This window comes from Columba livia, unplaced genomic scaffold (assembly GCF_036013475.1).
Source record: "Columba livia isolate bColLiv1 breed racing homer unplaced genomic scaffold, bColLiv1.pat.W.v2 Scaffold_291, whole genome shotgun sequence".
Lineage (NCBI taxonomy): Eukaryota > Metazoa > Chordata > Aves > Columbiformes > Columbidae > Columba > Columba livia.
Genome location: NW_027043328.1, coordinates 1 through 70,586, shown reverse-complemented (window position 1 = coordinate 70,586; position 70,586 = coordinate 1). Strand labels below are relative to the sequence as shown.

The 70,586-nt window shown below is 52.6% G+C and overlaps 2 protein-coding genes and 1 pseudogene across 2 annotated transcripts; 1 reads left to right on the top strand and 2 right to left on the bottom strand.

The window, feature by feature from the left end:
• Nucleotides 1-8,444: 8,444 nt before the first annotated feature.
• Nucleotides 8,445-9,667, bottom strand: LOC135578056 (olfactory receptor 14J1-like). Its single transcript, XM_065048245.1, has one exon. It carries the CDS (start codon nt 9,584-9,586, stop codon nt 8,654-8,656), a length of 933 nt encoding a protein of 310 aa, XP_064904317.1. The 5' UTR covers nt 9,587-9,667; the 3' UTR covers nt 8,445-8,653.
• An 11,304-nt stretch (nt 9,668-20,971) lies between these two features.
• Nucleotides 20,972-21,886, top strand: LOC135578057 (olfactory receptor 14J1-like; annotated as a pseudogene).
• A 38,438-nt stretch (nt 21,887-60,324) lies between these two features.
• On the bottom strand, nt 60,325-61,266 carry LOC102095610 (olfactory receptor 14J1). Its single transcript, XM_005515804.4, has one exon. The coding sequence runs from the start codon at nt 61,264-61,266 to the stop codon at nt 60,325-60,327; it is 942 nt and encodes a 313-aa protein (XP_005515861.2).
• Between the last annotated feature and the right edge of the window lie 9,320 nt (nt 61,267-70,586).

Genomic DNA, 70,586 nt, shown 5'->3' with positions numbered 1-70,586 from the left:
TTGCCCTCCAAGGCACCACTCGTGCCCTGGCTTTCTCGGGTTCTTTCTCCCAGGGCAAGTTTGCAGCAGGAGCCAGCTCTCCTCCTTCTCCTTCTTCTATTAACATTTGTAATTTTAATAAAATAAATATTAAAAAAAAAAAAATTCTGTTTCCAGTTGTATCCTTTGTGTATGTGTCCCCGAAACTGTTTTTGGATCTAAAACCTGTCTGGCATTTCAGTCGAACAGTCCCATCTTTATTGGACTCCTTGTGAGCCCACAGAATAGAGCAGCACAGCACAGCACAGCACAGCATGGTTGTGCTCAGTAGCTGTGCCTGGAGCACGATGAGCTCTGAGCCAGGCCTGAGGACTCCATCCAGGAGAGCCGCTCTCTGCAGGGCAGGGCCCAGGCCCGTCCAGGAGATGGGGCAGAGACAGGCACACACACCTACAACATGGCTCAGGCAGGCACCAGAGGTCCCAGGCTGAGCTGAGACACGGCCCCTGGGCCCCTGCAGGAGATGGTCCCCAGGGAGGCCGGTCCCAGCCACTGAGGCCTTTGAGCACCCCAAGACCCTGTAGACACGGATGGCTGGCAGCTTTGGAGACTGAGTCTTGGCCCAGATGGAGCTTCTCTCTGATCAGGACTTTTGTTCTCACATTCTTTTATTTAGGTACGGTTTTTCCAAAGCAAAGATCTCAGGCATTACTAAACAGGAGAACACGGAGAAAAAGAAATCCATGTCACACACCACACACTATCCCATGTGTGTATGAGTTTTGACGCAAATATCCAAAATGGCAGTAGCTTCCTTACTCTTTCAGTACTCCAAAGAGTATCTCTTAAAGGCTTTCCATAAGTTCTGAACCTCTTCCCACCAATCAAGGTAGGCAAATAACTCCGAGAAAGGTGCAAGTCACACAGGAGGTGTGGAAGGTTTACCCTGCGGCTGAAGTGCATTTTGCATCCCCTGTACAGATGGCCAACTGTGGATCTTGGTTTGGGTAGAAAAGGAAACATGACTGCAGTAGCAGCAATGGACTCTTTTTGCTCATTTGGGAAGAGTCATCATTTGCCTGGCTGTGCTTTGGGAATGGATTCAAAGCGAGTCTTATTTCCATGGCGGTCTGTTGGCACTGTCCAGCGCAGCCTATGGCTCTGGTCACACTGGGGATTTTCTCCACGCTGCAGTGGTTGAAACCATCCTGTTATCCCCTCAGAAAAGGCTTTGTGAGCCTGGTCCTCCTCGCTGTGGGGCCTCATGGACATCAGCTCTGGTGCAGAGAGGGGACAGCTACCAGGGCTCTTCTCTTGGTTGCAGGGCTGGTTTCTGCCATGACTGGAGAGAAGAGCAGGAGCTTTGTCCTGGAGAGCCAAACGGAGGAGGAGGAGGAGGAGGATCTAAAACTTCTCTGGCATTTCAGTAACTGGTGGTTTCCATGAAGAATTTCTTCCTCATATCCAATCTAAACCTCTCCATGTGCACCTTGAGGCCATTTCCTCTTGTCCTATCACTTGCTACTTGGTAGAAGAGACCAACTCCCTCCATGATAAAACCTCCTTTCAGGCAGCTGTAGAGAGTAATAAGGTCTCCCCTCAGCCTCCTGTTCTCAAGGCTGAACAGCCCCAGCTCCCTCAACCGCTCCTCGTCAGACTGGTGCTCCAGACCCTTCACCAGCCTTGTCACCTCCTCTGAACTCTCTCCAGCACCTCAATGTCTTCCTTGTCATAAGGGGCCTAAAACTGACCCCAGGATTCAAGGTGCAGCCTCACCAGTGCCCAGTACAAAGGGATGATCACTTCTCTAGTCCTGCTAAAGCTCTGATTGAATCAAGGCTTGAACACCTTGGTGTGACCAGTTGGTGACAGGTTGGACTGCAGACTCCTGAGGTCCCTTCAACCTCAGTTCTCTCATGATCCCATTGTGATGTTGGGCTCTGTTTCAGACTGGAGCAGAGCAGGCGATGATGGGGCAGGATCCACCTGTGCTGTAGGTGACCATCTAAACCAACATCTCAGCCAGTGAACCAGCCAACCCCTCAGTGTGACTCGCTCTGGGCAACGTGTGAGGAGTCCTGGGCAGGGAAGGTTCAGAGGGCATGGGGCGCTGTGCAAGACACAACATGATCTCGGCTTCATGCCTGCAGGCCCATCAGATGTCAGTTGATGTCAATGGATATTAAAATAAGAAGAAATGAAGACAAAGATCCAAAGCAAAGGAGCGTGTCAACCTTCTTTTTCTTTCTTTGTTTCTTTCTTTGTTTCTTTGTTTCCTTGTTTCTTTCTTTGTTTCTTTGTTTGTTTGTTTCTTTCTTTTTCTTTCTTTCTTTATTTCTATTTATTAATGTATGTATTTATGTATTTATTTATGTATTTAAGTATTTATGTATTTAAGTATTTAATTATTTATTTACTTATTTACTTATTTACTTATTTACTTATTTACTTATTTACTTATTTACATACTTATTTATTTACTTATTTAGTTAGTTAGTTATTTACTTACTGATTTATTTATTTGTTTATTTGCTTATTTATTTATTTATTTATTTATTTATTTATTTATTTATTTATTTTAAAGTCTTTGTAGGGGAGTCTCTTTTCTTTGGAAAGGAAAGAGTTCTCCAGAACTGGGCATGGGTTTAGGACACAAATGTCTTCAGCTCCAGGGACACAATCACCTGGTGCCAGTGTAGATGCCCCGGGAACCCCTGCCCAGGCTCCACCTGCACTGCAAGGTGCTCTGGTCTCCCCAGGTCCTGTGTGAGAGATGCCAATCCCAGGCCAGCACCTCAGGTACACTGGGGCACTAAAATGGCCCTGGCTGTTTATGGTGAGACAGCTGATGAAAGATGTACTAAGGGAAGGAGAAGAAATATTGGTTTTCCCCTGTACTTCTATTACCAACACTCTATTATTTCATCTCCCTCGTCATTCAGGAGTTCCCACCTCTCCTGATTAAATGTCCCTGTCCAAGGACAACTTTCCAGCACTGTCTGGACGTTTGCCCTTCCCAGTGCTCTCAGGTTCCTCCTCCACTTGCTCTTTGGTCATTCAGTGGCCTCTCAGCTGTCTGGTTTCTGCTTTGAGCTTCAGGGAGTTACAAACTTGCCCCGTTCTTCAGAGCTCTAATTAACATGGCAGTCAACAAGTTCATTGTGTTTATTTCTATCCTCTCCTATCTCTCTGTCTAAACCATTTCTTGTGTGGGTGTCCCTTGTGGATGCTGGACCTCATCAGATCCAGCTTACACACACAGCTGAGGAAAGTGTTTTGCTGTTTATTAAACTGATGTAGGAAAAGTGATGCAATCTCTGGTGGCCAATGAGGGAACCGGCAGACTGGGGGTGGGGGTGAGGAGCCAGGTTGTCCATACAGTGTCCAGCCTCAAGGGACTGTTCTCCTGCCTGTCCAGATGTCTTCAGGAGACCCTCGGGATCAATGTCCAGTGTAGAATGCTGCTGTCACTTCTTCTATACACTGGAAAATGACAGAAAACAAGCTTGAAATAATAAACCTCCTTCATTAAATCTTCTTTGAAACCTTCATCAGCAAGTGTCCCATTGAAACCTCTCCAGTTAGTTCTACATGTCTGGAAGATTTGAATGAAATTAAAGAAAGAAGCATTGCTCGTTAGGTCTTTCTGTGTTTTAATGAGCCCCGTGGCGTATTTGGTGCTGAGTCCATGAACCTCAGATACCAAGGACAGGCTGAAGAATCTGCTCAAGAGTCCAAGTCAGAACAAACTCCAAAGTACCTTGAAGCATTAATGGGCCCCACTGAGGGCTGTTACTGACAAAGCCTCCCCAGGGACTCGTTAGAGCAGATAATTGGAGGCTGTGATTGCATCAGGCAAAGGCAAAGTGCAGCAGCTCTGATGCTGAGAAAGCCCTTGGTTTGTCTGATGAAGGACAATGGCCAAGCCTTGAGCCCCTGCCCCTGGGAAGGGAGATCCTGTCCCTCACAGGTGGCTCAGGTTCTTCCTGGGGCTGTGGGGAGCGCGATGCCCAGTGCAGGGCAATGGTGTGACACCTCCTGGCCTGCATGGGGGTGCAAGGAAGCAATGGGGAGCCATGGCCATGACAATGACGTGTCTCTTCTTAGGCCTCGGTGGCAGAGACATCAGCCATAGCCAAGGGGACAAAGACCTTGGCTCTTTCAGGGACATCCAGTGTCACCCTTGGCCATCTCCACCACAGTCCATCCGACACTGTCCCAGGCCTGTGGCTGTTTCCCCACAGGCTGCAGACACCCCATGCGCTTCCCCACCTTGTTCTCAGCCCACTGTGTCCCCACCTGTGCTGCTGTCTCTCCATCCACACCAGGTCTTCCTGGAAACACAAAGTCATGGCTGATCCAGAGTCCCTCTGAATGACCACAGCACTGCGCTCAGAATGACATTTCTTTATCCTGATCTCCACTCTGGACATCCAGAGCTGCAGTTTCTGATCATTTTCCTTTCTCATGCTGTTACCTCTACCAAAAATAGTAGAATAAAATAAAATAAAAGGTGTCATCTTGGAAAGTGATTTTCAAGATTTCTGAAGCTACTACTGCCCTTTCTTGTCATGGGTTTACCACAGCCACCAACTAAGACCATGAGAGCTGCTCACATCCTGCTCCCAGTCCCCAGTTGGGATAAGGGAGAGAAGTGAATGGGAAGGGATAAACTTGTGGGTTTAGACAAAAAAATTAATAAGACAATAAAAAGAATACATTACTATTAATAATATACTTGTACTAAGATATACGTAAAGTAAAATATATGACACTCAGTGCCATATTCCACAGAAATCCCATTGTGCTGAAGGAGCAGCCCAAAAGAAGAGAGCACCCTGGTCCTGAACAGCTGATCCCAGCAAGAGAAAGTACAAGTTCAAAAGGCAGAGAGGCCCAAGGGCCAATTGAAAAACCGCAAAACATCGTAAAACTGAACTAACGCTGAACTCCCAATAGAATGGAACTTCCGAACAGAGCTAAGCAAAGTAGCCGGAAAACCAAAAATAACGGGCTGGAAAAGGCATCTCCAGCTTTATACTGAGCATGATGCTAATGGTAGAGAATAGCTTGTTGATTGTCCTGTCTGTGCCCTCTCCTGCCAATTTGCACCTGCAGCTGGACTCCAGAGAAGTCCTTGTTTTCTGTGACAATAGTTAAGGTAAATTAAATAAAAATAGATAAATAGTCACACAGAGCAGCCAGTCCTGCAGAAGGGAGCACCTTTGTCCTGAACAGCCCATGCAGGCAAGAGAGAGCAAAAGGGCAACAGGCAGAAAGGCCCAAAGGCCAATGGCAAAATGGCAGAACGGCAAAAGGCTGAATGGACATCAAACTCCTGACAGAATGAAACTTCCGAATGGAACTGACCAAACCAGCTGGAAAACCCAAAGTAACGGATGTAACAAGCCCTAAAAGCCAGCTCCAGCTTTAGACTGAGCATGGCGCTAATCATAGGGAATGTTTCATTGATCAGCATGCATGTCAATCCAGGTGCTGTCCTGTCTGTGTCTTCTCCTGCCAATCTGCATCTGCAGCTGGATGGTCAAAAAAAGTCCTTGGTTTCCCTGACAACAGCCGAGAACTCAGTGAGTTCTGACATTCCTTTCATAGCAAATGGCAAACACTATAAAGCTGCTAAAAGACAAAATGAACTCTATCCCAGGGAAGAAACAACATTATCTTATTATTCTCATAGTAAATCTAAACAAAATACTGTACTGGCTGTGAAGGAGAGAGGTTCAAAATGCATGAAGAAAATTAACCCAATTTCAGTAAAACCAGCACATTTCCTCAGGCTCCCCTTCACCAGGCTAAAGCAGTTTGGGTCTCTCAACATCTCCACACATGACCCAGACTTTCTCTGGCCACACAACAGCTCCTCCCCATTCCTCAAGAATGGGGAACCTCACACTGGGACACACGGCTCCAGATGTGACCACACCCGTGCTGAGTCACGATGGGCAATAACTGCCCTTGTCTGGTGGCCACGCTCCTCCCAGTGCAGCCCAATGTGCTCATGGGCATGTTCCTGTTTAGCATCACTGAGAACTGGCTGAACATCCAGGCTCAGAGGGTTGTGACCAGTGGCACAAAGCCCAGCAGGAGGTACCATGAGGAGCACTGAAGGACACCATATCCCCACCCAACATCTCCTCCTCTCTTGGGTCCCTGGAACCACCTCAGTGACAAGGGGAAGAGCACTGCCTGTATGGGTGGAGGAGATGGGGTCTGGAATGAGGGTCCAGGGGCAGTTTCTCCTGGTTGTTCATGCAGTAACAAGCTGGGCTGGGGGGAGATGGTCTCCAGTTTCCTGCACACTGCCTTTTCTGGTGGAGATCACAGAGGCTGCCAGTCCTTTAGAGGACCCAGGACAGGCCTTGTCCTTCCTCTGGTCACAGCTGGACCCCAGTTCTCCAGCTCAGCCCCAGCTCAGGAGCCTTGTCTAGGGGTGGCTTTTGGGGCAAGGTTTACAAGAGGAGTGCATAAGTTTGTCTCAAGGACATGTGATGAGCACCAGGACTGAAGTACCAGAGCAAAATGGTGTGGCTTCTGGGTGAATACTTTCTGCAGTGCAAGTCCGGACACAGGGTCCCAGACTTGCTTTCCATTACACCCTTTAGGAGGGAAAATGCACTAAGAGATGTCACGTGGGGGACACCAATCCTTCTCCAGCTACTTCCCAGGCCTGGTGATGCACCAGGACAGCAAGGACTTCTGGCCCTGCACCCTTAACTCTGGGTGTTATCTTGGGGCAGCTGAACACCAGCAGTTTTCTCCCCAAGGCAATTTCCAGCCCAGGTCAGCTCCTGTCTGATCTCCCCCATCCCTCCTCTGATCTGCTTTGGTGCTCCTGGCCCCATCCTGTGCTCCCCACAGGGCCCCAGCCTGGCACTGATGCTCTGCAGAGCAGGTTGGCTGCAGGACCATGGGGTGACTGCACACTGGTTGTGCTGCTCAGTGAGGGACACAGATGCAACTGGCTGGGCTGCACTGTCACTGAGCTCTTTCCTAGGGGTCTAAAGCTCTGGAATGGGTTCAGACCATTTCTTGTGACTCACTGGGCTTTCCACTCATTTGGGTTCAGCAATCCCTTCCTTGTCCTTCAGGTGCCTGGAGATTGGTGCAGGAAGACATGGACTTTACCCTTCCCAGGGACAGAGGTAGGCTGATCAGCCCATAATTCTTCAAATCCTCCTTCAGGCCCTTCTTGAAGATGGGTTTGACATCTTCCTTCCCCAAGGACCTCAGAATTTCTCTGATTCTGCTGTCACTCTTGAAAGCACAATCCAGAATCACGGGCAAGGGTGCTGTAGCAGACAGGAGCACTTGCAATGAGCCGTCCCAGCAGCTGAGATGAATGTCACTGGGCCACTGGGCTTGTTCCTGGAGTCACACACAGAAATGCCAGGGTTCCATCAGAGCTGGCCTCATGGTCTCCTTATGCACCCAGGGATGTTCAGAGACAGAGTCTGTCCCTTTTACTCACAGAGACAGGAGTCACATTGTACCTCTGGCCTCCTGTTGCTGCCCCAAAGGGATTGGAGGCACCTCAGCCCCACATCATGAGGAATGGATACGGGGACCTCAGTTCAAGGAAGAAGATCCCAATGGGTGGTTTCCCGTGGGCTGTTACTCCCAATGTGAAGTGACCTCGAGACACTGTCTGTCCCGCAGGCCGTCATGGAACTCCCAGGAGCAGCTGATGGTGTTTCTGCTCACTCAGGTTCATGCCATCTCACGCACATGATGTGCATGCTCGCATCTCATATGTACAATGCAAACATGGACTGCTGACCTGCTCATTCAGTGTCCCTCCATGGAGGGAAGAACAACCTCCGTGAGCTGGGGAGAGAGGCCAGTGCTGGAAATGGTGGTTGTGATGGGCCAGTCCATGACGATGTCCTGGGGCAGCTTCTGAAGTGTTTCCAGTGCACACGGGCACAGTCCAGCCCCTGCTCTGCTGGTCCTGCAGGTCTCTGGCAGGAGCCTGGCTGTGAGAGGACACTGCTGTGTGCCAGCCCTGCACACACACACTGTTCAGATGCACAATGGCGTTTTATAAGTGGGTGACTTTTTTAGGAATAAGCTTGAGAAAAACATTGAAAGAAGATATAAACCATCATGCACCGCCCAAAGAAGATCACTTTTCCTTGTGCAAGTACTGTTACTGAGGCCAGCTCTGTCACAGCAGTGCCCATTGCCTGTCCCTGCCTGCGCTCACAGCACTGACACACAGCAGGACGGTGACCAAGCTGACAGAGCACTCAGGCCTTGCACCAACACCAGGGATGAGAAGGAGAGTGTGGGAGTGGAACCAGAACAGCTCTGGAAGAACAAGCGCTGCTGCTCCCTGGCAGGGCTGCCAGGATGGACACGTTTCCCCTCCTCCCATCACAGGAACTGTCCCTGCAGCTCCAGAAAGGCCTTAGAGTTAAGATGTCAGTAGAAAAAAAATGGTGGAAGGTCCCTTTATTTTACTTAAACACAGAAAGCACGAATTTGTCACTGACACAGCCACTCAGTGAGAAAAGAAAAGCAGGCAGTGAATTACAAAGGGAATTAAAATATTTTCATAATAAGCAAACACAAGTAGAAACAAAAAATACTGCACACAGGATGAACCTGCAATGAGTTGGACTATAACTCTTATGTAGAAGAAGTTAGAGACAGTTTATAGCTTCAGAAGAAATCCAGTCATCTGTTTCCTCAGGGCATCCTTGAGCTCCTGGTTCCTGATGCTGTAGATGAGGGGGTTCACTGCTGGAGGCACCACTGAGTACAGAAAGGACAAAACCAGGTCCAGGGATGGGGAGGAGATGGAGGGGGGCTTCAGGTAGGCAAACATGGCAGTGCTGACAAACAGGGAGACCACGGCCAGGTGAGGGAGGCAGGTGGAAAAGGCTTTGTGCCGTCCCTGCTCAGAGGGGATCCTCAGCACGGCCCTGAAGATCTGCACATAGGACACCACAATGAACACAAAACAGCCAAAAGCGAAAGAAAAGCCGACTAGAAGAAACCCAGCTTCCCTGAGGTAGGAGTGTGAGCAGGAGAGCTTGAGGATCTGGGGCATTTCACAGAAGAACTGGCCCAGGGCATTGCCCTTGCACAGGGGCAGTGAAAATGTATTGGCCGTGTGCAGCAGAGCATTGAGAAACCCAGTGGCCCAGGCAGCTGCTGCCATGTGGACACAAGCTCTGCTGCCCAGGAGGGTCCCGTAGTGCAGGGGTTTGCAGATGGCAACGTAGCGGTCGTACGACATGATGGTGAGGAGACAATACTCTGCTACTACCAAGAAGGTAAAGACAAAGAGCTGTGCAACACATCCTGTGTAGGAGATGTTCCTGGTGACCCAGAAGGAATTGGCCATGGATTTGGGGACAATGGTGGAGATGCATCCCAGGTCGAGGAGGGCGAGGTTGAGCAGGAAGAAGTACATGGGGGTGTGGAGGTGCTGGTCCCAGGCTATGGTGGTGATGATGAGGCCGTTGCCCAGGAGGGCAGCCAGGTAGATGCCCAGGAAGAGCCAGAAGTGCAAGAGCTGCAGCTCCCGTGTGTCTGTGAACGGCAGGAGGAGGAACTGGGTGATGGAGCTGCTGTTGGACATTTGCTGCCTCTGGGCATGGGGCGCTGTGGAAACAGGAGAGCACGTTGACAAATCAGGAGGGAGTTCTCCCAGAAAATCTCTTCCCCGCCTCAACCAACATCCCTCTTGTACTTCCACCTGTGCCACCACATACAGAAATGCGAATTGTTCTCTCCTTTTTGGCAGCCCCTGTGGTCATCTCCCTGGCTGGAGCACTGGTTTGTGCTTTCTGATTGTGCTGTGAGGATCAGGGCCTCTTCCTGTGGGCTCCCAAGGAGTCAACCCTGCCCTACAGCACCGGGACCTGGGAAAGGGGGGGAGTTCTTGTGTTTATACATAAGCATAATCTACTTATATCGTAATCATAATTCACAATATCATGCCAGAGAAGCACTGGGATGTCCTAAAGCCGTTCTGACTGGGACAGAATAGGCTCATTCCCCAGCCCCACATGTCGCACATCCCAGAGCCCCACAGGGCATGATGGGCTTAGGGAATTTGCTCCCACAGAGACATCTCCTGCCGGGAGCTGTTTCTCTGTCCCCATGTCTCCTCCCTGTCACTGCTCTCAGTGTCAGTCTGTCCCACCCCCTGCGTGCTCAGCTCTTCCCTGCACAAACCTCCTGGCAGCTCAGCACTGCCCAGGAACATCTCTGTGTGTGTGCGGATTCTGCTGAGAATATCACACCAGCCCTAAAGGGGCTGGAAAGGAGATGTTGCTGCTCTGTGAGCCAGAGAGCGTTGAATTGCGCTCTCAGAGAAAAATCAATATTTGGAGTTTCAGCACTTTCTCCGTAACTGCAAGACATATTTCCACCTTACCTTTCCTAGCCAGCCAGCCAAGAGTAGAGGACAAAAGGCAATAATTGCTTCCCTCTCAGATAATCCCTGCCTTGTTGTGCCTCTTGGAATGTCCCTGGGGGTGAGTTGTCAGCAACTCTGATCCACACAGCACCCTCTCAAAGGCAGAATGACCCTGTCCTGCCCGGGATCACTCCTTCCCCCCACAGCTTCTCCCCTCCTTGTTGTTGGGATCTCCCGGGCAGGCTGAGCGCTGACCCTGGCAGGCGGCAGAGTCCCTGCCCGGCACAGCCCTGGGGTGCAGGGACCCTGCTCTGCAGGACAGCCCTGGGCACCCCTGGGTGCTCACCCGGCTTCACAGCTGTTCAACATGGCCTGACAAGAGCCCCGTCCTTACAGACCCCACAAGCTGTGCCTGTGCCAGTTTCAAGAGATGCCTCCAGGAGCTACAGCTGCACTGCCCTGCACCCAGAGACTTACCATGGCGAGGGCTGCAAAGGTTTCTCCTCCAGTGAGCTCTCAGTCATCCTCCCAGTCCTGACCACCGTTAATCTCTCTCTGCCTTGCTCGTCTCCTGAGATCCCCAGGCAGAGCCCTCAGCCCTGCTGCGTGTGCAGAGGAGCTGCTCCTGGGCAGAGCTGTCTCTCTGCAGCGCTGCCGCTGCCATGAGCTCCCTGTGTCCCAGGAGCCCAGCCCAGCTCAGCAGCACAGGAGCAGCCCAAGACGCTTTAATGACCCCTCTGGTGGGTTTGGTGCTGAGTCCATGGACCTCAGACCCTGGAGGAAATTGAAGAAACTTCTCAAGAAGTCAGATTCAGATTCAAACTCCAAAGTTTCTTGTAATGTTAATGGGTCCCACTGAGGGACACAGCTGAAGAACTGACCCCAGAGTTCGGTTAGAGCAGAAAACTGGTGGCAGTGATGACAGGTCAGGAAAAGCAAAGTAAAGGTCTCTCTGATGCTGCGTAAACCTGGATGTGTTTCATTAACCAAAGAACTAAGCCCTGACCCCCAACCCTGGGAAGTCAGATCCTGTCCCTCCCACGTTGCCCAGGGCTCTTCCTGGGACAGTGTGATGTGGGGCTGTGCAAGGCCAAGGGCAGGACTATGGTCCCACCCCTCCCAGGTTCCTGGCTGGGGACAAGAAGGCCATGAGGCCCCTGTGCTGCAAGGACAAGGTGTCTCCTCACAGGCATCAGAGGTGCAGACAACAGCCACAGCCAAGGGGAGAAGGAGCTCATGTCTGGTGGGGCTTTCAGCCTCTTTACATCCCTTGATCATCTCCACGACAGCCTGTCCTGTGCTGTGGCATCCCCTGCACCTCTGTCCCTGCAGGCTGGAGACATCCCCCCTGCTGCCCCACCTTGCTCCTGTCTGAGCATCTTCCTTCCTTTGCTGAGGTCTCTCCATCCTCCCCAGCTGGTCCTTGAAGCACAAAGCCTTGGGCTGATGCAGACTCCCTCTGCTGACCTGCTCCCCCACAGCACTGCCCTTCCATCACGTTCCTTTCTGCTCATGTCCAGCCTGGACCTCCCCAGCTGCACTTTGGGCCATTATTTCATTCTCATGCTCTTTCCCACTATGAAGAAACCTCCACCATCTCTGAAACCACCCTTCAAGCACTCTCAGGCTACTCCTGCACTGCTGCAGCCTCCCCAGCGCTGCGGGGCCAAAGCAGCCCAGGTCCCTCAGCACCCCACACCATGTGCACAAGGTGCTGAACCTGCCTTGGCACAGCCCTGCACTCTGCAGTTCCTCCCTGCTGCTCCAAACTGGGAAGCCGCACACTGGCACACACCCGTGTGTGTGGGTCACACCAGTGCTGAACCGAATGGGATGAGAACTGCAGGTGTCTGGGTCCCCACGCTCCTCCTCATGCAGCCCCGTGTGCAGCTGCCTTGTTCATGGTGAGCGTGCACCACGGGCTGGTGTGGGGACCTTGTAGTGCCCAGGCCCTTCTCCTCAGGGTCACTGCTCAGCGTGTCAGGTCCTGCTCCATCCTGATCAATGAGGTTGTTCTCCTGCCCCGATACAGAACTGGTCATTGTCTCACTGTCTCACTGGTCATGAAGAGGAATGAGATGAGGCCTCCTTCAGACAAATGAAAGAAGCCTCATGTTTCCAGGCTGTGTCCTCATGGCAGACCTGAGATATCCCAATATCTGCAAGGTACCGGCCATCCAGGAGGGTTTGGAGCTCATTGACAACATTTCCTGACACGGGTGACTGAGGAGTCAGTGGGGTGAGGTGCCCTGTGGGACTTCACACTTACAAACCAGAAAGAGTTGGTCAGGATGGCACAGTCAGGGATGGAAAGTGGAGCTGAGGCTCCTGGGAGATGAGAACAAGGCCAAGAGCAGGATTTCAGGAGAGCAGGATTTGGCCTGCTGAGGGACCTGCTTGGATCCTCTGGGATATGACCTTGGTGTCTGCAGAGCTTTTCTCTCCCATCTCCTCCCTCCTCTCTCCCACCTGCTGTTGTGCAGCGTTTTTTACCCTTTCTCAAATACAATATCCCAGAGGTGCTGCCAGCATCACTGAGTGGCTCAGATTTGGCAAGGAGTGGGTCCATCTTGGAGCAGCTGGAATCGGCTCTGTCTGACATTGGTCAAACTCCTGTTGTTTTCCCGGAGAGGTGACAACTGTAGCACAGCCACACTCACCCCCAGTTCCAAGACTTTGCCATGTAAGCCCAGTACAGGGTAACAGAGTGTTGGCTGTTACAAACTACTCGATCATGGAGAAGAAATGGAAAAGATCTTCTGTCAGTAACCTGAGGAAGTTTCCAGTCAATGAGTACGTTCCTATGAGGAACTGTAATTGCCCTGACATTCACTGGTCAGGCAAAGCTGCAGCTGCCAACAGTCCAAAGGATTTTGGGTCAACTGCTTAACATTTCTGCCTGATGGGCCAACAAGGGTGATGCTCAACTGGATCTGGAACTGGGAAACAAGGAATTGCTGGTGAGGGATGTGAACATCAGTGTCCACCTTGGCTGTTGTGACCAGGACACAGAGGGGTCCCAGGCACCAGATGGGAGGGAGGAAGGCCAGCAGCAGAGCACAGGCTGGTGGGCTCCAGAGGAGGAGACTTGGACATACTGGGGGATGGTGGGCAAAGTGGTGACATGGAAGTAGATCTGAAGGCTGAAGGAGCTCAGGAAATCTGATGATCCTTACATCCTGCTCCAAGCACTAGAATGATCTCTCCAAGTACCCATGAACAGAAGCATTTATCTTGTGAGGCTGCTCATTTGAACTGATGGTGCTGCAGGGTAAAAAGGCAGCACACAGGAGGTGGGAGCAGGGGAATCTGCAAAGGAGGAATTTAGAAACCTTGTCCATGGATGTGGGGATGATGACAAAGCTGCCCTGGACTTGATACCTGCACGGGAAGGGCAGCAAGATGAGCTGACAGAGCTTCACTTGCAGTAAGAGAATAGACAGGGTGAACGTGGGCCTGCTGATGAACTTCATAAGAGTAGAATCAGACAGGACTGAGGTTCTTCATGGCTTCTTTGCCTCCATCTTCACCAGCAAGGTCTCCTGGGACTTTGTTCCTGAGCACAGGAGTCTGGAGAACACCCAGCAGTGGATGGGGCTCAAGTCAGGGGTGACCTGAGCAAACTCAGACACCGTTACAGAACAGATGGGTCACTTGACCAGCCTCCTGAACACAAGTATCGCTGTGCTGTGGCACCTGAGATTGCCAGGAACACCCACCTCTTGGTCCAGAGGAGTGTGACTCCTCTTGAGGTGTCCTGGCTTGTCTCCTCACTCACATGGTGATTTAGTCACACACTTTTCTGACATATTCAGTCTTTATCAGGAGATGCAACACATCAATATGAACTGGAGGCTACTGATACCACCTGTTCTGGAAAGGGAGGGAAGGGCAAGCAGGGATGGAAATAGAATAAATTTGGCTTTATTGCTATTTATTATGGAAATGCTCTCTGTTTGGCTATTCCTGAAATTTCTCTAATCATCCACACCAGACTTGAAGCCTTTAGGAAAATGATGCACAGAGCCTTGGTTTGTAAGAGCATTTTAGATGTTAGTGAGCCCTCTGCTGCCATGATCCTGAACTGCAGCTACTGAAACTGAACAAACCTCCAATGAAGTAAAAGGCAGAAGCAAACCCCAAGTTTCTGAGGGTGTTTGGGACCTCATGAAGGGCCATCACTGACACAGCTGTGAAGGAAACAACCAGTTCAGGTCCCTGTCCCTGGAGGCTGGTGAAGGAAAGACTTGGAGACACTGGTTCCAGGTGGTGAGGGCCATGTGGAGGTGGCTCTGGTGCCATGTCAGCCCTTGATGCTTGTTCATCACCAGAATGGCTGAGCCCTGACCCCTGGGACCTGGTAGATCTTTCTCCAATGTTTTTCAAGGCTTTTCCTGTGGTCAGTGTGAGTGTTTTGTGTTTTGGGGTGGGTTTTATGTCGAGTGCTGTTGCTTTAACTGCAAGACTCTTGTTTTCCGTGGAGTTGGAAATGCCTGTGAATTCCTCACAACTCATCCAGCTTCTTTCATACACCTGGCAATGGTCACCAGTCACCTCAATGTGCCTGTCTCACACTTGCTTGAATCCTCTATTTGGATCCACAGCCATCACTCCAGGAGGTTCATGGATCCACCAGACTCAGGATGATTCCTGAGGACCATCCAAGTGTGGGCAGTGTAAGAGAGGAGCAGAGCAGGGTCAGCTCATGGGCCATGACTGAGCACAGCCACCCCAGCAGCAGCCGTTCCCCATCTCCCAGGCACAGCCATGCCCACAGCATGCAAATGGCACTGCCATACATGATTAGCCCAAGAGAGGCCTTTCTTCCTTCCGTATTCCCAGGAAAATCTTCCTCCTGTTCCTCCTCCACCTGCAGACATCAACTGCTTTCCATTTCTGGGCTCAGACGTGGCTGGAAGGGTTCACTGAAGCCATCAGCCATCTCATTGCTTCTCCCTGACATGCCCTGACCCTCTCCCACACCTACAATGGCCAATCACGGCTGCTCAAGGCTCCCGCTCTTCAGAAGAGGCCTCGAGCTTCTTGGTTCTTCCTGGTGCTTATTATGAACTTCCTCGCTCTCTCCAGAGTTCATGGTGAGCTTTCTTGTCCATAACAGCCCCTTTATGACCATGTCTCACTAAATGGTTGTGTTTTTATGATCATTTGTGCAGAAAGGGCAGTCACAGGACAGCACCCAATATGTCAAAACTGATGCCGAGTGAAATGCCGTAAAGCCCTGATGAGTTCCCCTGTGTCTGTGTCTCTCCTGGAAGGAGTCTGTCCCGAGAAGGGGATCCAGCTCCTGCCACTCTCTGCAGAGGCACATGAGCAGTGCCCATCACCTGGGGACACAAAGGGTGACGTTTGCCAGACACCCTTCATCTGAACCACTTAGATGTGTGCTTGTGGATGAGGTATGGAGCCTTATAGTGCAAATACCTATTCAATTGTCATTGCCAGAGGGGCGACCAGAGATGCAGTGTACTATTTTACAGATATGTAAATGTAAGCATATACCACTGACATTCCTAGACATGTTACACAAACACCTGAAGGATTATTCATGCCTTTTAACATGATTATCCTCAGAAGGCCACCAGCTTTACATCTCAGAAAATGGGATCCAGAGTCCAAGGGCAGGATGGTTTGGGCTCTGTGCTGGGATCTGGAAACTGAAACGTGCTCCCATCTCCCAGCCCCCTGCCCTCCTCAGTGAGGGTGTGAGACATTCTGCCAGCGAGGGCTGAACTCACAGCCATGACCAGTATCTTATGTCCAACTGCAGCCAATGGTGTCCTGCCAGCTCAGGATTGAGCTTCCATTGCTGGAGGTGTTTAAAAGATGTGCAGATGTGGCACTTTGGGACATGGTTTAGCGGTGGTCTTGGCAGTGTTTGATTTATGGTTGGACTCCATGTTCTTAATGGTCTTTTCCAGCCTAAATGATTCTCTGATTCTCTGATTTGGGTTGAAACCGTTCCAATCCCATCACCTCCAGCTTCCCTCAGTGGCTGCTGTTGTGTGGCACAACTGTCCTGTCTCTCCAGGCAGGTTGGGCACTGGGTTGGTGTCTGCATTGGCAGTTTTCCCCTTCTGGGGTAAAAGGCTGTTGAGCAGAGACAGTTGTAGAGATTTGGGTCTCAGGGGTTTGCACCAATCCTGTCAAACTCTGAGCAGGATGAGCTTTGGAGCCCAGGAAAAATGGAGATGCTCTGAAGGATGTTTGTGAACAGTGGTGCTGGCACTAGTAACAGTAACAGAATACTCCGTATTCTTGGTTATGTTGATGAATTAAAGCTCTTTAACTTCCCTCCCAGCAGTCATTCTCACTTCTCAAAATACATATTGCATCTCAGTAGTTGGCCTCTTGTATGAAGTTCTTGGAACAGTGCTTTCTCTCACTTCCACCTTTCTTATAATTGAAAGAATAGACCTGTTGGTCAGAATTGCTCCCAAATCATCCCTCTTCCATCCATTTTCTCCTTTCTTTGTCTGGTGTGAGGGGCAGGTGGCATGGGGAAGTTGCTTCCTTTTTAGCCAATGAAAGCCAAGGAACAGATCCCAGGTTAGTGAAAAGGCACAAAGGAAGGCAGAATCTTTATGTGGTGTGCACTGACAATACATTGTTTCCTACATTTCTAATCTCTGAAGTCCCAACCGTGCAGCAGAGATTGGAGTTATAAGCCCCCATCATCTGCCCTGTGTGGCACCATGTAAAATGGCACTAGCCCAGTCCAATGGCTGGTTTGGATTCTCTTCACAGCCAGAAGCACCACATGGGTCGGGAGATGAACCAGGATGCTCAGCGAGGACTAAAACTTCTCGGTTCTTAAAGTTCCGTGTTCCCTGGAATCTCAGCAGACAAGTTGTGCCAATTGCTCGGTCCAAGGAGCTGGTCAAGAGCCTCGTCTCCATTTCTATAATGATGGATTTGTGTCTGGCTGATGTGCAGACTCTGTACATGGATGCTGACACCTCTTGAGCAACCTGCTCTGAAAGGGTTAACAACACAGGCTGTTCTTTCTGGAGAGGCATTAGGACAACAAAAAATAAGATCTTGGCTCAGGGCAAAAGAAAAAGGATGGAAAAGATGTGGTCAGGACTCTTTGAGGGCACCTGTAAAGCAGCCCTGCACATGTGAATGACTTCTGTGGTCTGGGAGAACCTGAGAGCTCTCCCTAATTTGAAAACATGAAGGGGAAGGAAGGACAGCGTCATTCAGGCTGGATAGGACCTTGGGAGGTGTCTTGACCAACCTCCTGCTCAAAGCAGGGTCAGACCAGATTACTCAGGCTTGATCCAGACACATCTTGGTCAGTTGGCTTTTTACCCATCTACTTACACACTAACACAGACCATAATATCCTACCTTGGTCACAAGAATACTACAGGAGATGACACTGAATGCCTTGCTGACATTCACGTATCAGACCGTTGTTGTTACCCCACGTCCACCACCCTGTCCTTTCCTCACAGAAAGCAAAGAGGATGGACAGACACAATCTGCCCTGGGCAAACCCCGTCACCTTCTCTTCCAGACACCCAGAAATGGGGTCCCAGTGGACGTGCTCTGGGGCACAGCCCTTAGTTCCCCTGCTCACCCATTGGCCATTTTGAAAAGTGCACACGCTGTGTGAGAGCTGCCAGTGGTCAGGGAGTCCCCCCAGTCTCCATGAGCTCTCACAGATGGGGGAGAGTGGCCTCACTGTGACATCGTCCTGCTGTCCCAGCTCCTGGGATGCTGCCCCTGCTGTCCCATAGACTGGAGAGGATTGTGTTAGTTCCAGTGACCCCTGACTTGATCCCCATGCACTGCTGGTTGTTCTGCCTCCAGCCACAGATATCTCAGAGACCTTGCTGGTGAAGAGGGAGAACGAGAGGACACAGGGATTCTCACCTCTTATTATATTCATTAGTGTCCACACAGTGTCTTTGCTTCTCCTTTAACTGTTCCTGCAGTAGTAACAGCTCATTATGGGGCCCTTGAATTTCCTTACAGGTCTGGACTGAGCTTTGATCTGGACTGTTGCTGTGCTTGGAGGCTATTGTCCTCGAGACCAGATGAACTCACTCCTGCCACCCTGCCTGGCAGTTCATTCCATCCGTGTCACAGCTCTGTCTGCAGCACTGACAGCTCCAGCTCCCCAGTCAGGTCCCTGGCTGAGGACATTGCCTCACATCTGGGCTGAACCACCCCAGCTGTGGCACCAGCCCAGCTCTGACCTGCCACAAGAAACCTGGTACCAAGTGTCCAAGAGCGCATGTGTGCAAAGGCTTTGCTGCAGAGCACAGACATGACATGGCCAAAGATTGGTCAATGTCTCTCTAGACCTAGGAGTGTAAAACCAGAACAAAATGCCTAAGTTCATTCAACTGAAGATATTCCTCCCCTAGCCCGGAGAAATTAGATCCTTTGCTGTAACATTCCTGGTGTCCTGTCTAATGATAGGACAAGAAAAGATGATTCTCATACCGATTTATTTTTTAAAATGAAAAATACAATGCTGGAAAGAAGTGTCTCTGAAGAGGAGAGAGAATCAACATCACTGATTACTTCAACTTCGAAGCTGTGCCACTGGAGCCCCAGGGAGACCTGGATGTGCCCAGAGGGGACAGAGAAAGGGACATCATGGGCTGCTCCTGTGCTGCTGAGCTGGGCTGGGCTCCTGGGACACAGGGAGCTCATGGCAGCGGCAGCGCTGCAGAGAGACAGCTCTGCCCAGGAGCAGCTCCTCTGCACACGCAGCAGGGCTGAGGGCTCTGCCTGCAGCACCGAGGGCACAGGAGCCAGGCACAGAGAGGAAACACAGTCTGGGGTGGGAGGATGCTGAGAGTTCACTGGAAATGAAATCCTCTCAGATATGAAGCCTGTGGCTACAGGGCATTGCATCTGCAAATCTTGGTAGGATCTCAGAAAGCTGTCACATTGCAGAGCCTACAAGAGACGTAAGTACAGCTCTCAGAGATTCTCTGATCAGAGGAGAGGATGTGCTGCAGAGCAGGGATTGCCTTCTGCACTGTCAGAGTGACAAGACGTGAATGCTGCATTCTCCCCAGGGTGGCTGTGGGGTGTAAATGTAAATGTGCAGGCAGGGGTGCCCAGGGCTGTCCTGCAGAGCAGGGTCCCTGCACCCCAGGGCTGTGCCGGGCAGGGACTCTGCCGCCTGCCAGGGTCAGCGCTCAGCCTGCCCGGGGAGATCCCAACAACACTGAGGGCAGAAGATGTGGGTGGAAGGAGTGACCCCCAAAATGACAGGGTCCTTCTGCTGTGGAGAGGGTTCTGTGCGGGTCAGTGGTGCTCACATGTCCAGATTACCCCCAGGTTTTTTCAAGGGGATGCCTCAAGGAGAAGATCAATGCAAGGATTACCAGACAGATAAGGAGCTTTCCTGAGCCTGTCTTTTCAGTTTCCTCTCCCAAGGAGTGGGGGGTGCAGGAAAGGATAAAATGAAAATGAGCTCTCATGCTTGAACAAGTCACCGACACTCCTGAACTGCAACTCTGAGTGATCAGTCCATCTGCCAGAAGGCTCATGACATCCCTTCCCCACCCCTCTGCCTGTGCACAGCACCTGCATCACCTTGGCTGGACCCGTCAGCCTTAGTCTGACCTGTCCTGTTTTCCAGCCTGCAAACAGGAAGATGCCCCCAGGCAGTGCCCTGTGAACAGGCAGGATCTGTAGGGCCAGGGGGAGGGCACAGAGGGTGGGATGGTCTGTGAGCACTGACAGGGAAGAGACATGGACAGGGAAACACCTCCCAGGGGAGAATCTCCAGGCAGCAGGGAAATGATCAGAAATGAGAGGAAACTGAACCCGGAATGGTTATGGGAGGGAGAACAGAGAAAAGTGCCTGTGACCCCCTGCAGTGCAGATCCCTCCTGTGAGCAGCCCCCTGGGCTCCTCTCCCACCCAGCAAAGCCTCTGCCCTCAGGGCCGGGGGCTCCAAGGCATGAAGCAGCTCCTGTGCAGCCAGAGCTCCAGTTCCTCTGCAGAGCACAGGGGCTGAGAGCAGCTGCCCGGCAGTGTTGGTGTCTGGGAGGTGGCTGCACAGCTGGGGAAGGGTGACGCTGTCTGAGTGCCCGGCTGCCTCTGCCCTGGCCTCTCTCACACCCACCCTCACCGCATTTTCCTTCTTGCTCCCCTGCTCTGGGTCACTGCTGTTGGGATCTTGTTCTTGCTGTCAGGCTCTCTGGGGATGGCAGTTTCAGCTGCAGAGTCACAGCCTGAGCTTGTGGGTCTTTTCCTGCAGGTGTGTCCATGGGGACACGTGTCCCAGCTTTGCTCTGACCTGTGGGCTGTGGGCAATGCAGTCTGTGGGGCTGGGGAATGAGCTGAGTGTGTCCTGGGCTAAACGTTGGGTGCTGAGACCCTAGGAAAGGGTGAGACCTGTCATGGTCTGAGGTGGATCCCTCTGCTCTCAGCAGTGCCTGGTGGCTTTTCAGGGTAACATGGGAGTGTGATCAGCCCCCATCTCAGAAAGGTGCCAGCCCAGGGCAGCTGGAGCAAGACAGAGGGACAGAGCAGCTGCCCTCACTCTGCACTGACCCACAGGCACTTCTTTTTTTCCTCATTACAGCGCCCCATGCTCAGGAAAAGCAAATGTCCAACAGCAGCTCCATCACCCAGTTCCTCCTCCTGCCGTTCACAGACACACGGGAGCTGCAGCTCTTGCACTTCTGGCTCTTCCTGGGCATCTACCTGGCTGCCCTCCTGGGCAACGGCCTCATCATCACCACCATAGCCTGGGACCAGCACCTCCACACCCCCATGTACTTCTTCCTGCTCAACCTCGCCCTCATTGACCTGGGCTCCATCTCCACCATTGTCCCCAAGTCCATGGCAAATTCCCTCTGGAACACCAGGGCCATTTCCTATTCAGATTGTGCTGCGCAGGTCTTTCTGTTTTTGTTTTTCATTTCAGCAGAGTTTTATATCCTCACCGTCATGTCCTATGACCGCTACGTTGCCATCTGCAAACCCCTGCACTACGGGACCCTCCTGGGCAGCAGAGCTTGTGTCCACATGGCAGCAGCTGCCTGGGCCACTGGGTTTCTCAATGCTCTGCTGCTCACGGCCAATACATTTTCACTGCCCCTGTGCAAGGGCAATGCCCTGGGCCAGTTCTTCTGTGAAATCCCCCAGATCCTCAAGCTCTCCTGCTCACTCTCCTACCTCAGGGAACTTGGGCTTCTTGTGGTCAGTGCCTGTTTAGTTTTCATGTGTTTTGTGTTCATCGTGGTGTCCTATGTGCAGATCTTGAGGGCCGTGCTGAGGATCCCCTCTGAGCAGGGACGGCACAAAGCCTTTTCCACCTGCCTCCCTCACCTGGCCGTGCTCTCCCTCTAAGTCAGCACGGGTTCATTTGTCCACCTGAAGCCCCCGTTCATCTCCTCCCAGTCCCTGGATGTGGTGCTGTCTGTTCTGTACTCTTTGGTTCCTCCAGCAGTGAACCCCCTCATCTACAGCATGAGGAACCAGGACGTCAAGGATGCTGTGTGGAAACTCGTATCTTAGTGTTTTCTGAAGCAATAAACTGCCCATCTGCTTCTACATTGGAGTTTTAATGTAACTAATTACAGGCTCAGCCTGTCATCGGGATTTTCTGTTTTTGTTGGCTGTTTTTTAATTGAGATAATGTTGTCATCCCCTTTCTTAATTCTCTGTCTGCTTTTCTTTTATAACTACTGGCTCTGTAAATGAGGAGCCGTGCTCTCCTTGTCTTTAAACAGAATAAAGGGCTTTTTTTTACTTGTTTTTCACTATATCCTTCCTGCAAGGCCTGTATGGAGCTGCAGGGACAGTTCCTGTGTACATGGGAGGAGGGAAAAGAGTCCATCATGGCAGCACTGCCAGGGAGCAGCAGCGCTTGTCTTCCAGAGCTCCATGAGGGCCTGTGGGACAGACAGTGTCTTGAGGTCACTTCATGTTGGCAGAAACATCCTATGGGAAACAGCCTGAATGCAGCACTGGGTTGTGCTTCCTTGAACTCAGGTCCCCATGTCCATTCCTAATGCTGTGGGACATCTCAGCTGAGTGCAGAGCAGGTGACCCACCACAGGCCTGAGGTGCCTCCCATCCTTTAGAAGTGGCAACAGGAGGCCAGAGGGAAACCAAGGCTACGGCCTCTATGTGCAACAGGGAAAGATTCTGTCTCTGAACACCCCTGGGTGCAGAAGGAGTTCACGAGGCCAGCTCAGGCATGGATGCCTGACCGACCCTGACATTTCTGTGTGTGACTCCAGGAACAAACCTCAGTGGCTCAGTGAGATTCATCTCAGCTGCTGGAATGGCTCATTGCGAGTGCTCCTGTCTGCTCCGTCACCCTTGCCCATGATCCTGGGCTGTGCTCTCAAAAGTACCGGAGCACTCAGAGAGCTTCTGGGATCCTTGGAAAAGGCAGACATACAACCCAACTTCAAGAAGGGCTCTTTATTAAAATCCAGCCATTTTCCTCAAGAAGAGCTGCTCCTCCACCTGGTTTAGCGCCAGCAGCACAGGGCTCGCAGGGTCCATCGTGATCTTGGCCGCTTCCATGAAGAGCACACGATGACAATGGTCTGAGATGCCAGGGAGCAGATGGAGGGCTCGCTGTCCTGCTCCAAGGGCTGAATGGCTGCAACAGAAAGAAGCAGAACCCAGATGAGCTCCCATGTCTGCAGAGACCCCCGGGCATCCCCTCCCGACCACGCTCCCTACTCACCTCTGCAGATCTCAGACAGACTCTCCTTGCCTGGGTCCCTCAGGTGCCGCGCAGCCAGCCCTGGGCACAGAGCTCCATCAGCCCCTGCTCCCTCCCCTCACCAGGGCTGAGCCCAGGGGAGAGCAGGAGCCGAGATGGTGGCACCGGGCAAGGCGGCCACCAAGGCCACCTGCGTGGGCAGGGCTGGGAGGGGAGGCCAAGGCCCTGCCCGGGGCAGCAGGGGCTCTGGCAGGCACAGGGCTGCTCCTTGTGCCAGGGCAGCGGCGGGGACTGGGGCCAGGCTGCCGAAAGAGGGACCCGGGGGCTGTGACTCACCGATGAACCTCAAGGCGGCCTCTCGCAAGCTGGCCTGAGCATCCCCCAAGTACAGCAGGCTCTGACTCAAGTATTCTTCAGCCCTGCTCCTGTCCTGCTCCAGCTGCAGAGAGCACAAGGGTGTGAGCACGTCACTGTCCCTCCCCACTTGGCTGGATCAGTCTCTCCTCCAGGAACCCATGTTCCTCTTCCCCTCCGGCCATTCCCATGTTCCTGCCAGGAGCCCTGTGGGGCTGAGAGAGAGACACAGGCTGAGGGGTCCCAGGGGTGCTGAGAGCCCTCCCTCCTGCGGGGTGCGGGGAGGGCAGTGGGACACAGAGAAGAGTCCTTGGGGGCTCTGTTCTTGAGGACAGGGAACAAGGATGCAGCTCGGGGCTGCAGCAGAGCAGGGGAGGCACATCTGCAGAGCCCACAGCACAGACATGTGGGGCAGCCCCGTCCAGCCTGGGCCCTGGGCCTTGGGGGTTGTCCTCACCAAGCACTCTCCAATCCTCCATTTCTGCTGTGCCTGCACCAGATCTTCAAGCTGTTTCCACTTGAGGAGCTCTGCTGCACCGAGGAGGGCTTCCCTGGCAACCTACGGAACAGCAGAAGCTGGGAGATGGCACCACGGTTGGGGCAGGAGACCTGGTGTCCCCCTGCTCTGGGCTTTGTTCCTGGGGTGATTCTGCCCTTAGGGAGCGGGGACATGCCCTGGCCCAAACGCTCAGGGGTCTCTTCCCTGCATCGCTGCTCGGCTTTAAATCTGTACCTTGGCCACGCTCTGCACTTGGTCACTCATTCGGAAGAAGAGAGGGAGCAGGCCAAGTCGCACCATGTTCTTCATCTTTCTCTTGTCATTCCCCACCACCATCTTCATCAGGTCTCTGAAGAGGCTGATGGAGATCTTTCTCAGCTTGCTCAGTTCCTGGGAGGGAGCAGCACAGTAGGACCTGAGCACCAGCAGCTCTCTGCCCACGGGGAGCAGAAGCTCCTGCATGGCTGATGGGAGGGGAGATGCTCCAGGGCGGCATTGTGCACACTGCAGTTGTGGCCAGATCTGCGGCCCTGGGTCCATGAAAGGCCACTCGTGAGACTTGCTCAGGCAGTGCCTGTGCCTCAAAGTGCTCTCCCAGCCAGCCAGCACCCCCAGCAGCCTCAGCAGCCATGGTGGGGAGGAGCTGTGGGAGCAGCGGGCAGGGAGAAGCTGGGCTGGGCTGCAGAACGCAGAAACCATCCCGCAAGAGCCCCGGGGAGAAAGCAGAGGAGAAGCCCTTGCTCCGATGGCTGGGTTGAAGGGCAGCTGTCATTGTCCAGTGCCCACCCGCGGGGCTCAGCCTTATACATCAGCCTTATACATCAGCCTTATACATCAGCCTTACGTCATCAAAGAAGGGCAGGAGAAATTCTGCCAGCCGCACAGCGATGGGACTGGCCTCCTCCCTCTCCAGCTGAGCCATCACGTTTCTGAAGATGACCAGAGCCTTCATCTTGATGGCCTTATTGCCGTACTGCAGGACCCACATCAGGTCTGGCAGCATGAGCTCCATTTTTCTGGCCTGTATGAAGAAGAGAGTTTCCGTCTTGGGGCCAGGTCGATGCCTGGAGAGCTCCCCAGGCAGCCCCCAGGCCCCACCATGGCAGGAAGGGCCTTTGGAGCAGGCACCCCAGCGCCCGACTGCCAGCCAAGGCCAAGCCCGAACCCACTGCCCCGGCCCTTGGCTGCCAACACGGCTGCCCTTGGCGACACCCCACTCACCATCTCATCTGTCTCTGACAGCGTCATCATGGCCCTGAGCAACAGGGAGAGCATCATTGGCCTTCGTTGCCTCAGAAACCTCATGACTAGGTACATAGGAGCAAACTCCTCATCTTGCAGGTCACTGCTGGCCAGTATCTGAAAGCAAACCAGCAGTGAGCGACCGGCAGAGCTGCTGGGGCTCCTGGCACCGTGCAGCTCCTGGGGCACCAGGATCTTCTTCCAGTAACTCACAGCCAAGCGAAGGATGGCGGTGTCCTCCCGGTGTGTATATAAGACCCTATAGTGCCGGTCCTGGAGTTGGATGAGCAGCTCCTTCAACACGTTCTGCAGGGTGTGGGGCACGGAGAACATCACCTCCCACAGTGCCAGGGCAGTCCTGCAAGAGAGCGCTCTGTCAGCAGGGCAGCCTGGGCCACGGCAGCGTGTCCGGCTCCGCGCTGCAGGACGCTTGGGATGCCCTGGGCAGCAGCAGAGGCTGAGCTGCTGCTCCCGTGGGGCTGGCAGGAGCGCAGTGGGGGGCTCTGGGCTGGCTTGCTCAGCTGTGGCTGCTGCGGGCCTGGCTGACCCCCAGCACTGGAAAGCGTGATGGGATGGAGGGTCCTGCTCCTCGGGGGTGTCCTGCAGGATCCCTTGGCGCTGGCAGCCAGAGCATCTCTGGGCCCCTCTCCCCACAGGGAACAAGCCTTCATGGCTTTTGGGGCCGGTACCTGTCTCCTGGTGGTGCGATTGTCAGCAGCGTCGACACCACCTCCCCAGGGCACTTGTCAGCCATCCAGACAATGAGGGACATCACACTCCGCCGGGCTGGTGCCGTGTTGATGCACTGCAGGGCTTTGTGGATGCAGCTTGTGATCTTTGGCACCTGGAGGGGACACAGGTGAGGAAGGTGCTGCCACTGGAGTGCAGCCCTTTCCTCAGATGTCCTTCCCGTCCCTCTCTGCCGCCTTCAGGTGGCTTCACTTTACTGGGATTCGAGAGGAAGAGATGGATGGAGGGAGGAACAAGGCCTGACAGGGCCGAAGGGCAGGACAATCCAGCCAAAGGCCACTTACATCCACCAGCCAGAAATCGCAGTTTCTCTTGACCATGCCCAGCATGTTTCTGGCCGCCACCTTGTCAAAGGCGCTGGAGTCGCTCATCGCCTCGATGAACACCAGGACCATGTCTGTCCTCTCGGGAGGCTGGAGGTATTCTGCAAAGAGCTAAGGGAGGAAGGGAGGCAGCGAAGCCAAGTCACACCGAGCGCCCCGGTGCTGCTGCGTAGCCGGGCAGTGCCAGCAGCCCTGCAGAGACGCCCGGCGGTGCTGCGGCAGTGCCCGCAGCAAAGCTGGCAGCAGGGGCGGCAGTGACTGCATGGGAAGATGAGAAGAGAGGCCCGGGGAGAGGGGGGAGGGTTGGGGTCCTGGGCACAGGCTGCTGGCCCTGCCGTGAACCAGGGCTGGTGGCCAGCAGGACTGGGGCTGCTGCTGGGACACTGGAGAGCAGCCCTCGCATCGTCCCTGCTCGGGGACAGCAGGAACCCTCTCAGCAGGGACATGCCAGCCCCCTGATTGTGGAGGCCTTTGCTCTCACAAGTCCCCTGATGATGCCACCAACAAGAGTGCCAGCAAGATAGGAGGTCATTACCTTGGTGATGTGAGCAGCACTGGGCGAAGAGGTCAAGGAGGTGATACTGGCTTCCCAGTCCTCCTGGAGCTGTGCATTCTCTTCTGGCAGTGTCGCACCTAAAAAGCAGGCAAATACACAACAGTTGGTAAGACACAGCAGCTTCCTGAGTACCGGAAAGAGCTTTGAACTTGGAATGGCCGAGGAGGGAGGTTATGACCAACAGTCAGGGGAGGAGGTGGCGGAGAGCGGGGCCACGGAAAGGCTGACCCGCCTCCAGTGTATGTGTGCGAATGCTCCTGGCCCTGGAAACTCCAAGGCCATAGAGCTCTGCATGAAGTCCCACAGTTCAGTCCCCCGTGGCTGGAATAACAGTGATGAGGGAGACGTCTCGCATGGCTGCAGTGCTGCGGGGCAGGAGCAGAGGAGGGACAGTGCTGGTGACATGGTGTTGTCTCTAGCAAGCAGGAGAAGGGTCCATCACAACACCAGGAAGACAAGCAGAGGTACTGGCTGATGTGGCTGTGCAGAGGGATATATCCCACCACAGCTTCTCTTACAGTGTTGCTGACACTTGAATTGGAAGAGGAAACAAAGAGCGTCCAAAGCCAAACAGCTGGTCTCTTCTTCCTTGAATGACAGGAGTAGGAGGAGATGTCCTAGCAGCTGTCCAAGGATTGGCATCTCGATCTCAGCACAGGAATCACTTCCGTCCTCATTTGGATCAGCCTGGACAAGGGCAAAGGAAGTGCAGAAGGGCTGAGGGTATGTGGGGCCAAAGCCCTGAACCCAAGAGTGTGCCCAGGGCTGGATTGAGGGTGGTCAGAGCTTTGCAGGGCCCTGCAGAGCCCATCTCCCAGAACAGCCCCATGCGGGCAGAGCTGCCAGACCTGGGCTCCCTCAGTGCTCCTTGGGCAGTCCCGGCCAACACAGGACTGGGGCAGATCTGGGTCCTGGCAGAGCAGGGAGTGCCTGGTCCTTACCTTCAGTGAGGAGTAGTTGGCCAGCAAGAAGCTCAGCACCCTCATCCTGCCCACAGCCCTCTCCCACACAGATGCCCTCTCAGAGGTGGTGAACGTCAAGAGCATCTGGGAAGAGAGAAAATGCTGGTGAGCCCTGGGAGCAGCCACCGCTCCAGCAGAAGCAGCACTACTCAAGTCCAGGGTTGCACTGGCCCAGTCCATTAAGGCTTCCTATAATCTGGAACAAAGCCTGTAATAGGATTCCTGCCCTCAGGCCTCTGGCAGGCTTGGGACAAATGCCCCGGGCCAGCCCTGTGGCCAGGCAGGAAGGCAGATGCCACCCTCTGCGGCCACTGTGCTGCAGAAGAGCCTGGCGGGCAGCCCCTGGTTCCCCGGGGAGGTGGGCACCCTCCCGGCAGCGCTCTCTGCACGGCACGGGGTGGGACTGTCACCTCCAGAGTGGACACCCCATCCCCAGGGTGGGGAACAGCCCTTGTGAAGCCCAAACTTCGCACACCCAGACCTGGAAGATATCCTGCATCTTCTCGTTGACTTCGGAGGCAGGAGAGTTGAGCGCCAATGCCACAAGCACGCTGTCCACAGCCTTCATGGTCTGCAAGGAAGACAACGAGTCGTGGCCATGTTTCCTGCCATCCCTCTCACCCCAAGAGACTGATCTGAACTCCCAGGAGCAAGGGAGGACTCGTGTGCTGATTCGCTGCGCCTGGGAGAGACCCAGGGGCAAATAATCTGCTGGCGGCAGAGCAGCCCATGGCACTGGACGTGGCCAGGCCCACAGGAACGGGGGAAGGGACAACAGTGAGAAAGTAAAGCCTGTCTGGGATCTCTGGTCATAGCACAGCACGGGGTGACCAGAGAGCAGCCCAGAGGGACCAGGGCTCCTGTAGCTCCCCCAACACTTACCATGAAGTAGAGGTAAGGTTTCAGGCCTCTCATTTCCTCTTTTGAAGGAAGCATGAAGACGTTGGAGAAGCAGGCCTGGATGTGATTCATGTCTTTGCCTTCCAGCACCTCCTCCATGAAGCTACAAAGAGAGAGGGGCCAGTAGGACACTGGTGCTGGGAGCAGTGCCTGGAGGTCTCGTACAGGTGGACAGGGGGCTCTGGGGCAGGAGTTCCCAGGAAGGATGGGCAGGTACCTCATCTCAGCCATGGCAAATGAGGCAATGCGCTGCACCACTGCGGGCAGTTGGTCCCTGGGCTCCTCTTCCAGCAGCACCTGCACAGCACAGCCAGGATGGGACCTGCAGCTGCCAGCACCCAGCGCCACCAGCCTCCAGCCCTGCCAACGCTGTCCTCACAGGGTGCCGGTGCCGGGGGCATTGCCCACTTCCCCAGTGCTGCCGGGTTTCCACTCACCTTGTTATTCTCTGCCAGCTCGTATCCCTGGCAGAAGAGATCTAGGCCCTGGGACAAGTCGTCGTATGTTGCGGCTCTGAAGATTATGGCAATGCATTTAAGAAACTCCATCTTCTGTTCCTCGTCCTGGCAGTCAGGGGACAGAGAGACAAGCAGGGAACGTGAGATGGGGACATGTGGCCAGCAGAACCACAGCATGGGGGTTGCAGTGCCAATTAGAGACCTGGGAGCAGCAGCTCTGCCCAGCCAGCACCCTCCAGCACCCGCAGCAGAGCCCCTGTCAGCAGACACCGGCTCAGCCGCCTTCCAAACAGCCATGGTTACCTTTTCTGGGCTGCTGACAAAGGACACGATGGAGTCCACGCGTCTCCTTTCGAATTGGTAGACAGGTAACCAGCCAGCATCTAATAAAGGAGGAGAGCAGGGAGGGCTGCAGAGAGGGTTTGCAGGCAGGACAGAGCAGAAGGAGCTCTGCCCCATGTCCATCCCAGTGCCTGCTGCCCCGGCACAGTCTCCCCGTGCGTGTCAGGGCTGCAGGGTGCCCGGCAGACGGGCTGCGATGCTGGAGCCAGGCAGGACGGGGAAAGCGCCCAGTGCAGCGGGTGAGGAACTCTCTTCAGACGGGCAGGAAAGGTCCCCGTCCCGCAGCACGGCTGCCTCCTGCCCGCCCAGCTGCCTCTCGCTGCCCGTGCCCTGCAGCAGGAGCTGGGTCCCCTCTGCCCGCAGAGGCTGTGCTGGGGCCGGCTCCCAGCTCCGAGCAGTCCTGGGCTTCAGGCAGCATAATCACCACCCATGGAACCCCCTGCCAGCGCGTGGGGAACCGTGACCCTGGTGTCGAGCGGGGAGCGATCGCTGGGCCCCACCCTGCCCAACAACCAGGGCCCCTCACTCACCGATCTGTGGTGGCTGGGCCACATCCAGCTGGTTGGGCTGCGGTGGAGATGTGACCTCCTGGGGAGCCCCAACCTCCTCCTGCCAGGCCACCCTGGGGCGGCTGGGGGGTCTCTCCTGCCAGGCCAGCCTAGGGCGGATGGGGGGTCTTCCTGCCATTTTTCAGACAAAGGGAAGGACGAAAAATGGGGAAGGCGGACGCTTTGTCAAAATGCCTCGGTATTGCAGCTCTGCCAGAGGCAGCGGTGAAGGGTGTGGGATGCGCCCGTGTGCTCCTCGTCGGGGAAAGACGTGAGCTCAGGAGCTCCTTGCTCCAAGTCTGCCGGGGGCAGCTAGAGCTGGGCTGTGGTTGGACTCGATGATCTTAAGGGTCGCTTCCAACCAAGAAGATTCTCCGATTCTCTGACAGACGTGGGCTACGCGCGGGGCTCTCGCCAGCTCCGTGCTCACACCCTATCCCGTCACCGTCCTGTCGGACAGTGTGGGCTGGGCCCGCAGCTGCACCGATCACATGCAGGGCAGTGGGTGTCACCAAGTGAGGTCACAAAGGGCCCCACTGTGACCCTGTGCCTGGGTGGGGAGGGTCAGGAGGTCCCCTTGGGAGGCTCAGGCCAGCTCAGCCCTGGGCACATGGCTGCTAAATTTCCATCCCAGTTTCTAGAAGTTCACCACCCATTGCTCTGAGCACAGTCTTGAACAGTCTGCTGCACCGCTCCATTTCCCCAGCGGCTGGTGCATGGTGGGGATGTCACAGACACACTCAGTGCCATCTCCTTGCTCCAGGAGCATCCATCTATGGGGATGTTGCGGAAAGGAGTCCCGTTGTCTGGCTCAGTTCTCTCTGGGCTGCCAGGGGTGGCAGATGCACTCGATCCCCCAATCACCCCCAGCCAAACCCACAGCAGTTTGGTCCAGGCTCCGGAGGAGGGAAGGGCCTGAGCCGTACCCAGGCCAAGAACTCCTGCCAGGAGACCCACAGGGAAGCAGAAGAGCAGATGAACGCCGGTAACTTGTGAGTGCACAAGTCTCAGACACTTTTCCTACTGTATGCAATGTGACTACGAGTCTATCACTTCATTCCATAAATACGACAGCCTGGATGAGCCACTGTGAGCTCTCCCTGCTAAATAAGTGAGCTGTATGGCAATGGTTTTACTACTCACAGGTCAGTGGATGAGACCAATTTAAGTTTCATATTAATCATTTACCTTAAGTAGAGGCACACTAAATATAATCAATTCTTTAGGGACTTAAGGTGGTATGATTTTTAATATACTCTTTGCTTCGTGTTACTTGTAAGCTGGATTTGCTACAATTTTAAGCTGTGAAGTTCTGCTCATATCTACCAAAAGCAACTACAAACTACACTGATCGCTTACAAGATAAGGCACAGGAGCAGCTCTGGCTGTGCCTGCTGAGCACCACGCTGCCCCAAGGAGAACAGCAGCACTGGCAGTGACTCCTGGGCCATGTCCAGCTGGGCAGGGATGATCTGAGGGCAGGTTGGCAGCAGACCCTGAGGCTGTGCCGGGGGTGGCCACATCTGGCTCCTCCCGGCAGGAGTTTGGACAGTCCCTTCCCAGCTGTGAGCGCCAGGCTATGGACACGTGGCAGAAAGAGCCCTCACCCCCAAGGGTCCCAGCCCCACACTGGCCTCTGTCCCCAAACTACCAAAACTCCTAAATAGGCTCTGCCTCTACCTGAATTAACTTCAATTTTAACAAAAAAAACCCCAAACTAAAGTGTACTTCTGGGTGAGGATGGACCAGGTTCGGGATCAGGACCAGGGGTGCTGCAGGAGCAGGTGTCTCCCAGCACAGACAGGCCATGGGGGCCTGTTGACTTCAGCACCCCTGGGCCCCAGCATGGCCCAGTTCAGCAGCCCTGGGCCCGAGGGCTCAGCCCAGGGACAGCCCCACAACCAGGGTCAGAGCGGTTCCTGTTGCTGCCCCGAGGGTCACCAGCCCCAGGCAGCCCTGAGCCAGAGTGCAGGTGTCTGAGCTGGGCTGAGCTGGAAGGGGCTGCAAAACAGCTCATCGGAGGAGGCGATGGAAGAAGGTGCCGTGTGTGTGGCACCGGGGTGAACCGACACCCTCAGTTTGGTATCTGGACCCGTGCTGGGCTTGCACATGGACTAAGCCCCAGCTCAGAGCACAAATTGCTGTTGCCAGCCCTGGGTGCCAAGCGCTGGTCCTGCTCTCTCCTCCCTGGTGCGGCCCGAGCGCACGACTGCCCTGTGGCCTCTATGGGTCTCTATGGTCTCTATGGTCTCTATGGTCTCTATGGTCTCTATGGTCTCTAAGGTCTCTATGGGTCTCTATGGTCTCTATGGTCTCTATGGTCTCTATGGTCTCTGTCGGTCTCTATGGGTCTCTATGGTCTCCATGGTCACTATAGGTCTCTATGGTCTCCATGGGTCTCTACGAGTCCCTACGGGTCCCTATGGGTCTCTATGGTCTCCATGGTCACTATAGGTCTCTATGGTCTCCATGGGTCTCTACGAGTCCCTACGGGTCCCTATGGATCTCTATGGGTCTCTGTGGCCTTGGGCCTTGGGCAGCTCGGGTCAAAAGGAAGGACAGACTGGTGTGGGTATGGGATCTCTTAAGTGTCCTGGGACTGCTTTGCTCATCACTCTGTAACGGTTCCTGGGCTATTCAGTCCATAGGTGCCCAGAGAGGCAAAACAGTTCATGAACCAACTTTCCAATTAAGGTTTCCTTCTTACAAAAACACACACTTCCATTTTCTCATCGGCAAAAGACTGAAAGATGGAAGCTGAAGCAGCATGTGCCTCTTGTGAAAACAGGTAACAACAGATGGTTCCATTCAGTCGATCCTTAATTTATTCCTGCACAAGAAAACGGTCCATTAATTTAATCTCTGGTGTCCAGGCAGGGCCTTGCTGATGTTCCTGTGTCGCAGCAAGTGTGTGCATGTCAGGCTTTCTGCAGGTTTGTGGCTGAGTTTTCCATTTTCCCTAACAAGGACAACCTTGCTGTGTGCTCCTGAAGTCTCCCATAAGCTGGTGGTTGAGAGAAGGCTGGGGAGCTCCAGTGAGCTCAGGGAGGACCAGGCAGCATCACAGGCAAAGAAGACGGGAACTTGACTGGGTGAACATTAATGGAATTTATTGGTAGAAGAAACAGGAACATCTCCCCCATCTCTGGGCGGATCACCGTGCACCCCGAACCGATACAGGCAGGTGTAGTCCGGGTGGCCCCAGTTACTCAGCACTTGCAGCCTGATGTAATTCACGACCCCAGGGAGCTCGTTCTGCAATGACAAGAAGAAATGAGTCGCCTTTTCCTCTCTGGCCCGTGAGCACTGACAGAAGTGCCGCAGCGACGGCCTCGATCAGCAGCTTCCTTCCTGCTGCCCCGCGGGGGCTTTGACCTGTCATGGTGCAGACGTTCTTATCCTGCTCTACCCCATTGGGCCATGAGAACAGCCAAGGAAGAAGCAGCGACCAAGTGCCCCAGCAAATACACTGGAAAGTTCTAGCCTGCTTTGGGGCACAGGCTTCCACAGTCACAAGACCCAGTGCTGCTGTACAATTTCACCTCAAAACTGACAGATTTTGCTCTGGGGAGACTCAAAACTGACAAATTTCACCTTAAATTTGACAATTTTTGCTCTGGGGAGACTCAAAACCAACAAATTTCACCTCAAAACTGACAAATTTTGCTCTGGGAAGACTCAAAACCAACAAATTTCTCAATGGGGGTCAATGGGGTTCCCTGGTAGTCAATGGGGGTCAATGGGAGTCAATGAGGATCAATGTGGGGGGGTCAATGCGATTCAATGGGGATCAGTGGGAGTCAGTGGGGGTCAACAGGGGTCAATGGCAGTCAATGGCAGCCAATGGGGACAAACAGGAGTCAATGGGAGTCAATTGGAGTCAATGGGGTTCAATGGGGATCAATGAGGAACCTTAAAACTGCCTTTAATCCCAATGGGGAGCCCCAAAATGCCTTTTATCCCAATGGGAAGCTCCAAAAAATGGCTTTTATCCCAATGGGCTGCCCCAACATGTCTCGTTGCCTTCTCTAGAAAGAAGAGCAGCAGTCCATCCATCCACCACCACGAAGTTAAAGCAGAAGAAAGGCAGCGTGGCACAGGCTCAAGGACAGGGCTGCCTGTACCCTTTGGCAGGGAAGCCTCTCCCCATCCAACCACACTTCTCCTCCTCTCCTGCAGTTCTCCTCCCTCTGTGTCCCCATACCTTCAGCTGGAAGGTCTGACTGGGATTCAGCGCCGCCAGGAAAGTGAACTGTCCCAGGAACGTTCCCTGCTCCTCGTGTTCTTCCTTGAAGCCCTACAGAAAGATGGGTGGAGAAAACAGAGCGTCTGGTGCACCATGGGAGACTGAACTTCAGCCGGTGAAGTACGGGGTTATTTCAGCTATGTAGTCCAAGGACCATGAGCACAAGGACAAGACGAGAAGCTGCAGGTGGGCAGCACGTCACACTTGCCCACTCAACGAGTCCAGGCTGGCAGTCAGAAAAGGAGCAGACGCTCCCAGTGAGAGGGAGGTGACCTGAGCATCACAAATGCCACTGAGATTGGAAGACAAGAAGGTTTAGGACCATGCACTGTCCAGCTCCTTTTCCCTGTGGCTCCTGGAGTAGCATCTTGCCCCAGGAGATTTTTTTTTTTTGAGTGGTACATTGAATAAAAGAGGAATACAATGGGAAGGAAGCAACTCCAAGGAGCCTGTTTGTTCTGAGAGACAGGAGGAAGCTTCAGGCCACCAGAATCTTTGACCCATCTTCACCCCCTGCTCAGAAATGCTCTGGAACCCCCAAACCCCAACTCCAGAGAAATCACTTACATAGACAGCAAAGTCCTTGGGAGCTCCGGAGATGCTTTCTCCATGGAACACTGTCCCTGAGACATGGGCCATGGTGACAGCTCTCGGAATGACCGGCATGGACAGTTTGATGAACACGTGTCCCTGACTCCCTGGGAAGGGCCAGCAGTTGCCAGGATGATTGTCCGGCTGAAAGGACAAGAAACACTCAGCAGGGAGACACAGGAGGAGAGCAGGTCCATGCGGGACAGGGGCAGGAAAAGAAGCTTTGAGGAGCGAAGACAGGTGGGAAGGACACTCAGAGTAGCATGTGTGGTTCATTCTCCCAGCCTTTGTGTTACTGCTTCTTGGTGCTCCTACCTCCAGAATCAGCTCAGGAGACCTCATGTAATCCATCACCGGCAGGGAGTACAAGAACACCTTGGCTTTGGCAGTCCGGAGGGATGAAGAAGTCTTGGAAAGAATGATGGCTGCCCCTGGAAATTCAAACACGAGCATGATCATCAGGCAGTGTCAGGAGGAATATTGCACTGTTGACTTGAAAAAGGCTTCTCAGTTGTCATCCATGTCCTACAGTGGGTTCCCCTCTGTCTTGCTGGCACGACCCCTCTGGAACACACAGCAGGGAGTCATCAAACTGTCACATTTGGCCATGGAAATAGGCAAGAATGTGAACCAGCCTTTCTGTGCTTCCCATGGGGTCTGTCCCGTTACAGGCTCTGTCACTGGGGGCACTTTTAGGACACGAGGTGACCCGTGACTTCTCGCCCCTTCTCTCCTACCCCTGGACATATTCCAATACCCATCTTGTCAGTCTGGACAGGAGGCGCTTTGAAACTCGTTTGCTTGTACAATGTCACAGCACCTGCTGATTTCAGGGCGTAATCCGGCATCGGGACCTGCATTTCTTCCAGCTTCTCCAAAGCTTGATTGATTATCTCGTGAACAGCCTGAGAACACAAAGGAGAGCGCCTGTTGGAAGGAGAAGGACCGGGGCAAGCAGCTCCCCTGCAAGGCCAGCCAAGGTGAGCGGGTACAAGGCCTGTTTCAGATGGAGGGAACGCCCACATTGCCTGGAAGCCTCCCAGGTTTGCTCTGCTCTGATTGTCGGGATCAGAAAGGGGGCGCTGCTCACTCCAGTGCTCTGAATGCTGGAGCTGTGGGAAGGGGCTGTTCCTGTGCAGAGGCCCCAGGCCAGGCAGCACGGACAGACAAGCCTTCTGGGCATGAGATAGGCCTGGCTTAACTCTGGACCTCTGAGACCATTCTTTCTTTCCAGCCCTCCCTTGAGGAGGACCCGAGATCTGGGCTCAGAGGAAGGTCCGACTCAGACAGCTGTCATTCCTGTCACGCTCTCTGTTCCCCATAAGCAAGCGTGGAGCAACAGGAAAAGGAAGCGTGGCCATGGCAGCACTTGTTCCAGCATCACCAGCCTGTTGGCTGTGACAGGGAATGGAGTAGGATACGTCTGGATGGAGGATAAAACCGCTGAGTAGATCCTTCTGCCTTGTGCCCTTACCCGTCCGGTAACGCCTGGGAGCTTTGCCTGCTTCAGTCCTTCCTGCAGAGCCCGCTCAGCCACATCCTTAGTGCTCCAGCGCAGATGATAAAGCTGTTCCTGGAGCTTACAGAGCTGGTCTGGCAGGGGCAGGGTTTCGCTCAGGTCTGCAGTGCTCCAGGGGGTTAAGGCACCAAGTCGTCCCATGTGGTAAACACCTGTGGAACACACACCAGAGCTTAGAACCTGGTCTAAGGCTGGGCTATGCCTCGGGCTGCCCGCTCCCATTTCTGTGTCTCTCCCAAGTGCCATAGTTGTCTCTCCTCTTCTTGTCTTTGACAGTGGCCATCATGGCGTACGGGCTCCGCAATAGATGGACGTTCCCTGCCCTGGACTGTGCTCCTTGTCCTGCAGAAGACTCTCAGCCCCTGGGGCAGGAGAGCTCAGCCACGGCCTCTCCCTGGGCTGAAGAGAACTGGCTCAGCCCTCCTGGGGAAGGCAACTCAGCCCTTCCTCACCCACACCCGTCCCGCTGGAGCAGGGACTGGCACAGCTCTGTGGGGACTTTCTGCTCTTGGCTGAGCTCCTCTGCTCACAGCGGGGGAAGCGGAACAGGGCAGGATGGAGCCCCGAGTACCTTCTAAAGCACCGTCCTCAGGTCGGAGATCTGCAGAGACTCACCGAAAGAGAACAGACCAAGGAGAAGCACCAGGGTCGTTGCCTTGAGAGCCTTCATCTTCCTGCAGAGCAGATAAAGAAAAGGCCAGTGAAGCTGGCGGTTCCCGTGCAGATCAGCAGCAGACTGGAGAGCAGCAGCATGGACTCAGCCCTTGAGCCTGGCGTTCCTGCCGTGTGCATTGGCTTGGTCCTGCACCAGCTCCAGTCACTGCTGGAGGTGTCACCAGCTGCACCAGTGGGGGATTTGTCACGGCAAAGATTGTTTCCTTAGGGACAAAGGGCTCAAGGTTGACTCTGGACTAAGAGCAGGAGTTGCAACAGGACTTGTGTCCACACTTCATGTCTGTGGGGCTGGACAGGGGTTCTTTGGAAATGGAAGGACATAACAAACGCCTGTTTCTCCTGCCCAGCATCCGATGGACACTTGTGCTGCTCCTGTTCTCCACCCTCTCAAGAGAAGGTTCAGCCTGTGCCCCTACAGTCCAACAGTTGCCAGGGGGGTGTGTGTCTCCCCTCTCGCAGCGTTTCTTTAGCAGCCGGGTTATCTCCGGCCCTTCTCTTGGCAGAACGGCAGACAAATGCAGACTGGAAAGAGGGAGGGAGGGCTGAATGTCAATGCGTGCTGGCAAGCAACGGGCAACCAAGGAAGCACCAAAGAAACTCCGGTGTCTGGGCCCTTCTGCCCTGAGCCTGATCTGCCAAGACACAGCACACAGCGCTCTGCAGGGGGGAAATTCCTCCTGCCTCTTCCAGGAGGCTCTCAACAGGCTCACAGCGACACTCATCAGGAATAAACAATCCCTTTTGTTCTCCTAGAGAACTCCTTGCACCCCTCTGAGGACTTTGAGCCCCTTTCCTAAGGCAGAGCCCTGGTGAGGAGCTGACCAGGTTTCCCAAGGAAACCTCCTCTGTCAGGAACACAAGTCAGACCCACGGCCAACAGAGGACACGCTGGTGTCCTTCTGGTCCCCGTGGAGAGGAAAACCAAGCAGGCTCAGGGACAGAACCCACCCTGCAGAGCACAACACAGGACGGAGCTGAGCTCTCACAATTACTGCGGCAGGCTGTATCTGGGCCACCCCCTGGGACTCTCTCTGTCCCATCCAAAATGGACCTGTCCCTCATTCCGCAGAGATCAAAGGCTTCTGGGCCCAGCCCTTGGATTCATGAAGAGACTGAAAGGTGGCTGCTGCCTTCCAGCAGCTCCAGACCCAGCTCTCAGGCTGCCCTCGTGTTCCTCTCCTGCCCACCCTCCACCCACCCCAGCTGACGAGGTGGAAAACACACCTGGGGAAAGGGGAGGAGGAGTTTTCAAACATACCCATTCAGACCTTGAACCTTCTCTGGTTGTCCCTTGGTACCTGCTGAGGTGCAGGTAACAAGCATCTCACTCGCTCAGCAGTGAGCCAGAAACTCTGCGATCTCGGTTCCCTCAAGATCGAGAGTGACCGAGGCGCAGAGAGACCCCTGGTCTTATCCCCTGCTGTGCCGACCTCAGCGCTGATGCTGCTTTGTGACACAACGGCAGTGGCTGATGTCACAATGGAAGAGGCTGCACCTCGTTTGGAGGCAAAGTCCCACCTGACAGGAGCGGGTCTCGCAGTCCTCTCTGCAAGGGAAGGAATCCTTCACCACAGAACGACGGGAAAGGTACAGGAACACGTTACTCTCAGATAACAGACTCTGTCACCACTCTTCCTCTTGCTGACCAAAGTTCAGACGGTGTTGGAAAACAACAACAAAAAAGCAAGATGTGCTCCCTGAGGAGCCGTTATATCAGCCGTTCAACAGTAAGTCCAACTCCCGTCTGAACCTCAGGATAAAAAATGCCGTTTAAATTTCCAGAAGGAAGGGTGTGAAATGGCAAGACCAGGAAACGTTAATGAAAGCACGGCCATTCAAGTCCACAGCCCTGATCACAGACTACCTGCCCTGGTACCTAAGGCAGGATGTTCTCAGCTGATCCGCAGCCACTGACGTCCGAAAAACAGCACAAAGTCTCATGTTCTTCAGTGCCAAACATGTAGTTTGGAACTGAAACAGGGAAGAAAACCACCTACAGTCAGTCTGGTTTCATTCGAGGCCATCAGGACAAGTTGAGTTCACATTCAGCAGGAGTCACAGCAGGTCCCACCCGTCCCTGCAGACCCCAACAGCGCTCCTGTGCAGGGTCCCGAGGAGCAGTGAGCACAGAACAAGAAACCTCCCTTCCAAAGAAGCCCCCAGCTGGCTCTTGAACCAAGCTGCACAGAGCAGCAGCTGAGAACAACCTCTGCCACAACCTTTTAAAATTCTCACTAAAATGTCCCTAATCCCAGTCAAAATTTATACAATTTCACATCAAAATTTCTAAAATTCCAGTTGAAATTTGTAAAATTAATGTTGAAATTTTTCAAATTCCCTTCAAAATTTTTCAATTCCCGTCCAAATTGTTCATATTCCCATTGAAGTTTTTCAAACTCCTCTCAAAATTTTTCAAATCCTGTTGAAACTTTTAAAATTCTCACTAAAATTTTTCAATTCCCATCCAAATTGTTCAAATTCCCTTTGAAATTTTTAAATTCTCAACAAAAATATTAAAATCCTGTTGAAACTTTTAAAATTCTCACTAAAATTTTCCTAATCCCCGTCAAAATTTTTACAATTTCATGTCAAAATTTCTAAAATTCCAGCTGAAATTCTTAAAATTAATGTTCCGATTTTTAAAGTTCCCATCAAAATTTTTAAAATCCCCATCAAAATTCTTCAAATTTTTGTCAAAATTTTTACAATTTCACGTCAAAATTTCTAAAATTCCAGTTGAAATGTTTAAAATTAATGTTGAAATTTTTAATGTTTCCTTCAAAATTTTTAAAATCCCAACAAAATTTTTCAAATTCCCGTCAAAATTTTTACAATTTCACGTCAAAATTTCTAAAATTCCTGTTGCAATTCTTAAAATTAATGTTGAAATTTTTAAAGCTTCCTTCCTCCCAGGGCCCTGAAAGAGGCTGAGGCCTTTTCTTGGAGCTGCATCCGGCAAAAGTTCAGTTTCAATAATTCGAGAATGAAACCATCCTGACATGAAGCACAGCGCTGGCCATTCCCGACTTCCATCACCAAAAGCATAAGGCAGACCAGCTGCTTCTTTAAGGCAGCATAGACAAAATAAAGACGCTTAGAACCACAGCAACTCTTCTGTGCAAAACCTGATCATTTCATTGCTATGGAGAAATTCAGCCTCCCTGGGAAAAGAAGTTGGAATTTTGGGAAATGACTTACCCAAGGCCTTCTTGGAGGAACGTTACGTTTGAATCCCATTTGACTATCAAAACCAGCCTTTAAAGCTTGGTGTAGGAAAGAAGCAAACAGATTGATGTCTCCGGGAGCTCTGCGGTGCGATCAGACCAACTCTCTGGGCACTACCCAGCGAGACACATGAACCTTCCCGCACGGACACAGCTCCCGAGCATGACTCCAGCCCTCCCTCATTGCTCCCTTGCATTTGTCAGCATGGCTTTTGCTGTTAATTTAGCAAGAACTCCTCCTGTTGGCAAATTACTGTTGGTAATACATAATACATAATACATAATACATAATACATAATACATAATACATAATACATAATACATAATACATAATACATAATACATAATACATAACACATAATACATAACACATAATACATAATACATAATACATAATACATAATACATAATACATAATACATAATACATAATACATAATACATAATACATAATACAGATTAAAGTGAAGTACACATTGCTGAGTCAACACCTTGAACTGGGCACCTGCTGAATTGGAACTGGGAGCCTTAGAGGAGTCAACGCAGCTGTGATTTAGGGCCCAGCAAGCCCCGTGTGTCAAAAGTGTTCCAAATCGTGCCGAGGAAACAGATGCTTCCCACAGAATGATGTGGGTATCTCCAGATGTACATCACTACCTTTCTGGCCACGGCCCAAACTGACTCGTTGCGGCACAGCCCCGCAGCACCAGAACATGTCGCCGGTCGCCTCCCGCCTGAGGAGCGCAGGTTGGACAGCTGTGGCAAGTTACTTGCTTTGTTCCATGTCAGTTTTACTCCTTTGGCTTTTCGGGAAGTGAGGCTGTTTCACGTCCACCCCATCATGACGTTCCAATTTCCCTGAAAGTGCTGGCGTCACCTTCTCCCAGAGAAGGACCGCGCTGTGAGCAGGAGGAATACACCAGTCCAAGCCAGGAAAAGAAGGGCTCTGCTCCGGGGACGTGGCGGTGCTGTGCTTTGTCCTGAGCCCCCGGCCGATCGCAATACAACTCTGCCCTTCCCAGGCAGAAATTCCCTGCAGGGCAACTGGGCAGCTGGAGGCTGGGGAGAGAGATGCTGCTGCTGCCCGGTGCTGCCCCAGCCATTGCAATCAGCTCTGGGTCTGTGCAGTGCACGGGGGTGCTGGGGAAGAGGAGGATGCTGCGAAGGCTGCAGCCCGGGCCATGCAGCAGCCACAGACAGCCATGGCTGGTTTGCAATGCGCCACACAGGGATCAGCAGCTGCTGCGGCTCTTGGCTGACTGGGTTTATACCTGAGCCTCCCTCCATTTCTGGGCCCCAGAAACCCAGGGCAGAGTAACTCGCATCTGAGACGAAGCTCTGAGCGGGTGGATTTCTTGTCAAGACCAGCACTGTTTGCGGCGCTTCTCCCCGGTGTCTCAGGCCTGAACGTGCTCTCGTGACGCTGGCAGCCTTGTGCATCAGAGCCTTGTGCAGAGATGGGTCATGGCTCAGATCTCCAGCAAGGGAGCGAGCAGCCGGCTCTTCCTGACTTGGAAGACCCTCGGTGGAGGAGAGGGACCACATGTGGGTTTGGAGGGTCTCGCCTGTATCAGCTCATGCAGGTGCTCCAAAACACCCCTGCAACGGGGAGGTTCCTTGTGAGACGAAGGGGATGCCGTACGGTGCAGGTCAACCAGGCCAAGTCGGCAATAGATCTCAAATGTTCCAAGTCCTGGACTGAACTGGAGACAGGCGGGTGGGAAGGGAGCTTGAGGGGGATCCAGCCAGACTGCCGGCTTGCGGCAGCACCAGCCCAGGGCTTCCGGCAACCAAGGCCGGGACACCCCGAGGACAGAGATTTCCTGCAGCCTTCTTTGTCCCGAGGTGGAGCAGGAACAGAGGAGCACAGGGGGAAAACTTGTCATTTTTTTTTAATTGGCTTTATTGATTTTGAAAACAATCCAAGGCCGAGCAGAGGCTGGCAGCACCATGTCCTCAGGGCAGGTGAACGCCGCGGTCGCGGCTCTACTCCTCTTGCTGTCCCGCGGTGCAGCTGCAGCGGAAAGCCCTGCGCAGAGCCCGGAGCGCCCTCCTGAACCGGGAAGGCCGTCGCCGTGGAGCCGGGCCCTGCGCTGGGCAGGCGATGTCTGCGCTGGTCTCTCCCCCATGCTCTGCAGACATTGGAGAAACCGTGTTCTCTTCTTCCTCCTTTGCAGCTGGGACGAGAGGGGCTGTGCTGGCCTGTCCCTCATCCTCTCCTGCCAAATGAGCCTCAATGGCTTCAAGTCCTGCAGGTGCTGGTGCTGCCATTGGAACATCCGTGCATTGGGCCAGGTCCTGCTGTTCCAGCGGTTGCTGGCCAGGTCCCTGGATCTCAGCCTCAGCCCTGCGCACCGCCTCACTGACGATGTACTCCACAATGTCTGACAGGTCCACATCGTCCTCTGTGGGACTGTGCTGGGCAGGTGCCGGGCGCTCTGCCTCTGCTGCCGCCTCCGTGCCTGTGCTGGTCAAGCCAGACCCCTCCTGGGGACCTGCAGGGGCGTCCTGCAGGTGCTCCTGGACCGAGGGGTTGATCCAGGTGCTGTGGATGGTGTCTCCGCCCTGGCACCCCTCTTTGCTGTTCTCATCTTGCAGGTCCATGTGCTGGGCCAGGTCCTGCTGTTCCTCCGGTTCCTGGCCAGCTGCCACGATCTGAGCCACAGCCCTGCGCACGGCCTCACTGACGATGCGCTGGGCTGTGTCCCACAGAGCCGCGTCGTCGGCTGTGGCGCCCTGTGGGGCAGGTGCCGGGCACTCTGCCTCTGCTGCTGCCTCGCTGTTGGTGCTGCGAGGCCAGCCAGACCCCTCCTGGGGACCTTTATGGTGGTCCTGCAAGCGCTCCTGGACCGAGGGGGTGACCCAGGTGCTCTGGAGGGTGTGCTGGCCCAGGCTGTGGCTGATCTGCGGGCAGGAGGAGGAGCAGGACACCTCCTTGTCAGTTGGCATCTTGGGTCTCCTCTATCAAAGAGCCGCAATGGGCACCCAGGGGAGATGCTGCCTCGTGAGAAGCTGCTGCTCCTGAGAAGCTGCTGCTCCTGAGAAGCTGCTCTCCTGGGAGTGAGCACCCCAGGGCTCTCGCTCCTTAAATACCCCCACGGTCAGGGCGGGGACCCCCGTGTCACAATGGCCTCTGGTGATGTCGACCCCGTGTCACAATGGCCTCTGGTTATGACGTCACAGAGCCCGGGCGGTCGTCATGGAGACACCCACCTCCGGGCCCGGCTGGGACTGGCTGTGCGCGGCGTGGGGCAGCCCCTGCTTGGAGGAGGAGGGAGCAGAGAATGGCGAGGGAAGCTGTCCCCAGCACACAGGACCCCGTCCCCCAGAGCTTTGCTCAGATGCTGCTGCCTGCTCCGCTGCACCTGCAAGAATCCGCATTCAGAGGTTGTTTGCAGGACAAACCAAGGGCCACTCGACAGCCTCACCACACTGATTCTTTGTTTTTGTCGTGGTTTGATCGTGGGGAGACAATCAAAACTGTGGGAGAAGGTTCCCCTTCACCCTTTTTCCCCCTTCCCCCTTCAGGCCACAGTAGTCTACAGTTAATCTCCACTCATCGCTAGACTTACGCACTGGCCAAATTGGGCTATTGAAAGGTGAGCGAGTCTTCCTGATCACACCCTGGCTTTCCAGTTGACCAATCAATTTCTGAATAGGAATCCAAGGGTCCCGATTGGTGCGATACTGTCGACGATGCACCGTTGTGGTAGCAATTGGCACCTGCTGATCATCAACCATCAGCAGTCCTACAACAGAAGGGTCATCTGAAAGACCAGGCCAATCAGACAGCTGTTCAATTCTCTCAGTGTCCACAGATGCTGTACCAAATGCCCACCTATACCCTTTTGGGTCGTTAAGATACCCTCTCCTGAGGTAGTCTATGCCAAGGATGCACGGAGCATCTGGGCCAGTCACAATGGGATGCTTTTGCCAGGTTTTTCCAGTTAGGCTCATTTCAGCCTCTACAACAGTCAGCTCTTGGGATCCCCCAAGTCACTCCAAAAATACTGTTGAGTTGTGTCCCCTTACAGCCTGAAGGAATTATTGTGCACTGAGCAGCAGTGTCCACCAAAGCCTTGTACTCCTGGGGGTGTGTTGTACCAGGCCATCCTATCTGTACCGTCCAGTAAACTCTGTTATCCCTTTCCTCCGCCTGGCTGGAGGCAGGGCACCTCTAATCTCGGTCTTCCACGGTCACTCGCTGTGAATTAGAGGTTCCTTCACGAGCACCAGAATCTCTTTTGTAAACCAGGCAGCCCTTTTCCTAGAAGCCTGCCCTGTTAACTCATGCACTCGTTCTTGAAGTTCCCCAGTAGGTTTACTGTGCCACTTACTCATATCTTCTCCCTGCTCACGTAGGAAGGACCACAGCAAACCTCTGCTGGTGGCCTGCCTGTGTTCTCTCTCTGGAGATTGGGAACGCCTTCTCTCTCTCTCTGGGGACTGGAAACGCTTTCTCTCTCTCTCTGGATATTGGAAATGCTTTCTCCTAATAGCTGAAGCATTGGTTCGTACAAATTGAGAGCCACGTGTGTGTTCCCTGAGTGCTTTCATTTCTCTCAACAGCTTTTCAAAACAGTCAACAGTCGTTTCACTCAGTTTCTCCACCCTAGAGACATAAGCCCCCAGGGGATCAGAAAGGTTTTCCTCAAATTCCCGGAGCCGCTCAGTCATGTCATTAACACTTTGTCTACCGCCAGTTGACACGAACGTTCCTGCCAATATCTTAGCATATGGAGCTGGTGCACTCTGTGAGAATCTGCGCCACATAGACCGTGTACACTCAACTCTATCTGGATTCACCCCCTCCTGGCTATCTGGCCCAAAACAGATAATCTCTCGCACAGCTAACTCTCTCAGGAACTGGATACCTCGCTCCATAGCATTCCATTTCCTTGATGTGCATTGACAGTCATCCTTGTTACGAAATCTTGTTTCCATGGCTGTCAAGAGTCGGGTCCAGAGGGCCGTGGGGTTGGGCTCACTGGCAATTGCCCCATCAAGGGTGGAATCCCTTGACAGAGATCCCAACTGCTTGGCTTCTCCGCCCTCCAGTTCTCTTGTGTCAGCCCCGTTATCCCAGCATCGGAGCATCCAGGTTAACACATTCTCACCATCTTTACGAGTATAGTCTTTTCGCAACTCTCTCAGCTCACTCGGAGAAAAAGACTGGGTAATGGTCACTTCCTCCCCTGATGATGCCCCTGGGGATGAATGCGGCCCCTTGCCATCATCTGCAGCCCGATTACTCTTCTTAGCCGCTTCTTACAATCAGCTACTGATGCCGATATGGGCTAAAGATTATTGCTGGGCTTGTTTTTGCTACAACAGGAACAATGCCCCTTTGCAGCAGAGGATCTGCCCATGGGCATGTCTTTACTCTTCTGCAGTTAATGAAGCGCTTCCAACACGGCACCACCTTGCATTACCCCGAGTGCTTGAATTAGGGATAATTACCATGTCTGAGCTGTCATGCAGCCATCTGCCAGCCCACAGAACCTGGTGCCTGAGCCCAGAGGCTATGCCTGTGCTTTCACACCTATGCTTTCCATAGCAGGTGCCCTGGGGTTTAGCTGAGACCTGCTCCCCCGCCTGTTTTCCTACCTGGACATCTAGGAGGTGAGAGAGGCCACATGCCAAACACATGGAGCCGGCACCAAAAGGTTGAGATTCTTTAATGGAATAGACGTAGGCGGGCAGGTTCCTGCACCCATGGCAGCACTTTCGCAGAGCAATTCATTACCATCATGTACTAGAGGATTGTTTTTCATAGTTTCTTTTAGTAACTTTAAAGGAAAAGAGAAGAAGTTCCTTTGTATGTGAATAACCTGCTCAGTAATTTCATGCCACCGCCATTCCCAGGTGGTTTCAGCCATGCCCAGTGCGTGACCACCAAGAGCAGGGACAGCGCCCTGGGCCTCCTGGGCACAAGGACAGCCTCGGGGCCAGCAGCACCCCGAAGTCCTTCCTCCAAGGAGTGCTGGGTGCATGGGCAGTGGGTGGGGTGGGACACTGGGGGCCCATGTCACCTCCATGTCACAATGCGACCACGGGGCAATGCTGATGTCACAATGCCCCGGGGCAGTATAAAAGGGAGCAGCGTCCCGTGTCTGCTGCCAGAGCTGGCCTGGAGGCAGCCTGAAGACATTGGAGAGGAAGTCCTTGAGGAGCCGGTGGAATCCCTTGACAGGGGCTGAAGGAGGAAGAGCTGGACGAGGCAGCTGGAGTTTCTCCGCTGCAAGGCCATCTCCCAGCAGGGCAACCTTCCAGGTTCATCTGATGGATGATCATCCTTTTCAGCTGGATAGCAGTAGCAAAATGAAGGGAATGCCTTCTTGAGGAGCACTGCAGAGCTCACCGTCCTGATGGAGTGGGGAGCTAGGGTCAGCAGCTGTAGGAAGTGGAATGCAGAGTGGTTTGAAGGGGGCCCGGTGCTCTCCCAGCCACCAGAAGGTAGATGCGTCGTTGGCACAAGGTGATGGAGCGAATGGGTAAGCTGGGCAAGGTTCCAAGTGTTTGTCAGGGATTCCCCCAGCATGCACTGGTAGTGAAAAGAGGGGGAATGAAAAGAGGGAGAGAGAAGAAGAAGAGGGAGAGGGAGAGAGAAGAGATGAAGCAAGAGGAGAAGACAGAGAAGAGAGAAGAGAGAAGAGAGAAGAGAGAAGAGAGAAGAGAGAAGAGAGGAAGAGAAAGAGGAAGAGGAAGAGGAAGAGGAAGAGGAAGAGGAAGAGGAAGAGGAAGAGGAAGAGGAAGAGGAAGAGGAAGAGGAAGAGGAGGAGGGAGAGGAGAGGAGAGGAGAGGAGAGGAGAGGAGAGGAGAGGAGAGGAGAGGAGAGGAGAGGGAGAGGGAGAGGGAGAGGGAGAGGGAGAGGGAGAGGGAGAGGGAGAGGGAGAGGGAGAGGGAGAGGGAGAGGGAGAGGAGAGGAGAGGAGAGGAGAGGAGAGAAGAGAAGAGAAGAGAAGAGAAGAGAAGAGAAGAGAAGAGAAGAGAAGAGAAGAGAAGAGAAGAGAAGAGAAGAGAAGAGAAGAGAAGAGAAGAGAGAAGAGAGAAGACATCATCATCCTGTCATTCTATCCTTCTATTATTCTGTGGTCTTCTGGGAGGCATGACCAGCCTGTGGGCCGAGGAGCCAGGTCTTGCTCAAATGCTCAGGGAACAGCCGATCGCCAGTGTTGGGGTCAGGAAGGAATTTTCCCCCGGGGCAGACTGGCCCTGGTCCCCGGGGTTTTTTTGCCTTCCTCTGCAGCATTGAGCATGACCACCTGTCAGAGCTCCTCTGGGCCCTTTTGGCTCGGTTCATGCCCACTGCTCTTGCCCTCCAAGGCACCACTCGTGCCCTGGCTTTCTCGGGTTCTTTCTCCCAGGGCAAGCTTGCAGCAGGAGCCAGCTCTCCTCCTTCTCCTTCTTCTATTAACATTTGTAATTTTAATAAAATAAATATAAATATTAAAAAATAATTTTAAAATTCTGTTTCCAGTTGTATCCTTTGTGTATGTGTCCCTGAAACTGTTTTTGGATCTAAAACCTCTCTGGCATTTCAGTCGAACAGTCACATCTTTATTGGACTCCTTGTGAGCGTACAGAATAGAGCAGCACAGCACAGCACAGCATGGTTGTGCTCAGTAGCTGTGCCTGGAGCACGATGAGCTCTGAGCCAGGCCTGAGGACTCCATCCAGGAGAGCCGCTCTCTGCAGGGCAGGGCCCAGGCCCGTCCAGGAGATGGGGCAGAGACAGGCACACACACCTACAACACGGCTCAGGCAGGCACCAGAGGTCCCAGGCTGAGCTGAGACACGGCCCCTGGGCCCCTGCAGGAGATGGTCCCCAGGGAGGCCGGTCCCAGCCACTGAGGCCTTTGAGCACCCCAAGACCCTGTAGACACGGATGGCTGGCAGCTTTGGAGACTGAGTCTTGGCCCAGATGGACCTTCTCTCTGATCAGGACTTTTGTTCTCAGATTCTTTCGTTTAGGTATGTTTTTTCCAAAGCAAAGATCTCAGGCATTACTAAAAAGGAGAACAAGGAGAAAAAGAAATCCATGTCACACACCACACACTATCCCATGTGTGTATGAGTTTTGACGCAAATGTCCAAAATGGCAGTAGCTTCCTTACTCTTTCAGTACTCCAAAGAGTATCTCTTAAAGGCTTTCCATAAGTTCTGAACCTCTTCCCACCAATCAAGGTAGGCAAATAACTCCGAGAAAGGTGCAAGTCACACAGGAGGTGTGGAAGGTTTACCCTGCGGCTGAAGTGCATTTTGCATCCCCTGTACAGATGGCCAACTGTGGATCTTGGTTTGGGTAGAAAAGGAAACATGACTGCAGTAGCAGCAATGGACTCTTTTTGCTCATTTGGGAAGAGTCATCATTTGCCTGGCTGTGCTTTGGGAATGGATCCAAAGCGAGTCTTATTTCCATGGCGGTCTGTTGGCACTGTCCAGCGCAGCCTATGGCTCTGGTCACACTGGGGATTTTCTCCACGCTGCAGTGGTTGAAACCATCCTGCTATCCCCTCAGAAAAGGCTTTGTGACCCTGGTCCTCCTCGCTGTGGGGCCTCATGGACATCAGCTCTGGTGCAGAGAGGGGACAGCTACCAGGGCTCTTCTCTTGGTTGCAGGGCTGGTTTCTGCCATGGCTGCAGTTGTTGCCATCGTGATTTCTCTGCTGCAAAGGGCCCTGCAGCGGACAATGAGGGCAGCATTTTTAGCACAAATACAAAAAGGGGGAATTGTGGGAAATTGCAGCGGATCTGTGGAATCCTTGACAGAAAATGTGAGAGTAGAGATCAGCCTTGAGATATTAAGATTTACCCTTGAGAAGGATGGGAGTAAAGGAGTATCCGGAGAGAGGAGAGATGTACCCGTGAGAGAGAAGGGGATAGAAGAATAACATGGACGATAGAAAAATTAACCAATGAGATGTTAGTGCTGTAACTTGTAACCAATGGTGAAAAGACACATGAACTGGTAGAATTGTATAAAAATGCACTTGTAGCAATAAATGGCACCTATTACTTTCATCTTGAAAGAACTTGGTCCATGTCGTTTGTCCGTCTCAACCGCGACACAAAACCCCCTGGACAGTGTGTGTGTCACAAACCCCATTGGACAGCGTGTGTGTCACAAACCCCATTGGACATGTGTGTGTGTCACAAACCCCATTGGACAGTGTGTGTGTCACAAACCCCATTGGACAGCGTGTGTGTCACAAACCCCATTGGACAGCGTGTGTGTCACAAACCCCCCTGGACAGCGTGTGTGTCACAAACCCCATTGGACAGTGTGTGTGTCACAAACCCCATTGGACAGCGTGTGTGTCACAAACCCCCCTGGACAGCGTGTGTGTCACAAACCCCATTGGACAGCGTGTGTGTCACAAACCCCATTGGACAGCGTGTGTGTCACAAACCCCCCTGGGCAGTGTGTGTGTCACAAACCCCATTGGACAGCGTGTGTGTCACAAACCCCATTGGACAGCGTGTGTGTCACAAACCGCATTGGACAGCGTGTGTGTCACAAACCCCATTGGACAGCGTGTGTGTCACAAACCCCATTGGACAGCGTGTGTGTCACAAACCCCATTGGACAGCGTGTGTGTCACAAACCCCATTGGACAGCGTGTGTGTCACAAACCCCCTGGCGCAGGGTGTTTGTTGGCGCAGGGGGTTCTGTGCAGACTTTTCCTGCTGTGTGCAACTTGACTGCGAGCCAACCACTTCATTCTATAAACACGACAGTCTGGGTGAGCCACTGTGAGCTCTCCCTGCTAAATCAGTGAGCTGTGTGGCAATGCTTTTACTGCTCACAGCTCAGCGGATGAGCCCAATTTCAGTCTAATATTAACCATTTAACTTAAGTAGATGAATGCTAAATATAATGAATTCTTTAGAGATATAAGGCTGTAGGATTTTTAATATACTCTTTGCTTCATGCTTCCCATGCCAGGTAGACACTCCCAAACTTGCCCTTCCCCAGCGGCCACCCAGTCTCAAAGTCATCCAGCGTGAAGGTCCGTCTGCAGGGCGGGGGGCAGAGACACACGATGGCGGGGGCACCCCATCATAGGGGGACACCCCATCATAGGGGGACACCCAGCACCTGCGCCCACACATAGTCAACACCAACCCCGGTGTCACCCACCAATGCCCAGGGGTCACAGGACCACCGCACTGTCACCCATGGGGTCTCAGGGATGGCCCCCACTGTCATACTGGGGGTAACTGGGCCCCCCAGTGCCACTCAAGGTGTCGTTGGACCCCACACGATCACCTCAGGGTCCTCAGGACACCCCACAGTGCCGCCCACCATCACCCAGGGGGTCTCTGGGACACCCCCACTTATGATACTTGGGTTCCCAGGACGCCCCCACGGACCACAGGACCTCAGGACCTCCCCACTGTCACCCCACGGATCCCAGGAGCCATGCTCATTACCCCAGGGTCCCCTCAGTGCCACCCACCATCACCCCAGGGGGCCCCAGGGCTCCCTTCCCCCAACACCCACGGAGTCTCTGGGACCCCACACTGTGGTCCCCGGAAGATCCCCAGGAGCCCCCCGCTGTCACCAGGGGGTAACTGGCATCCCCCAGTGCCACCCAGTGGGTCCCAGGCACCCCCTCCCCCATCTCCCCAGGGTCTCCAGGGTCCCACATCCCCCCAGGGGGTTCGAGTGCGTTGTTGTGCGGGGGCGTTGGCGAGGAGACACAACGGTTTCGGGGTGCGGGCGGGCCGGACGAGGGTCGCCCTGCCGAGCAGAGAGCGGCTGTGCGGGCAGGGAGTGCGGGAAGGGGAGCGGCGGGGCTGGCGCCTCCGGTTTGTCAGAGGGAAGCTGAGGCAGCGCGGGCAGCGTGTGAGTTCAGACAGGCTGCGGGTAAATGAGCCACAGCGCTGGTGACACGATGAGTCTCTTGCAGAGCTCACGGGTGGACCTGGCGTTCAGTAACAATTCTCTTCAAGCGTTTCATTTCTTTTGTGGCTGTTACTGCTTTAAGTGAAGCACCTGATTCCATTGGGTTTGTGACACACACACCGTCCAATGGGGTTTGGACACACACGCTGTCCAATGGGGTTTGTGACACTCACACTGTTCAGGGGGTTTGTGACACACACACTGTCCAACGTGGTTTCTGACACACACGCAGTCGAGGGGGTTTGTGACACACACGATGTCCAGAGGGTTTTTTGACACACACGCTGTCCCATGGGGTTTGTGACACACACGCAGTCCAGGGGGGTTTGTGACAAACTCAGTGTCTAGGGGGTTTGTGACACACACATGTCCAATGGGGTTTGTGACACACACCCTGTCCAGTACGGTTTCTGACACTCACAGTGTCCAGGGGGTTTGTGACATACAAACTGTCCAACGGGGTCTGTGACAAACACAGTGTCCAATGGGGTTCGTGACACACACAGTGTCCAATGGGTTTTGTGACACACACACTGTCCATTGGGGTTTGAGAAACACGCAGTGTCCAGGGGGTTTGTGACACACACGCTGTCCAATGGGGTTTGTGACACACACGCTGTCCAATGGGGTTTGTGACACACACACTGTCCAATGGGGTTTGTGACACACACGCTGTCCAGGGGGTTTGTGACACACACACTGTCCAATGGGGTTTGTGACACACACACTGTCCAATGGGGTTTGTGACACACACACTGTCCAACGGGGTTTGTGACACACACACTATCCCATAAGTTTTTGACACACACGCTGTCCAATGGGGTTTGTGACATTAAAAGATTCCTTAAAAGTAAACAAAATTTGAAGATAAAAACTAATATCCACAGAAGCTCATCATCACAGAGACTATCACAGAGGCTACGCAGCAGATCATCGCACAGGGGAAGCAAGAAACCAATAATTTGTTTAAACTGACACTTAATGTATCACCATTTCAGAGCAGAACCCTGTTCGCCCCACGCTGTAACCTGCTGTTTCTAAGTACTGGATTGCACAATTTTTACCTCTTAGTCAGTTAAATGAAAAAATATCTCCAATTTGCTTTCCTGCTCCCCCAGGAGCTGCTTGTCCCTCAACCCTCCGACATCCAGATCAGCAGCACGCACACAACCGGCAACACTGAGAGAGCAGAAACTTGCACCAAAAATCATCAGGGAACTGTGTTTGCTGTGCTTGCCAGAACAATGCCAAGGGATATACCCACCACTATATACTGGTAAAAAGCTCCAGTGTCTTGTTTCACATATCACTCTTTTATAAATAGGGAACTCAAAGCAAACTTCTCTCCAGATACTGGAAAGAATAATTACAATTTACCGATTAGTTTTGATCCTAATATTAAAGCAGAACTTATGATTTGGAGTTGATTTAATACTCAATGAAAGCATTTCATCCTGGCAAACAGAAGCATTATCTGTATTGGGGGTTTTGTTGGCAGAGGTTACTGAATTTTGTTATATATACTGTTGTCAGGGTGACATTAGCTGAGAGTAATTGTGAGAGTTTGTTTATTCATGACTGTGAGGCAGTAATCAGAATTTGGGATAGGCGTTGTATGTGCAATACATTCGTCATGGTGGTTTGGTGCAGGGATCATGCATCTCATGGGAATATTTCACCATTTCTGCTCTGGTTTCCAGTGTATGACACCAAAACACCCACCTGATGACATCCTTTCAGGAGCAAAGGCAGCAATTTGCAGAATTCCGCTTCTTTGGGGAACTGAGAAATTGCTGAGCTGACACCAAGTCCTGCAGTGTCCCTGTCACCTGCAGAGTCACCGCATCCTCGCCACGGTAGCGGCATTGTGACAAAGGTTCTATGTCAGCTGGGTGTGGCAGCCGAGCGCCCCCTAGGGGATGGGGAGCCTGTCAGCCCCGGGCCTGTCACTGCTGCTGTCCCTGCTGTCACCAGCCAGGCCTCTGAAAACTGGTCAAACCATGGCCAGACTTGGGGCCAAAGTGGAACAAAGTCTCCAAGAGACAAGTCGGGAAGAAAGATATGGGACAGAGGGAGAAAGCGAAGGGAGCAGGAGAAAGGGAAGGAACACGGTATGGACAACCTGGCTCCTCACCCCCACCCCCAGTCTGCCGGTTCCCTCATTGGCCACCACAGATTGCATCACTTTTCCTACATCAGTTTAATAAACAGCAAAACACTTTCCTCAGCTGTGTGTGTAAGCTGGATCTGGTGAGGTCCAGCATCCACAAGGGACACCCACACAAGAACTGGTTTAGACAGAGAGATAGGAGAGGATAGAAATAAACACAATGAACATGTCGACTGCCATGTTAATTAGAGCTCTGAAGAATGGGGCAAGTTTGTAACTCCCTGAAGCTCAAAGCAGAAACCAGACAGCTGAGAGGCCACTGAATGACCAAAGAGCAAGTGGAGGAGAAACCTGAGAGCACTGGGAAGGGCAAACGTCCAGACAGTGCTGGAAAGTTGTCCTTGGACAGGGACATTTAATCAGGAGAGGTGGGAACTCCTGAATGACGAGGGAGATGAAATCATAGAGTGTTGGTAATAGAAGTACAGGGGAAGACCAATATTTCTTCTCCAATCCTTAGTACACTTCCAGACAGACATCAGTCATCAGCTGTCTCACCATAAACAGCCAGGGCCATTTTAGGGGCCCAGTGTACCTGAGGTGCTGGCCTGGGATTGGCATCTCTCACACAGGACCTGGGGAGACCAGAGCACCTTGCAGTGCAGGTGGAGCCTGGGCAGGGGTTCCCGGGGCATCTACACTGGCACCAGGTGTTTGTGTCCCTGGAGCTGAAGACATTTGTGTCCTAAACCCATGCCCAGTTCTGGAGAACTCTTTCCTTTCCAAAGAAAAGAGACTCCCCTACAAAGACTTTAAAATGAATAAAATAAATAAATAAATAAATAAATAAATAAATAAATAAAATAAATAAATAAGCAAATAAATATATGACTACGTAAGTAAATAAATAAATAAATAAATCAGTAAGTAAATAAGTAAACAAGTAAATAAATACTTAAATACATAAATAAATACATAAATAAATACATAAATACATACATGAATAAACAGAAAGAAACAAACAAACAAAGAAACAAAAAAAGAAACAAATAAACAAAGAAACAAAGAAAGAAACAAAGAAAGAAAAAGAACGTTGACACGTTCCTTTGCTTTGGATCTTTGTCTTCAGTTCTTCTTATTTTAATATCCATTGACATCAACTGACATCTGATGGGCCTGCAGGCATGAAGCCAAGATCATGTTGTGTCTTGCACAGCGCCCCATGCCCTCTGAACCTTCCCTGCCCAGGACTCCTCACACGTTGCCCAGAGCGAGTCACACTGAGGGGTTGGCTGGTTCACTGGCTGAGATGTTGGTTTAGATGGTCACCTACAGCACAGGTGGATCCTGCCCCATCATCGCCTGCTCTGCTCCAGTCTGAAACAGAGCCCAACATCACAATGGGATCATGAGAGAACTGAGGTTGAAGGGACCTCAGGAGTCTGCAGTCCAACCTGTCACCAACTGAGTCACACCAAGGTGTTCAAGCCTTGATTCAATCAGAGCTTTAGCAGGACTAGAGAAGTGATCATCCCTTTGTACTGGGCACTGGTGAGGCTGCACCTTGAATCCTGGGGTCAGTTTTAGGCCCCTCATGGCAAGGAAGACATTGAGGTGCTGGAGAGAGTTCAGAGGAGGGTGACAAGGCTGGTGAAGGTTAATTAGAGCTTACACCAGCCTTATGAGGAGCGGTTGAGGGAGCTGGGGCTGTTCAGCCTTGAGAACAGGAGGCTGAGGAGAGACCTTATTACTCTCTACAGCTGCCTGAAAGGAGGTTTTATGATGGAAGGTGTTGGTCTCTTGTCCCAAGTAGCAAGTGATAGGACAAGAGGAAATGGCCTCAAGTTGCACACGGGGAGGTTTAGATTGGATATGAGGAAGAAATTCTTCAGGGAAAGGGTTTTGAAGCAATAGAGCAGACTGCCCAGTGAGGTTGTGGAGTCCCCATCACTGAAAGGTGTTCAAAAGACATACACATGAGGCTCTAGGGACATGGTTTATTGCCAGAATTAGATTATAGTTGGACTCAATGATCCTAAGGGTCTCTTCCAGCCACAATTATTCTATGATTCCATGATAAGTCATTTTTGCTATTTTCTTTCTCAGAGGACCATGCAGCCTCCCTGAGAGATGTGACCTTTCTGAGGTGTTGGAGAGACGTCTCACGGTCACACCAGCCAGTTCCACCAGCCCCTGTCTGTCCCTTCCCAGACCAAACCTTTTCTCCATATCGCAACCTTCCAGGCGAGTTTCTGGGACGCAGCAAATGCTGTGCTGGTCTTCTGGGCTTGTTCAGAGAGAGCAGCTTGCCAACATGTTGATGGGCTCTCTGTGCACCTCAAAGCTTTCCTGACCATTTTTCTCAGTGTCTTCCTTGTACCCAACCTTTCTGGTCCTTGATCTGTACATGAGGGGATTGAGCAGGGATGTGGGGAAGGAGTAGAAAAAAGGCTTTGTCAAACTGTCTTGCGAGGGCTGCTCTGGGCATTCCACAGTCCAGGATGAGGGTGCTGGAGAAACCAGTGGCACAGGTGAGGTGAGAGGTCCAGGAGGAGAAGGCCTTGTGCCTGTCTACACTGGGGTAGAGCAGTGATGCATTCATGGGATGCCCATGTGAATAGGAAGGGGACAAATGGCTCCAGGGGACAAAATGCCTTCCAGCCAGTTCTTTACCCATCACAGATACACCATCCAGGCCACGAGCTGCAGCTTCTCCAGGAGATGCTGTGGGACACGGTGTCACAGGCTTTACTGCAGTCTAAGGACACAACACCCACAGCCCGTGTGGCAGATTCACTCCCCACGACAGACTTTCCCTCATCTGCTCAGCCGGTCACCTTGTCACAGAAGAGATCAGGGTGGTCAAGCAGGACCTGCCTTTCATCCAGCCATGCTGATTGGGCGCGATTGCTCGTCTCGTGTGTGTGACCTCACAGTCCTTTCCCAGCCATGTTCCTGCTGTTGGCCAATCCCCTGCAGAGGCAGAAGTGACCTCACAGTGCCCTCCACAGCCATTGGTTCCCACTGGACTATGAGTTCCTGAGACACAGTGACCACATGGCATCGTACCCACCATCACCCTCCTTGTGGTCCAGTGTGTGAGCAGATCAAACTGAGCTGCTTTCATCAAATTTATCTGATAGATTTCCTATCAAGGGTTTGAGTGGAGAAACGTTCCTCAGAGGAGCTGCTGTATTTACTCTGGGGCATTTTATATCTCTGCTCCTGCCTGTGATTTTTTGTTCTTCTTTGTCTGTCTATTCTGACGTGAAAGAGCTCTCCAAGGAAAAGATTCATGGAATCCTACAATAACGCAGGTTGGAAGAGGCCCCTGAACACCATCTCTGTCCCACTGACCTTTATGGCAGCCCAAGGAACAGCTGATGGCATTTGTGCTCACTTGGGTTCATCTCACCACATGCACACAGTGGACATGCACATGATGTGTGTGTTTACATCTCATCTGTACAATGAAAACAGGGACTTTTGACCTAGTATTTCATAGAATATTGGGATGTCCTGAGTTGGAAGGACCCAAAGGATCATGGAGTCCAACTCCTGTCCCTGCACAGGACACCCCACAGGTCACCCCGTGTGTCTGAGGACGTTGTCCAGTCTCTTCTTGAACACTGGCAGTTTGGGGCCGTGACACCTCCCTGGGGAGCCTGTTCAGTGTCCAGCACCTCTGGATGAAGAACCTTTTCCTCACGTTCAACCTGAACCTCCCCTGACACATATTCCACCTTTACATTGGGCTCCTTCACTAGTCACCAGAGAGAAGACATCAGCACCTTCCCCTCCTTCTCCCCTTGTGAGGAAGCTGTAGCCACCATGAGGTCTCCTTTGAGTCATTTCTTCAGCTCTGATGCTGAGAAACCCCTTGGTTTGCTTTCTGAAGCAGAAAAGAGAAGCCATGACATCCAGCCTCTTTCCCTGCAGGCTGCAGACATCGATCTCACTTCCCCACCTGCTCTCACCCCAGCATTTCTGCACCTTCACTGCTGTGTCTGCACCCTCACTGGCTGCTCTTTGGAACACAAACCATGGGCTGATCCAGCTCCCTCTGGGTCACCTCTTGCCCCACAGCACTGGCCTTCCAGTCACATTTCTTCCTCCTCATATCCATTTGTCACCTTCCAAGTAGACTTCTTTTTTCTCTTTCCTGCTTCTTCCCACTATCAAGAAAAGCTCGACCATCTCACAAACTGCCCTTCATGCAGGGGACCCAACCCATTAGGCTTCTTGTGGTCTTTTACCTGACCGGAGAGAATTCACCTCGCCGTGGTCTTCTAAATCCCATGAGAGCTGCTGGCCTTTCAGCTTCTCTGACAGACACGACCATGTCCCTGCCGATGTCCCGTCATGTTCTCAGGTGGGATGGACGTGACAACCCGTCTCTCTTCCTGGGTAACATCTGTGGGCCCTCGGGTAGAGGTTCTTTCCCAGCCATGTCCCTGCTGCTGGGCTGTCACCTCCAGACACAGAACTGACCCCACTGTCCCCTTCACAGCCACAGGATTCTGACTGGATTATGAGTGTCTGAGACACAACTGACCTCATAATAGCACACCCATTCATCCCCCTCCCCATAGCCCAGGACCTGACCAGATAATAGAATGCTTGTTGTATCAAATTAAACAAATGCATTTGCCTCTGAAGGTTTGAGTGGAGAAACTTTCTTTGCAGCAACAGTTGCTTTTATGTTGACATCATTTCTATCTCCTCTTCTGCCTCCTCATTTTGAAAACACAATCCAGAATCACAGGGCAACTGAGGTGAACCTCACTGGGTCAGTGGGGTTTGTTCCCAGAGTCACACACACAAATGTCAGGGTTGTGCCAGGTGTCCATAATGGAGTTGGCTTTGTGGACCCTCATCTGAGGCAGAATCATAGAATCATAGAATACTCTGATAGGAAGAGAGCCTTGGGATCATTGAGTCCAACCATAGCCCAGCTCTCGCACTAAACCATGTCCCTGAGAACCTCGTCTAAACACCTTTAAACCCCTCCAGGGGTGGTGACTCCCCCACTGCAGCCTGTTCCAATGCCTGACAACCCTTTCCGGGAAATACTTTTTTCCTAACATCCAATCTAAACCTCCCCTGGTGCAAATTGCGGCCAATTCCTCTTGTCCTATCACTTGCTACTTGGGAGAAGAGACCAAGACCTGTCATATTGCAACCTCCTGTCAGGCAGTTGTGGACAGTGAGAAGGTCTCCCCTCAATCTCCTGTTCTCCAGGCTGAACAGCACCAGCTCCCTCAACCGCTCCTCATCACACTTGTGCTCCAGCCCCTCAGCAGCTTTGTCGCCTCCTCTGCACTCTCTCTAGTACCTCAATGTCCTTCTTGAGATGAGGGGCTCCAAACTCAACACAGGATTCAAGGTGCGGCCTCACCAGTGCCAAGCACAGTGGCACAATCACTTCTCTAGTCCTGCTGGCCACACCATTTCTGATACAAGCCAGGATGCTTGTGGCATTTTGGCCACCTGGAAACATTCTGGCTCATATTCAGCCAGCTATTGCTCAACACCCTTTCCACCAGGCAGCTTTACAGCCACTCCTCCCTGAGCCTCTAGCGCTGCCTGGGGTTGTGACCCAAGTGCAGGACCCAGCACTTGGCTTTGTTAAGCCTCAGACAATAGGCCTCAGCCCCATGATCCAGGATGTCCACATCCTTAGGCATGGCCATCCTCATGTCCCACGTCATGAGGAATGGACATGGGGACCTCAGTTCAAGGCAGCACATCCTAGTGCTGCATTCAGGCCTTCATGGAACATGCAGGAATAGTTGATGTTGTACTCAGTTGTACTGAGTTGGGTTCTTCTTATGTACATGATATGCATGCTCATATCTCATCCATGCGGTGGAAACATTGGCTTCTGACTTACTCATTCAGTGTCCTTGTGTTGAGGGATGAACAACCTCTCTCAGCTGGGGTGAAGGGCCAGTGCAGGAAAAGGTGGTTTTGAGGGGCTGGTCTGTGGTGACTGTCCTGGGCCAGTTTCCCCAGGTTGTCCCATGAACATGGGCACACACCAGCCCCTGCTCTGCTGGTGCTTCAGGGCTCTCCCAGGAGGCCTGGCTGGGAGAGGACACTGCTGTGTGCCAGCCCTGCACACTCACACACTTCAGCTGTTCACTGGTATTTTCTTCTCTGGGGCATTTGCCAGTTCAGCCCTCCCACCCCCTCCTGAATTGTGCCACCCCCCTGCCCTCTCCCCAGCCGAGCCCGCAGAGCAGCCACACTGGAACTGGAACTGGTCCCACAGCAGTGGGGACCAGTGGGAATGAAGGACAGTGAGAATGTTCATCCAGCCAGCAAGCTGAGTGGGTCTCCAGCACAGGCAGCTCCAGACCCAGGTCCAGACTGGCTCCCCAGGACAGCATGAGACATTTGGCCTAGGGGATCCTCAGGAATGTCCTGCTGCCACAGTGCCAGGGCCACCTGCCCCAAGCTGCCACCTGCAGCAAAGGGTTTCTCTTTCCATGTCTTTCCTGCACACATACAGTGCCCCACTCTTCTCCTGGAACATCCCGTCTCCCCACAGAGCCCTTTCCCAAGAGAGCTGAGCTATGCTGACCTGGCCAGATGTTCCTGCCCCCCTTCCCATGCTCCATACAGCTCCGACCTGGCGGTGCTGCTCTGCAGAGCAAGTGGGCTGTGGTGCCCAGGGCCATGGGGTGAGTCCGCAGATTCATGCTGGTCAGGGTGGGAGGAAGACCCAGCTCAGGGTGGCTCCTGCTCACTCCCCCACAGCACACAGACTTCGCTCCTGCAGCCCCAGAGATGTCAGAGAGAGGATTCTGGGCAAACAAGGCTGTGCAGGGTCCTTCATTTCATTTAAAGACACAGAGAGTACAGCTCTGCATTTACACAAATATTATGGGTCACATGAGACAGGTAGATATATACATAGACATAAGATGATAAATGATTTTGCTTGTGGAGAGCATTAATAAAACCATGAAAAGCGAAAACCAAAGAAAACAAAAAACCCTACAAAACTCAGGCTGAGCTGTTTATGAGTTATATTACAAGTAACATGCAGAAGAAAGAGGTCAGCTCATGACTGCTTTTAGAAAGCAAACAGTCATCGGTTTCCTTATGGCATTCTTGAGCTCCTGGTTCCTCATGCTGTAGATGAGGGGGTTCACTGCTGGAGGCACCACCGAGTACAGAACAGACACCACCAGATCCAGGGATGGGGAGGACATGGAGGGGGGCTTCATGTAGGCAAACAAGGCAGTGCTGACAAACAGGGAGACCACGGCCAGGTGAGGGAGGCAGGTGGAAAAGGCTTTGTGCCGTCCCTGCTCAGAGGGGATCCTCAGCACGGCCCTCAAGATCTGCACATAGGACACCACAATGAACACAAAACACATAAAAGCTAAACAGGCACTGACCACAAGAAGCCCAAGTTCCCTGAGGTAGGAGTGTGAGCAGGAGAGCTTGAGGATCTGGGGGATTTCACAGAAGAACTGGCCCAGGGCATTGCCCTTGCACAGGGGCAGTGAAAATGTATTGGCTGTGTGCAGCAGAGCATTGAGAAACCCAGTGGCCCAGGCAGCTGCTGCCATGTGGACACAAGCTCTGCTGCCCAGGAGGGTCCCGTAGTGCAGGGGTTTGCAGATGGCAACATAGCGGTCGTACGACATGACTGTGAGAAGGGAACACTCTGCACTAAGCAAGAAAAATACAAAGAAGACCTGTGCAGCACATCCTGTGTAGGAGATGGCCCTGGTGTTCCAGAGGGAATTGGCCATGGATTTGGGAACAGTGGTGGAGATGGAGCCCAGGTCGAGGAGGGCGAGGTTGAGCAGGAAGAAGTACATGGGGGTGTGGAGGTGCTGGTCCCAGGCTATGGTGGTGATGATGAGGCCGTTGCCCAGGAGGGCAGCCAGGTAGATGCCCAGGAAGAGCCAGAAGTGCAAGAGCTGCAGCTCCCGTGTGTCTGTGAACGGCAGGAGGAGGAACTGGGTGATGGAGCTGCTGTTGGACATTTGCTTTTCCTGAGCATGGGGCGCTGTCATGAGGAAAAAAAAGACAGTGAGAAGCCAGGGAAGAGTTCTGCGACAAAAATGATACCAAGTCCCATAGACCCTCCCCTGTCACACACAGACACCCTTTTCTTTTCCTAGGAGAACTTTCTCCAGCACTGTGGCTATAGCCCTGCTTGGTGCTGGAAAATGTGCAACCAAGAGCAGGGGCTCTGCCCATGGGCCGTCGATAAGTCAGCCCAGCTCTGCAGAAGTGGGGCCACAGGAACGGTGGGGACTGTCCTGGTTCTGCTAATACAGAAGGGCTGTCAGCACTTGCTTTCCCAGTGATAAGGAACAGAGATGGTGAAGGTAGTTTGGGCTTTCCAGGTTTTTTTACACCTCCCTCCATATTCATTGCGGAGCGTTCTTGTTTTTCATGGTTTTTTTCAATGTTTTTCATTGACTAACATGGCAGTTGTGATAGTAAAGACCTACCCATACATGTTTCTGGATTAATTTCTCTCCTATAGCTTATTTTTGTTATTTAAAATTCGCATATCTACTTAGTTGAAACCAATATTCTCATCCTTCTCAAAATGTCTGTATGCCTTTGTATGTGTATTCTTCTCCTGGTTTTCCCCAGATAAAACATTCCTCTATATAAACTTAAAGCACACTATACCATAGAAAAAGTGTTTCACCTCAGGTGTTGAACATAATCCAAACAGCAGCAGGAGCAGTCTCCCCAAAGTAAGTGCTGAACACACACGAAGACTAGCACAGTTTGCTAAAAAGAGCTGCCAGAACCCTACTGCTATGCTCACTGTAAAATATATACCTATACATATATATATTGAATTCATATAGAGACGTATTTGGCAACAATCACAGTTCCAAAGATGTATTCCTTTGTAGGTTGTGGAAAGTACTTTTTGGGCCTTTTTTTATTTATTTTTTCCACAGAACAAAATAAAATTTATATCCATCCTGTTGTTTCTTCCATTTACTCAGCAGTTTCCAAAGCAATAGGTCTGTGCAATTCTCCTAATTCTGCCCTTTGGACAGGAGGATCTATCCTAGGGCATCAACCATGTGGCAAAGCTGAGCTTTCTCAGTCCAATTCAATATTCTGCTGAGGGCCTTCCTCTTCTCTGGATGATGTCTCCAGATGTCCTTAGTTCTCTTTATCCTGACGTTCTTGGGTGTCAGAAACCCGCAGCATTTCTGCTGCACTCAGGGAGAACAGAGCGAGTCCTGCGAGACCAGAGGATGCCTGTGGGTCAGTGCAGAGTGAGGGCAGCTGCTCTGTCCCTCTGTCTTGCTCCAGCTGCCCTGGGCTGGCACCTTTCTGAGATGGAGCCTGATCACTCTCCCATGTTACCCTGAAAAGCCACCAGGCACTGCTGAGAGCAGAGGGATCCACCTCAGACCATGACAGGTCTCACCCTTTCCTAAGGTCTCAGCACCCAACGTTTAGCCCAGGACACACTCAGCTCATTCCGCAGCCCCACAGACTGCATTGCCCACAGCCCACAGGTCAGAGCAAAGCTGGGACACGTGTGCCCATGGACACACCTGCAGGAAAGGACCCACAAGATCAGGCTGTGACTCTGCAGCTGAAACTGCCATCCCCAGAGAGCCTGACAGCAAGAACAAGATCCCAACAGCAGTGACCCAGAGCAGGGCAGCAAGAAGGAAAATGCGGTGAGGGTGGGTGTGAGAGAGGCCAGGGCAGAGGCAGCCGGGCACTCAGACAGCGTCACCCTTCCCCAGCTGTGCAGCACCTCCCAGACACCAACACTGCCGGGCAGCTGCTCTCAGCCCCTGTGCTCTGCAGAGGAACTGGAGCTCTGGCTGCACAGGAGCTGCTTCATGCCTTGGAGCCCCCGGCCCTGAGGGCAGAGGCTTTGCTGGGTGGGACAGGAGCCCAGGGGGCTGCTCACAGGAGGGATCTGCACTGCAGGGGATCACAGGCACTTTTCTCTGTTCTGCCTCCCATAACGATTCCGGGTTTGGTTTCCTCTCCTTTCTGATCATTTCCCTGCTGCCTGGAGATTCTCCCCTGGGAGGTGTTTCCCTGTCCATGTCTCTTCCCTGTCAGTGCTCACAGACCATCCCACCCTCTGTGCCCTCCCCCTGGCCCTACAGATCCTGCCTGTTCACAGGGCACTGCCTGGGGGCATCTTCCTGTTTGCAGGCTGGAAAACAGATTACAGATTAAGTGTAAGGTGTCCAGCAAAGGTGATGCTGGTTCTGCATAGGCAGAGGAGAGGCAAGGCATGTCAGTATTCTCTTGAAGACCTACTGCAGTTCATGTGTCTCAAGCATTTGTTTAAAATTAAGAACTGCCTTAATCACCACCCAATCCCCAGAGTAGGAGACTGAAAACACAGACTCAGGGAGGTTCCTTATCTTTGTAGTACTTTTTGTCTTCTCCTTGAAACCTCCTCTTGTCAATATTCTGGAATGAGCTGGAGCTGTGAGCAGCCCCGACCCACGGAGAACCCAGCAGCAGAAGGACCCTGCCCTGTCGGGGGTCGCTCATCCCCCCACAGCTTCTCCCCTCAGTGTTGCTGGGATCTCCCGGGCAGGCTGAGCGCTGACCCTGGCAGGCGGCAGAGTCCCTGCCCGGCACAGCCCTGGGGTGCAGGGACCCTGCTCTGCAGGACAGCCCTGGGCAGCCCTGCCTGCACATTTACATTTACACCTCACAGCCACCCTGGGGACAACGCAGCATTCATGTCTTGTCACTCTGACAGTGCAGAAGGCAATCCCTGCTCTGCAGCACATCCTCTCCTCTGATCAGAGAATCTCTGAGAGCTGTACTTACATCTCTCGCAGGCTCTGCAATGTGACAGCTTTATGAGATCCTACCAAGATTTGCAGATTCAATGCCCTGCAGCTGCAGGCTTAATATCTCAGAGGATTTCATTTGCAGTGAACTCTCAGCATCCTCCCAGCCCAGAATGCGTTTCCCTCTCTGTGCCTGGTCCTGTGCCCTCGGTGCTGCAGGCAGAGCCCTCAGCCCTGCTGCGTGTGCAGAGGAGCTGCTCCTGGGCAGAGCTGTCTCTCTGCAGCGCTGCCGCTGCCATGAGCTCCCTGTGTCCCAGGAGCCCAGCCCAGCTCAGCAGCACAGGAGCAGCCCATGATGTCCCTTTCTCTGTCCCCTCTGGGCTCCCTCCAGGTGTCCCTGGGCCTCCGGGGACACATCCTTTCAAACAGCTTCAAGTAATCAGTGATGTTGATTCTCTCTCCTCTGAAGAGACCCATCATTGTGTTCTTTGTATTAAACAAAGAATTCATATGAGAATCAACTTTTCTTGTCCCATCATTAGACAGGACACCAGCAATATTACAGCAAAGGATCTAATTCCTCCAAGCTAGGGGAGGAATATCTTCAGTTGAATGACTTCAGGCATTTTGTTCTGGTTTTACACTCCTAGGTCTAGAGAGACATTCATCAGTCTTTGGCCATGTCATGTCTGTGCTCTGATTCAAAGCCTTTGCACACATGGGCTCTTGGACACTTGGTACCAGGTTTCTTGTGGCAGGTCAGAGCTGGGCTGGTGCCACAGCTGGGGTGGTTCAGCCCAGATGTGAGGCAATGTCCTCAGCCAGGGACCTGACTGGGGGAGCTGGAGCTGTCAGTGCTGCAGACAGAGCTGTGACACGGATGGAATGAACTGCCAGGCAGGGTGGCAGGAGTGAGTTCATCTGGTCTCAATGACAGCAGCCTCCAAGCACAGCAACAGTTCAGATCAGAACTCAGTCCAGACCTGTAAGGAAATTGAAGGGCCCATAATGAGCTGTTACTACTGCAGGAACAGTTAAAGGAGAAACAAAGACACTGTGTGGACACTAATGAATATAATAAGAGGTGAGAATCCCTGTGTCCTCTCATTCTCCCTCTTCACCAGCAAGGTCTCTGAGATCTCTGTGGCTGGAGTCAGAACAAGCAGCAGTGCATGGGGATCAAGTCAGGGGTCACTGGAACTAACACAATCCTTTCCAGTCTATGGGACAGCAGGGGCAGCATCCCAGGAGCTGGGACAGCAGGACGATGTCACAGTGAGGCCACTCTCCACATCTTGGAAAGCTCATGGAGACTGGGGGGACTCCCTGACCACTGGCAGCTCTCACACAGTGTGTGCACTTTTCAAAATGGCCAATGGGTGAGCAGGGGAACTAAGGGCTGTGCCCCAGAGCATGTCCACTGGGACCCCATTTCTGGGTGTCTGGAAGAGAAGGTGACGGGGTTTGCCCAGGGCGGGTTGTGCCTGTCCATCCTCTTTGCTTTCTGTGAGGAAAGGACAGGGTGGCTGGATGGGGGGAGGACAACAATGGCCTGTTACCTGGAAGTCAGCAAGGCATTCAGTGTCATCCCCTGCAATATTCTTGTGTTCAAAGTACGATATTATGGTCTGTGTCATTGTGCAAGTAGATGGGTAAAAAACCATCTGGATGGTTGGGCTTGGAAAGGTGCTGTAGAAAGGGAGGAACTTTCCAGTCCTGAGGACAGTCAAGCACTGGAAGCTGTTTCCCAGGAGTGCGCACCCACTCTGTCCCAGAAAGTGACCAAGATGTGTTTGGATAAAGCCCTGAGTAATCTGGTCTGACCCTGCTGTGAGCAGGAGGTTGGTCAAGACACCTCCCGAGGTCCCTTTGAGCCTGAAGGACACTGTCCTTCCTTTCCCTTCATGTTTTCAATTTAGGGACAGCTCTCAGGTTCTCCCTGACCAAAGGAATAATTTACATGTGCAGGGCTGCTTTGCAAGTGCCTCCAAACAGTCCTGACCACAACTTTTGCATTCCTTTTCATTTGCCCCAATCCAGGGTCTTTTTTGCTCTCCTAATGCCCTTGCAGAAAGAACAACCCTCCTTGTTAATCCTTTCAGAGCAGGTTGTTCAAGAGGTGTCAGCATCCGTGTACAGAGTCTGCACAGCAGCCAGGCAGCAAAGCCATCATTACAGAAATGGAGATGAGACACTTGACCAGCTCCTTGCACCCAGATATCAGGTGACATGTCTGCTGAGATTCCCGGGAACACCTGAACTGTAAGAGCAGAGCATGTGAGTCCTGGTTGGGTATCCTGGCTTGTCTCCTGAACCATGTGGTGCTTCAGGCTGTGAAGAGAATCAAAACCAGCCATTGCACTGGGGTAGTTCCATTTTACACATGTCACATGGGGCAGATGAAGGGAGCTCAGAACTCCAGACTCTGCTGCACTGTTGGGACTGCAGAGACTGGAAATGCAGGTGACAGTGTGTGTCAGTGCACACACATAAAGATTCTGGCTTCCTTTGGGCCTTTGCACTGACCTGGGATCTGTTCATTGGCCACCTTTGTCTCAAAAAGAAACTATTCTATGCAACCTCCACATCACAACACATAAGAAATAATTAAAAGGTAGAAAAATAATGGAAGAAGCACAATTTTGTGGTAATTCTGTCCAACCGGTGTACTCTTTAGATGATTAAAACAAAAAACAAGTGAGAGAAAAAGCATTGTTCTAAAAACTTATTCCAAGACACAACTGCTGAGGTGTAGTAGATGCTTGTAAAAGCAAGAATGACTGTTCGAACTGAAATTAAAGAGCTTTAGTTCATCATGATCATCAGTGAGAAGGAGGAGTTCCCTGTTACTGTTACTAGTGCCAGCACCACTGTTCACAAACATCCTTCAGAGCATCTCCATTGTTCCTGGGCTCCAAAGCTCATCCTGCTCAGAGTTTGACAGGATTGCTGCAAACCCCTGTGACCCAGATCTCTGCAACTGTCTCTGCTCAACAGCCTTTTACCCCAGAAAGGGGAACTAGCACAATCCTTTCCAGTCTATGGGACAGCAGGGGCAGCATCCCAGGAGCTGGGACAGCAGGATGATGTCACAGTGAAGCCACTCTGCACCATCTGTGAAAGCTCATGGAGACTGGGGGGACTCCCTGACCACTGGCAGCTCTCACACAGTGTGTGCACTTTTCAAAATGGCCAATGGGTGAGCAGGGGAACTAAGGGCTGTGCCCCAGAGCATGTCCACTGGGACCCCATTTCTGGGTGTCTGGAAGAGAAGGTGACGGGGTTTGCCCAGGGCAGGTTGTGCCTGTCCATCCTCTTTGCTTTCTGTGAGGAAAGGACAGGGTGGTGGATGTGGGGAGAACATTAATGGTCTGTTACCAGTGGTGGTCTATTACCTGGAAGTCAGCAAGGCATTCAGTGTCATCCACTGCAATATTCTTGTGTCCAAGGCAGGATATTATGGTCTGTGTTAGTGTGCAAGTAGATGAGTAAAAACAATCTGGATGGTTGGGCTTGGAAAGGTGCTGTAGAAAGGGAGAAACTTTCCAGTCATTAGGACAGCCCAGCACTGGAAGCTGTTTCCCAGGAGTGCGCACCCACTCTGTCCCAGAAAGTGACCAAGATGTGTTTGGATAAAGCCCTGAGCAATCTGGTCTGACCCTGCTGTGAGCAGGAGGTTGGTCAAGACACCTCCCGAGGTCCCCTTGAGCCTGAGTGACGCTGTCCTTTCAACCCCTTCATGTTTTCAATTTAGGGACAGCTCTCAGGTGCTCCCTGAACACAGGAATAATTCACATGTGCAGGGCTGCTTTGCAAGTGCCCCCAAACAGTCCTGACCACAACTTTTGCATTCCTTTTCATTGGCCCCAATCCAGGGTCTAACGCCCTTGTAGAAAGAACAGCCCCCCTTGTTAATCTTTTCAGAGCAGGTTGTTCAAGAGGTGTCAGCATCCATGTACAGAGTCTGCACATCAGCCAGACACAAATCCATCATCATAGAAATGGAGACGAGGCACTTGACCAGCTCCTTGCACCCAGATATCAGCATGACATGTCTGCTGAGATTCCCGGGAACACCTGAACTGTAAGAGCAGAGCATGTGAGTCCTGGTTGGGTATCCTGGCTTGTCTCCTGACCCATGTGGTGCTTCAGGCTGTGAAGACATTCAAAACCAGCCATTGGACTGGGGTAGTTCCATTTTACACGTGTCACACAGGGCAGATGAAGGGAGCTCAGAACTCCAGACTCTGCTGCACTGTTGGGACTGCAGAGACTGGAAATGCAGGTGACAGTGTGTGTCAGGGCACACACATAAAGATTCTGCACTCCTTTGGGCCTTTGCACTGACCTGGGATCTGTTCATTGGCCACCTTTGTCTCAAAAGTAAACTGTTCTCCTATGGAACCCCCACAACACACCACATAAGAAATAATTAAAAAGTAGAAAAATAATGAAAGAAGCACAATTTTGGGGTAATTCTGTCCAACCGGTGTACTCTTTAAATGATTAGAACAAAAAAGAAGTGAGAGAAAAAGCATTGTTCTAAGAACTTCTTTCAATACACAACTGCTGAGGTGTAGTAGATGCTTGGAAAAGCAAGAATGACTGTTAGGAATGAAATTAAAGAGCTTTAGTTCATCATGATCATCAGTGAGAATGAGGAGTTCCCTGTTACTGCTACTAGTGACAGCACCACTGTTCACAAACATCCTTCAGAGCATCTCCATTGTTCCTGGGCTCCAAAGCTCATCCTGCTCAGAGTTTGACAGGATTGCTGCAAACCCCTGTGACCCAAATCTCTACAACTGTCTCTGCTCAACAGCCTTTTACCCCAGGAAGGGGAAAACTGCCAATGCAGACACCAAACCAGTGCCCAACCTGCCTGGAGAGCCGGGACAGTTGTGCCACACAACAGCAGACTCCGAGGGAAGCTGGAGGTGATGGGATTGGAACGGTTTCAACCCAAATCAGAGAATCAGAGAATCATGGAATCATTTAGGCTGGAAAAGACCATTAAGAACATGGAGTCCAACCATAAATCAAACACTGCCAAGACCACCGCTAAACCATATCCTTTCAAAGTGCCACATCTGCACATCTTTTAAACACCTCCCGCAATGGAAGCTCAATCCTGAGCTGGCAGGACACCATTGGCTGCAGTTGGACATAAGATACTGGTCATGGCTGTGAGTTCAGCCCTCGCTGGCAGAATGTCTCACACCCTCACTGAGGAGGGCAGGGGGCTGGGAGATGGGAGCACGTTTCAGTTTCCAGATCCCAGCACAGAGCCCAAACCATCCTGCCCTTGGACTCTGGATCCCATTTCCTGAGATGTAAAGCTGGTGGGCCTTTAGTGGATAATCATGTTAAAAGGCAAGAATAATCCTTCAGGTGTTTGTGTAACATGTCTAGGAATGTCAGTCGTATATGCTTATATTTAAAGATGTGTAAAATAGTACACTGCATCTGTGGTCGCCCCTCTGGCAATGACAATTAAATAGGTATTTGCACTATAAGGCTCCATACCTCATCCACAAGCACACATCTAAGTGGTTCAGATGAAGGGTGTCTGGCAAACGTCGCCCTTTGTGTCCCCAGGTGATGGACACTGCTCATGTGCCTCTGCAGAGAGTGGCAGGAGCTGGATCCCCTTCTCGGGACAGACTCCTTCCAGGAGAGACACAGACACAGGGGGAACTCATCAGGGCTTTACGGCATTTCACTGGGCATCAGTTTTGACATATTGGGTGCTGTCCTGTGACTGCCCTTTCTGCACAAATGATCATACAAACACAACCATTTAGTAGGACATGGTCACAAAGGGGCTGTTATGGACAAGAAAGCTCATCATGAACTCTGGAGAGAGCGAGGAAGTTCATAATAAGCACCAGGAAGAACCAAGAAGCTCGAGGCCTCTTCTGAAGAGCGGGAGGTCTTGAGCAGCCGTGATTGGCCATTGTAGGTGTGGGAGAGGGTCAGGATATGTCATGGAGAAGCAATGAGATGGCTGATGGCTTCAGTGAACCCTTCCAGCCATGTCTGAGCCCAGAAATGGAAAGCAGTTGATGTCTGCAGGTGGAGGAGGAACAGGAGGAAGATTTTCCTGGGAATACGGAAGGAAGAAAGGCCTCTCTTGGGCTAATCCTATATGGCAGTGCCATTTGCATGCTGTGGGCATGGCTGTGCCTGGGAGATGGGGAACGGCTGCTGCTGGGGTGGCTGTGCTCAGTCATGGCCCACGAGCTGACCCTGCTCTGCTTCTCTCTTACACTGCCCACACTTGGATGGTCCTCAGGAATCATCCTGAGCCTGGTGGATCCATGAACCTCCTGGAGTGAAGGGTATGGATCCAAATAGAGGATTCAAGCAAGTGTGAGACAGGCACATTGAGGTGATTGGTGACCATTGCCAGGTGTATGAAAGAAGCTGGATGAGTTGTGAGGAGCTCACAGGCATTTCCAACTCCACAGAAAACCAGAACCTTGCAGTTAAAGCAACAGCACTTGACATAAAACCCACCCCAAAACACAAAACACTCACACTGACCA

What these genes read in the sequence shown, in the direction of transcription:
- LOC135578056 (XM_065048245.1), bottom strand. Translation starts at nt 9,586, where the DNA reads ATGTCCAACAGCAGCTCCATCACCCAGTTCCTCCTCCTGCCGTTCACA.
- LOC102095610 (XM_005515804.4), bottom strand. Translation starts at nt 61,266, where the DNA reads ATGTCCAACAGCAGCTCCATCACCCAGTTCCTCCTCCTGCCGTTCACA.